This window comes from Selaginella moellendorffii, unplaced genomic scaffold (assembly GCF_000143415.4).
Source record: "Selaginella moellendorffii unplaced genomic scaffold, v1.0 SELMOscaffold_158, whole genome shotgun sequence".
NCBI lineage: Eukaryota > Viridiplantae > Streptophyta > Lycopodiopsida > Selaginellales > Selaginellaceae > Selaginella > Selaginella moellendorffii.
The window spans coordinates 131,979-204,067 of NW_003314419.1; the positions used below are offsets into that span (position 1 = coordinate 131,979).

The following is a 72,089-nucleotide window of genomic DNA, read 5'->3' on the forward strand; positions in this document are numbered from 1 at the left end:
ATTTTTTTAATCATGAGGTCCATCTGCACCATATCTAACTCCAAACCTGCTTGCAGGTTAATTGCCTCTTCCATGAGTTGTAAGTTTTGATTTTTAACAAACTCCAGGCACCTGTTAGTGATTTTTTTCTCAACCTAGTCCAGCATTTAAAAAAAAAAAATTAAAAAATCATAGAAGTTGTGATCGGCAGACCTCAATTTTGCTTTTAAGCCTATCAGAGTGGTCCCGCAAAGATCTTAAAGCTATGTCACGGTCTCTTCGATTGCAGTCAGCTGTGGCAGAAAGTACATCTGCCCTGTAGTATTCTGCTCTTTAGAATATAAACATTTACAGAAGCATCGCTACCTGAATTTTGCTTGAATTTTATTCTCTTTCTTCAAATCTTTTATTGCCTGAAGTGGGGAGTTAGCCATTTCATTTCAAAGTTAAATTACCTGTTTCAGGGATAATAGCGTTTTATTCCACTCTCTCTCCATAACTTTATGGGTTGCTGCTTCTGACTGCAGGCTCTGCCGAAGCTCATGCATCTCGTGAGTGAGCTGCCTTATCTTTTCCAGCGCTTTAGGTAAATGACGCTCTCTGCGTTCACCTTCTTCGACAGTTGCGTCCAGGTTTGAGAAACCAAGGTGTTCTTCGACCTACATTGTAAAAGAAAAAGTCGAATATAGACTAAATCGAGTATTACTTCCTGCAATGTCTTCGAGAAAACACCTCTGAGCCATTTTGCTTCTATACCAAATTTTGATGGTTTGGCTCCCCGATGGAATGGCCGCAACACAAGTGATGCATTGTCAAGCATCATGGCCTTTAGAATTTCGTACCCGTCATTTATTGTACTCATTGAAATGCTAGAGTCTCCAGCCTGAACACAAAGGAAACTAAGAGCAAGTAAAAACAAGAGAGATCTTACTGTATCAGCACCAGGAAGAAGAGAGACCAGCTTGAATCGTTCAATAAATCCAGCCAGAAATCCCATCAGCATCGCTCTTTCAGAACGCCTCACTGACATATCTGGGCTGCCATCTGGAGTATGCCCAAACTCTTGTAGTGATTGGGAAACAGGAGAGAACTGGTTAGTTGCAGGCGCCATCATTTTCTCATCATCATTCTCGTACTCATCGTCCTCCTCATCCATTTCAACTCAAAGAGATCTGAACTATAAATGTAAAAAGCCCTAATATAATATTCTATAATTATTCATCTGGGAACGGAAGAGGCAATCATTCAATCGGCAATGAATACGCAATCGTCATGTGATTCATCTCCGTATGCATCCAGCCGCCAATCTCTTCCGCCGATGAGAGGAGCAGCTGCAGAAGCACTTTTGTCCAGGTTTGAGCCCTTTACAGACACCACATGGGCGCTGGAATTTTCAGATGTGGTGGGAGTTGGAGGTGGTGCTTGGATTCCTCATGCTGCAGCTGCTCCTGATACCTTCCGTCTGCCTACTTGTGCGGAGGCTCGTGATTTTCAGATTCCTAGAAGGTTCTTCTTAGCTGCTTCACGAGACAAGGAAGCATTGCTGGAAGAAAAAGTCAACTTGAAGACCGTACTCAATGCCAAGACCTTCCAGCTGTTTAGCCAAAAGTTGCAAGCCTCGACAACTAGAACGGCAAATAGGTTTTATTTATCCATTAGACAAATAGTACGACGTTTTTCTTTGTTCATCTTTAGAAAGTTGGGAAAGGCGTTAGAGAAGCTGGAATTAGCAAGAGCCAATGCTCCAAGAACTGGTGGCTCGGAGAGGATACAAACTAGACTCAAAGGTAATAATAGTGTGTGAGATAGTTTCAATTTCAGCTCTTCTTCTTTAGGATTAAGAAACAAAGCAGAGGATCTTCGTAAGCTCTGTGAAGAACAACGTGCTGAAATATGTCTGCTGCGCAAGGATTTTCAATTGACACACAACAGAGTAGGAATATCTGCTAGCTATAATGAATTTCTTTCGTTGTTTATGAAGTCTGAAATGACAGGAGACTGAGGTTGAAAGAGATGTTTTTGCTGAAGAAGTCATCAGGCTGCTAATGTACATGAAACGATTGAAGTCCTGGCAGCACAGACTAAGCTGCGAGAACCGGGACCTTCTTGTTTTAAAGGATAAAACAACACTCCTGGATATAGCAAACAAAAGACTTGAAAGCTGCCTAGCCGTAAGAAGTTTCCATTTCAAACTGGAACCTTACGCGAAGCTTTACAGGCCATGGAAAGAAGCACCGAAAAGGCTAAAAGGGAATCTGCATTTTATAGAAAGAAGGTTGAAGCGAGCAAGTTGGCAGCTCCTGACGAGAAAAACTGTCAAGATTTGGAAGCTCAAACCTCCGAACTGGCAGCTAAGCTCGAAGTTGTAACTGCTGAAAAAGAAAAATGGGTACGGAAAGCTAGCAAACTAGAAGCTGAGATAAGGAAAGTTTTGAGAGAGTTAAGAAAAATTGAAGCAGAAAATTTTAAAAATGCTCCTCCATTGCCCATCCCAGTAACGCTGCCACTGTCACCACCTCCACCTCTGCCTCCAAAGAAAGTTGCTTCTGTTCCTTGTGAGTCCAAATTTCGAATTCTAAGCCAAGTTATAAACTTTATGTTTTTTCTTTATACCGGTAGCTACTCCAAAGCCTAAATCTGAGACCCATGTTAAAGTGGACTCCTCATTTAGAGGTATGCCTGATCATAATTTTTATGTTATGATAAACTACATCTATTTTAATATATAGAGGAAGCCATCAGAAAGGCCAAAGAAGAGAAGGAGAAAAAACGGGAAGAAGCTGAAGCATTGAAGAAAAAACAACAAGAAAATTTAATTAAGGAAGAAAAGATGAAAAAGGAGGAGGAACGTCGTAAGAAGGCCAATGAACGGGAAAAGGAAGAAGAATTACGAAGGAAAGAAGAAGAAGAAGAAGAAGAAGAATTACTAAGGAAAAAGGAAGAAGAACGCCAAAGAAGTGAAGAGGAGGACAGGAGGAGAAGAGAAAAAGAAGTAAAGAGAAAGATTGCTGAAGACGAGGAAAACAGAAGGTTGGTTGAGTTAGAAGCAAAGGAAGAACAAAGGAGGAGGGTTGCTGAGGAAGAAAAAAGACGTAAAGAAGCCGAAATAACTGCACGCAAGAAAGAAGAGGAATCTAGAAGGAAAATGGCTGATGATGAAGCTAGAAAACTTGCTGCAGAACACCTGGAAAGAAAAATAGCTGAGGAAGAAGCAAGCCACAATCCAATTGGAATGGTGGCAAGCCAAGAGGTTCTTGAAGGTAAAGCAAGAAGAATAGTTCATAGAAGGAAAGCTGTAGAGGAAGAGGCAAGAAGAAAGGTACTGGAGGAAGAAGCAGAAAGGAAAGTAGCGCAAGAGGAATCAAGGACAGCAGCTAATGAAGAAGAAAAAAGGAATGCAGCTGAAAAAGAAGCACGTACAGGAGCAGAAGAAGAAAAAGAAAGAAGAAATGCTCAAGATGATTCCAGGAGGATAGGTGAAGAAAAAATAACAAAGTCCGAGATAATTGCATTAGCAGTAGACAAGAACACACACAACGTGGATGAACTCGATGGAGCAGCAGAGAATCGAAAAAAGAGACGAACATCTGATGAAAGAGCAGAACAGGCAAGAGGGCAAGCAGAAAGAAAAGCCAAGCAAAAGGAACGACAGGGAGTACTCAAAGACGACGAAGCAGCAAGGAAAGCTGAATCTGATAAATATGCGACAAGAAAGATCTTGGAAGAGGCAAAAAAAAAGTGGGATGAAGAAGACACTGAAAGGCATAAAAAGGGAGCGGAAAATGACCAGAAAAAAATGGAGGAAATAGTTTTTACTAAGGTGGAGAAAGAACAACAACACTTAGGGGCATTAAAACGTACAGAAGAAGAGAACAAGAGAGAGGAAGAAAACATAAAGTATGAACTACAGAAGCAGCAATTACTAGAACTCCAACAAAAACAAAAGAATGAAAATGAATTAAGTAACCAACCAGTGGAAGAAGGGGGGCTGAAACTTGAGGAAAGAAAAAGAAAAGACCAGGAGACGTCTAAAGAAGAGAAAGTGAATGAAAAGTGGCATAATGTAGAAATATTGGGCAAAACATTAGAGCCTCTAGAGCATCCTGAAATGGAAAAGATACAGGAGGAGCAAGCAAAGAGGCTGAAAAAGGAGAAGGAGAAAGGAACCCAACAAGAAACACACCTGAGGTTTCAAGACCAGAGATCAGCGTCAGTGCCAACTCCAAAAGTGTCCACGCCTGTAACCCCAAAAGCTATTCCGGGACCTGTTCGTAGTGCTTCGTTCGCTGCTAGACGAGCAGCCAAAGCCAAAGGACGAGAATATGCTGAGGACACTAAACAAGTAGTGGAGAAAGAGATGTCCGCATTTGCTAAGATGGAAGCACAGCGAGCAAGCATTGGATTTTTGGATCCTTCTATCATTGACATTGTGGAGCTCCATGGAACGCCCAGGCGTAGAATTTATGATGGTCTCGGGGATTTTATGTAACCTGTGATTATTAGATTTGTTACTACTTCATTAGCCTAATTTTAATGCCTAGATAGGAAATTTAGGGCAGAACGTGAAGGATGTTAGTTTCCAAGGCCAGACGTTCAGTTTCTGCTTACGGAGACCGAGCTACTTCTGCACATGGCAGCAACAAGGACGTTTCTGCCGTTCCAGATTTGCTGGAAATGGTGGAATCGAGAAATTATAGCGGTGCTCTAGCACTTCTGCAATTCAAACACCAGGTATGGTAATTCATTCTCTGTTCTGTTATTTTTAGCTTTCTAGGAAAAATCCAGGCAGATATGTCAGACGTCAAGACTCTAGAGTGGTTAGGATTTTGCTACTTTCACAATGGCGATTACAACAGGGCATTAGAAACTTATAAGAAGCTTGAGCCGCTGGATGAAATATACTACATATATCAGGCTGCTTGTTTATATTATTTGGACTCTTACAGGGAGGCTGAGGAGTCAGCTCTGAAAGGTTTTACTAGTTCCTTCTATAGCATGCTAACTTAATGAGTGATTCCTATCTTTCCGGGTACAGCCCTCTTACTCCATCGATGATCAATGTTAGGTGCTACTTGTGGAATTCGAAATCGATTACTTTTCCACGTTGCATATCGTTTAGACAACGACATGAAACTTGTAGAGCATCACAGCAATATAGGCAACAGTGATGAAGACCAACTAAGCTTAGCTTCAATGCATTTTGCTCAGATCCACTACGAAGAGGCAACAGAAATCTACAAACAACTTTTGCTAGAAAATAAGTAAGAAAAATGGTTCAGTTGGTAGGTCTTACTAAGCAAAGTATTTTGCAGGGATTGGATGGCCTTAAACGTGTATTTGGCTCTTTGTTATTATAATTTGGATCAGTACGATGTAAGCCTTGATGTCTTGAGTGGATACTTACAGGTGCGGGTTTCTGACTTAGTTTTATTATAACACTTAATAAACTCGATTACAGTATTACCCAGAAAGTGCCATTGCAACCAATCTGAAAGTAAGAATACACCTGCATATGGCTTCTTCTCATTGTTGCTGACCAGGCTTGCAACACATTTCAACTTTTTAATGGAAAAGCAGCTGAGTTGGTCCTAACTACACCAGAGGAAACTGCCAAAAACTCCCTTGAGCAAGGACTTTTCAAACACAACCTTGTAGTTTTTCGAAACGGTGAAGGAGCCTTGCAGGTTAGCAATGTGTCACATAAATATATGATTTTATATCATTGTGAAGTTCAGGTGCTTCCATCATTGCTCGATGTTCTTCATGAAGCTCGTTTGAACCTTGTGATTTACTATATAAAAATTGGTGGTGAGGCTTTCTCATTTAACTCGTGAACATCTGTATTTGTTTACTACAGACACGGAATTAGCCTATCAGACAGTGAAGATGCACGAGCCGCATATGCCTCAAGAATACGTTGTCAAAGCTGTCACATGTGCTAGTCTTGGGCAAGATACAGATCATGTAGAGCTTCTAAGCATGGCACGACAGTATTTTCATCTTATTGGCACGTCACCAACAGAATGTGATACTATACTTGGAAGGCAGTGCATGGCCTCTTATTATATTTTGCAAAAGCAGTTTAAAGATGCTCTAATATATTTGCAGGTAACTGGAAATTATTTTCAGGACTCGGCTTAGTTTTTTCTTGCATTTGCAGTCAATAAAATCCTTCTGCGAAAACCAAGACGAATTTAATTGGAATTCTGGCATTGTAAAAGCTAGCATAGGTGATTTTAGAGAGGCAGAAGAAAATCTCCTCTTCATTCAGAACACTAAATACCTAGAAAACTATTACTATGTGGCATGGTTGCTTTACTGTTTGATTATGAACGGAAAAGCTAATATAGCCTGGGAACACTTTTTGCGTCTAGAAGCATCAGATGAAACTTTCAGGTGTGCTGTCTATTCATGTCTTTTACTGATATATACTTTTTGTCCATATAGTTTTCTGCAACTGATTGCAAATGAATGTTATAAAACATGCCAATATCTTTATGCTGCTAAAGCATTTGATGCAATTGAGGAAATGGATGAATCAATGGATTGCTGGGAAGGAAAGCGAGGTGCATGCCTTGGTGTTTTACAAAAGGTAATATCTGGAGAGGAACCTTGTGAGAGTATAAAACAAGTCTTTGCTCTCCTGGAAAACACAAATAACCCTGAGGTAATATTTCCATATGAATATCTTTTAATTTTTTCTCTAGGTGGAGTTTTTGTTGAAGGTCATGCAAGATTATTTGAAAGAAATATCATTACAATCCACAACCTTTGCATTTTTATCTACTTCATCAAGCAAACCCATGTCAGATGAATTTTAAAATACCATTAGTCTTTTTGGAGGGTCTTAAGTCCTTTACTGTTAGGCACCACGTCAAAATAATAGGATAAGAAAGGGCTTACAAGCAAGTGATCAGGAATAGAATCAAGTGTAAGGGATAGGATCCTGACATTGGTGTGAGAGGCCACTTTGATTCTCATAGTTGACAAGTAGGAATATTCTGGAGGAATACTTAATATGGTAAGGCTTGGTGGACCCTAAGAAAAGGACCATGGCATGGTGGATCTAGAGAACCATGTTTAGTAGACTTATGAGAAGGATCATGATGACCAAAGGGTGGGCTAAATATAATCGTGGATGATCATTCCCTAGAAATGGAAGGATTGTGAAGCCCTACTGTTAGGATCCTATCCATTACACCCTAAGTCAACTGGCTAAAGGGGTGATCCTTTGATTGCAGGGCCCTTTCTTTATCCTATTATCTTGATCTGGTGCCTAACAATCCTCCCCTCGTCAGGGAATGATCATCCATAATCATACTTAGGCCACCCTCTAGTCACCATGGTCCTTCTCTTAGGGTCTACCAAACCTTGGTTCTCCCTCTAGATCCACCATGTTGAATATTCCTTTAGAATATTCCTGCCCCACTTGTTAGCCACAAGAATCGAACTGGGCTCCGATACCAATGTTAGGATCCTATCCCTTACACCCTAAGCTAACTAGCTAACGGGGTGATCACTTGATTGCAGGGCCCTTTCTTTATCCTATTATCTTGATCTAGTGCCTAACACTTACAATCAAGTGATCACCCCTTTAGTCAATTGGTTTAAGGTGTAAGGGACTATGCTCTACCTCCTCTTGAGGTTCCTCACCACCCAACCACCCCAAACTACCTCAAAAGATCCACTACACTACTGCTCCACTATGAGCTTTTAGGGTAGGTTAAATTCTTTAATGTACCATGCCTTAATACCCTTGATCTTACCTTTGACCCACATTGACCACATCTCAAGCTCAAACTCTTGGTCCATCCTTCATAGCTGTATACATTAAGAAGGTATTGAGCCCATCACTATGAGATAGTATATCTTTCAATTGGTTAACATAAAATACTGAATGAATTTCCACCTTAGTTGGTAGCCACACTCAATAAGTGACTTTACCAATGCACTCCAACACTTCATAAGGATTAGCATGTCTATGAGAAAGTTTGCCACTCTTCCCATTACTCAAAAGCACTAATATGTATTGCCATTCATTTGACGGAAAGATCACTTGTATAAAGATGAGTTCTTCCATCTTGTATTCCTAGAATTGGTGATGCTCATTGGCAAACTTTTTCACACTATTTTATTTTATTCTATTTGCACATTAGCAAAATTTTATCAAGTTCTTGTAAGCAACCAAAGAGAACGACTTGAGAAATGATCCATGGGGTTCAAATATAAAGGGAAAAGGCCCATGAATAAAAGTGCACCCCTTTTCTAATCAGTTAAGGGTCTTGGGATATTTAGGGTTAAGCATCCTTGGGTTTGAATAGTATTGGGCTGGGTGACCTCCCAAGAAGTCCAAATTTAGGAACTTACATTTGGTATCAGAGGGGTCTTAGATCCAACTTTGTTGGTTAGCTAGGGGAATCACACCACATGTTGATTGACATCTGGCTGGTCTAGTTTGCTCCAGCTAGGCTCGACCCGAGGGGTAGAGTGTCAAGAGAGCGGGGCTCTTGAGAGAGCTGTGGCTCTTAGATTCCGTTCACGAGGGCGTGAACTTGCAGGAAAGCGTGGTGGATTGTAAGAAACCAAAGAGAACGACTTGAGAGACAATCTATAGGGTTCAAATATAGAGGGAAAGGGCCCATGAATAAAAGTGCACCCCTTTTTCCAATCGGTTAAAGGTCTTGGGATATTTGGGGTTAAGCATCCTTGGGTTTGAATAGTACTGGGCTGGGTGACCTCCCAAGAAGTCCAAATATAAGAGTTTACAATTCTATGGCACCTCCATGTCTAGCTTGTGTTGAACATCCTTACTAAAATGTTATCCCAACTCTAATTTGTTCAAGGATGCCTTGTAAATATGGCAAAGTAAACATTTAATTTGATTCCACTATATTGGTTATTATTGTAGGTAATTGCACTAATGGAAGATATAGATCTTGTTATCCTTGCCGTTGGCCAATACTATAGCATATCATATCCTCTTCAACCTAATTCACATACTTAGTCTACCCATTCATTTGAAGATGATCTCCATTCGAGAGCTTTAAAGTCACTTATATAGCCTTCATAAAGCTTTTCCAAAATGCATTATTGACTTTGAATCTTGATCACTCTTAATTAGGATAGATCTTTGAACTACTGTGAACTTTTTCTGGAGTTGTTTCCTTGGCGGTATTCTAGACTCGAGTATGCATCGACGAGGACGTCAATCTTCCCAAGGGGGGGAGAGTGTCGCGAATGTGACTTCAGGTATCGAAAGTTACCTGTCGGCTAGTCCTTACGGACACTCTTACCTTACTGCCACAATGGCAGGAGGTCGGTATTGCTGGACCCGTTATCAGTTTCCCACTTGAGCTAGTTGAGAAACTGGTCAATGACCATGAACTTAGATTGGATAAACATAAGGTAGGAACCCTATGTGTTTCTTGCTGAGCATACTCGGCCTGGTTTGAGAAACTTGAGTCATTGGCTTGCACTTGCTAGTATCAAGAACCCCCGCGATATTGAGATTGGTCCCTCAATATCGCTAGATGATAGTTTACCGTGTCTGCCAAACACCCTCGCTATCATGCCCTTTGTGTTAGTCTCATTTTGGTCCCAAATGCTATTTATGGAAAGTGTCCAGATTTGCTCATTTGGCATATCTGCGGAATGTAGAGATTGTCTTGAACACAATGGTGTTCGTCCCGTGCCCAAATTCACAATCTAGGGACATTCCATATTTGGTAAGTTTCGAGCTTGTCCCAGAGACTAACTCCTGATACTAAGGGAGGCTTGGGGTGAAAGCCCAAAGCGTGTGTTCCTCAAGGGCGGGGGGGCTGTGGGGGGTTCCAAATGTATAGTAGGGATAGTGGGTAGGTCAGGCATGGCTGACCAACCTGAGGCATAGTCTAGCTCCCGCTTGCGTGCCTGTCCTTGTTCTGCGTCCGGCTTGGGTCTAAGCCCAAGTTCCATTCCATGCTAGCTGGTGGAGTACCCATATCCTCGCGTTAGGCCACCGGTATGCCGAAATAGTGCCAGACTCCATTTGGCTACATTTTGCATGCTGGTCCTGGCATTGGGATGCTGGTTGCTCCAGGACTGTCCCAAGTCGCTCCGGGCTCTTGTCCCTTCACTCCTTGGGCTTCATGCTCGGGAGTTGCTCCGTGGTTTGGTTCTGTCACTCCTCGGCTCCATGCTTGGGAGTTTGGCACCGTTCCTTCGTTCAGTGGCCCAAGGCCTTGAACCTCAGGTTCCTATGGATAGGTGGCATGGACACGTGGCATGTGACATGTGGCATCTGTCACGTGGCACAAAGAGGGTTTAGGTTCCGCTTTGTGGTGTTATCCTATGGTAAATCACCATAGGATAAAGGGTAAAAACCACGTGCGCTACAATCTTCTCCAAGTAGACCATAGACATGTCTAAAGCAATAATAATCTTTAAAAGAGCTAACAATTGCATATACTTTATCAATTAGTCCACTATGACCACATTTGCTCCTTTTCCCTCTATGTTTAGGGCAAACAAGTCTATGGAGACCATGGAGATATTATACCAAGGTTGCAAAAGTCACCCTAGCTTCTTTTATGGCATTTTTACCCATTGACAATGCTTTCATAATTTGCAATACTTGAGGATATTAACTTTCATATTCCTCTAATAAAAATTGTGCTTAATCACATATATCTTCTTCCTGTAAGCTCTTGAATTTAAACTTCCCCAAATGTCATCCAACCCAATATTATTTAAATCCAAAGATGGTTAACCCCAAGTATCCTAAGACCTTTAACTAATTGAAAAAAGGAATGCATTTTTGTTCATTAGTTTTTTCCTTCTATATTTGAACCTTTACAGATTGTCTCTTGAGTTGTTATTTATAATTTTTTTCTAAGCCACCATACTTCTTTACAAATTTACACCCTTGTGCACAAAAGTTAAGAGCTATAACTCTCCTAAGAGCCTTGCTCTTTTAACACCTTACCCCTTTGGTTGAGCCCAGCCAAAGCAAACTAGACCACCAAATGTCAATCTCAACATATGGTGTGATTCTTTTATCCAATCAATAGAGTTGGATTTGAAACCTTTTTAATACTAAATGTAAACTTCTAAATTTAAGAGAGGTTACTGAGCCCAATACTATTCAAACCCAAGGATGCTTAACTTAAAATATTTTAAAACCTTTAACTAATTAGAAAAGGTGGCACACTCTTGTTCATAAGCCCTTTCCCTCTATACTTAAACTTCTATAGATCGTCTTTATTGTAAATATGGTTTTGGGTATTGAAAATTACTTGTCAACTAGTCCTTTTAAATATTCTTCTCTTATTGCTATGATGGTAAGAGATTAGTTTGTTAGTTCTTTTTAAAATCCCTTTTTTTCAAGTGTTAGTAAACTGGGTTTAGCATATATTTAGATGAATATAAAGTAGGAACTCTTATGTGTTTCTTGTTGAGTATCCTCAATTTGGTTTTTAGTTATTTTTTATTTTGTCTTGCATTTACTTGACAAGAACCTTTACAATTTTGAGTTTGGTCCCTCAATATCACTAGATAGTAGTTTACTGTGTCTACTAAGACACCCTCACTATCATGCCTTATGTGTTGGTTTCATCTAGTCCCATTGACTATTATGAAAAGTGTCTAGATCTACTAGTGAGGCATATCTATCGCAAATGTGACTACAGGTATTTTTGGTTAGTCCTTTCGTATATTTTTCTTTACTGCCACGATGGTAGGAGGTCAGTATTGCTATGCGCTACATCAATCCCTCTTGTTCAAGTGATAGTAAATTAGGCTTAGCATTTATACTTAGCTAGATGAACATAAGGTAAGAACTCCTATGTGTTTCTTGCTGAGCATACTTGGCTTGGCTTTTAGTTTTCTTTTGCTCTGTCTTGCACTACCTTAACAAGTCATATAAAATATGTGATATTTTCAACATGAGAAATTAAAATTAGAAAAATAACTAACAAGAGATACCTTGATACAGTCTCTAAGAACCCTTATTTATTAAGACTAGTCCCTCAATATCACCAGATGATAGCTTACTATGTCTGCCAAACACCCTCAGTATCATGCCTTATATATTGGTTCTATAGTTATTTATAGAAATGTTTAAATTTGCTAATTTGGCATATTTATGGAATGTAGGGATTATCCTAAACACAATGGTGTTTGTCCCATGTCTAAATTTGCAATCTAACACTATTCTATTTTAGTAAGTTTCATGCTTATCCTAGAAAAAGGGGGGGGGGGGTGGTATGGTTCCAAATGTATAGTAAGGAGGGATAGTAGGCATGGTTGACCAACCTCCAACCTGAGGCATAGTCTAGCTCCCGCTTGCGTGCCTGTCCTTGTTCTATATCTAGCTTGGGTTTAAGCACAAGTTCCATTCTATGTTAGCTGGTGGAGTACCCATATCCTTGCGTTTGGCCAACGGTATATAGAAATAGTTCTAGACTCAGTTTGGCTATATTTTACGTGCTAGTCTTGGCATTGGGATGTTGGATGCTCTAGGATTGTTCTAAGTTGCTTCATGCTCCTATTTATTTCTTCCTTGGTTATATATTTGGGAGTTTCTCCGTGCTATGGTCCTTTTGCTCCTTGGCTCCATTTTTAAGAGTTTAGCTTCATTCTTTCATTCAATGGCTCAAGGCCCTAAAACTTGGGTTCTACTCCACTATCCTTGGACACGTGGAATGTGGCATATGGAGGGTTTAGGTTCTACTTCATGTTATCCTATAGTAAATCACCATAGGATAAAGGGTGAAAATCATGTGTGTTACATTTTTATCAAAGGATGAGTCTTAGTGACTATTATCCAATGAGATTGGGCAATTAGTCTCATTGCATATGCAAAGATAAAAATGATGATCCAAGTGGGTACATGTTTGGGTGCTAAGACTTTGCATTCATTCCATAGGTATACATTTTGGGTACCTTTTTGTACCATATTATGTAAGCTTACTTTTGGGCTTATAAGATGGATTGAGATGTTACGTTTGTAAGAGTTTGCACTTGGGCTCGTGAGTGAAGCATATTAGCTATTCAAGGTTACACTTTGAGTTGGCAAGATTAATATTAGCCTATCAGGGGTTACCATGAGTTGAACCATATACCATAGGTAAAAATAAACCTCCTTTACATTTGTCATGAGTGGTAAATAGGTTGGTCCATAACTATTTAGCATGGCACTAATGAATCCTTCCTAGGTATAATTATAAGTGAATCAATCAAAATTGTAAAGATTAGTCTATTGGTTCAAGTAGTTATTGCTATGTTCTCTCATAAACTTTTCTTAGACTAGATTGAAGGTAGTGCAAATGCAAACTTGAGGTTTGGTCAAAGATGAGACCGAAAATAGTCCTTAAGAATGAAGGATCAAATACATAAATCATTTTCTTTTTTTGGAGAGATGATTTGCAATAAGGTGTTAACTCATTGCTTGTATTCACATTATGAAATCGAGAGTCCCTATCTTGATGCATATTGGTTATGATGGTCTTACAAGTGGTGAGTTGTAAGATGGATAGTGGTGAAGCACTAAACCATTTTGTTTAGGCTTGCAATGCTCAATTCCAATGCAATTCTAATGGGTTGCAATGCTCAATTCTTTTCTGAGGAACCTTGCTATTGCTCTTTAAGTAGCTTGGTGTTGGATTACTTTCGAGTTTGATTGGATAGAGAGTGGTATGAGTTTGTCTATATTGTGAACAAAAGTTAGTGTATTAAGTGCTATAAATCTCTATCGGTAAAGTGTGGTATCTATGTTGTATTTTGTCAAACTGAGTTTGCACTTCATACTCATATAAACCTTGAAGTAATGACATGAACATTGCTTATGATGTTGCTCAATTGATAATCAAATCATTATGATACTTATATACTTTTAGGGCCTTGGGCCACTGAATGAATGGATGGAGCTAAACCTCTAAGCATGGAGCCAAGGAGCAAAGGAAGCAAAGCACAGAATGACTCATAAGTGTACAACCCAAGGAGCGAAGGGATGAGAGCATGGAGCGATTTGGAATAATCCTAGAGCATCCAATATCCCAATGCCAAGACTAATATGCAAAACGGAGCTAAATAAAGTCTAGTGCAATTTCAATATACCAATGGTCTAACACAAGGATATGGGTACTCCACCAGCTAGCATGGTATGGAGTTTAAGCTTGGACTTAAGTCGGATGTAAAACAAGGACAGACATGCAAGTGGGAGCTAACTATGCCTCAAGTTGGTCAGCCATGCCCGACCTACCCACTATCCATTTGAAACCCTCTACAGCCTCCCTCCCTTCCCCCTCCCCTTTGAGGAAATGCATGCTTTGGCCTCCTTAGCACACTTGAATTTGGAGTTGAACTCCAAGACTGTTGCACAACAAAACGAGGGTCTAGTACAAGCCCATGAGCACCAGGTCCCCATATCTAACACCTACATGCAAAATGGTGTTAAATAGTGTTTGGCACAATTTTGGCATACTGCGTGGCATAACATAAGGAGGGTACCCCATTAACTAGAGCAGCATGGAGCTTAGGCTTAGACCCAAGCCAAATATAGAACAAGTGTTAGGATCCTATCCCTTACACCCTAAGCCAAATAACTAAAGGGGTGATCACTTGATTGCAGGGCCTTTTCTTTATCCTATTATCCTAACTTGGTGCCTAACAATAAGGAATGACATAGCCTAGTAGGAGCCAAACTAATGTCTTAAGTTTGGCCCCCCCTCCCCCTCCCCCCCATTCCCTTGAGGAACACATGCTTTGGGCTTTCACCCCAAGCCTCCCTTAGTACAAGGAGTTAGTCTCTGGGACTAACTTGAAACTTACTAAATATGGAATTGTGCTAGATTGTGAATTTGGACATGGGACAAACACCATTGTGTTCAGGCCAATCTCTACATTTCATAGATATGCCAAATTAGCAAATCCAGACACTTTTCATAATTAGCTAATAGAACAAAATGAGGCTAATACAAATAGCATGATAGCGAGGGTGTTTGACAAACACAGTGAGCTATCATCTAGCGAATATTAAGGGATGAATCTCAATATCGTGGGGGTTCTTGATACTAGTAAGTCAAGCTAATGACATGAGTTTCTCAAACCACGCCAAGTATGCTTAGCAAGAAACACATAAGGTTCATACCTTATGTTTATCTGATTTAAGTGTAAGATCATTGATCAGTTTCTCAACTATCTCAAGTGGGAATGATAAAGGGAACCAATTGTGTTGACCTCCTGCCGTCATGGCAGTAAGGAAAGAGTGTTCATAAGGATTGGATGACAAGTATCTTTCGATATCCGAAGTCACATTCACGACACCTCCCAACACTAGCAAGTGCAAGCCAACAACACAAGTTTTTCATCATCGTATAAGGTATGCTTAGGATTTGCTTAGTGCCCTTTCGGTCTAAGTGTATATATGGTGATCAGTTTCTCAACTAACTTAAGCTGAGACAAATAAAACTTCTAGCAATATTGACCTCCTACCATCATGGTAGTAAAGAAAGAATATCTGAAAGGACTCGCCAACAAGTAACTTTTAATACCCTGTATGTAAGCAACTAATTTTTCCATTCTACTTTAGTCACTTAACCATACCTCCGACCACATGGAGGAGTCTCACTCACAACCTCTATATGTCCTATTTTGGACTTGGGCTTGCTAGCCCCAAGAATGGCATCCCCGCCACTCAACCTTTGCACTTGGTCCAAATGCTCCACGTGTCCGATCCCATGACTGACACCCCAAGGCACCACCGATATATTGGTCCGTTACGCTAAGGCCATGCCCATTCACCTTGGTCATATCGGTGGTCTAACACCACCTACATCACAGACTTGTCTCTTAAAGACTAGGCCATCCGTCCATGAATGATCATCCCAGATCCACTCCTTAGCATCCTTAGGATGCCGATAAACATGGAGAATAGCCTTCCCCAATATCCCCTTTCCAGCCCCCACCAAATCCCTTTCTGCCCATGGCCATGTTCGCCAACACTACCACTGGACCATGCCCAACCACTAAGTCCCATGGTCCTCTAGGACTTCCTCCTCACATGACTGTATCCTTGGTCTCTACACTATAGGATGGCTCCTCTTCCTTTTCACAGTCTGGGACCTTGAGGCAACATTTCGGAACACCGTGGCCTTATGCGAGCCTCGTGGGTACTCTCCCCGCCTTCCACCTTTGGGTGCTCTAGCCGTGGGCTTAGAGCGAGGTTCTGTTGAGCCACACCAGGTATCCAAGTAGGTAGTGCCACCCACACTTGGACTGGGAGCATCGGCCAGTCGATCTCCCGGGGGAACTAGAGCCGGCTCTTGAACACTTCACCAAGCTACCCCGCTTGTCAGTTCGTATTCACTTTAGTCTTGGACTTCCTAGTGGTCAGCTCATCACCCAACACTTGGGTACAGCCTTCCTGGGCCAAACTGGCATTTCCTAGCCAAACTGGCTCCACTGCAGTCCTCCCCCTACTATACTTTTGGAGCTCACCAAACCCCCTAGGGTCTGGGAGACGAACGCTTTGGGCTTTCACCCTCTCAGACTCGAACTTGGACTCAGACTCGGACTCGGACTCGGACTCGGACTTGGCCTCGGTCTTGGCCTCGGTCTTGGTCTTGGTCCCAATCTCGGTCTCAGTCTCAGTCTCGGTCTCGGTCTCGGTCTCGGTCTCAACCTCGGACTCCATCTCGGGTCCTTCTCGGACTCCATCTCGGATTCCATCTTGGGTCCATCTCGGACTCCATCTCGGGTCCTTCTCAGACTCCATTTCGGATTCCATCTCAAGTCCATCTCAGACTCCATCTCGGATTCCATCTCAGTCCATCTCGAACTCCATCTCGGACTCCATCTTGGGTCCATCTCGGACTCCATCTCGTGTCATGTGTTTGTCCTTTTCGGTCCCTTTTTAGAGCCTCGCTTATTGCTCGCTTCGTGCTCATTCCTCAAGCACTTTGTTGGGAGTTCAACTCCCGCTCTCGACCTTTCAAGTTTGAGCTTTTAGTCCAAACGAGTTACACTTGTTTGGCTTTCGCTTCGGCCATTACCACTTGGCGCCCTTCCGGCTTCACTTTGGGGCCTAGGGATTTTGTGTCTCACAACTCCATCACCCATAGACAAAGTTCAATGTCCTCATCGAAAGGTAAACCCCTTTTATAAAGTAACACCCGCATATATTATCATTTCCATCCTTGGCACCAGCCAAAGTTTGTCTATGGTTTGACACCGAAGGCTCACCATGCCTTGTCCATCCTCTAAGGAGCATAGTCTCTCCAACTTAGAGACTTATTCGACCAGTTGTGGTGGTTTTCTCCGTTTATTGGTTTAGTCATCGCTAAATCTGTTAGAGGCACCTCCTCTATTTCAATCCCACTACTCCTTCTCAAGTAGTCTCAGTTTCCATTGATTGAACGTTTGCACTTTGGAACTTTTACTTTTTGACCTCTTGAAGTCAATTTCTTAAGTGTCTCCAACACCTTGCATTGCACATATTGTGCAACTCCACTTCCCCATCATAGGAAGTTCTTTACTTGAGGGCACTATCATCCTCTCTTCTATTTTATGCCACCTTGGGCACTAAGTTCCAGTTATCATACTTTGTGCTAGGGCTATCCATGGCCCTATCATTTGGCTACCTTACCGCTCCCTCCCTTGGAGCTTCCACTTTCACCAAATCGGAGCAATTGAGAATCCATCCTTGGAAACACATTGTCTTTCCTACAATTCATCAACACTCAACACATTAGTGGTCCTGGCCTAAGTTTGCCTTTTGGATTCTTTCCCATGATTCCCATGGCTCTTTCTTTAGCCACTAATCTTTTGTTCCTATCATTTATTGCTGCACCCAACAACATTGGATCACTACCTCCATTCTCGAGGTATTCATTCGGTTCCATAACAAAGACTTTGCCTTGCCAAGTCCAGAGGGTGTTCACCCTTAGTACGTCTCTTTAGGATTTTCTACTATGGGCTCTATCCCTGGCCCAACTTTGTGACCCTCCCATGGGTCTCTTATAGAAACTACTTTATTCAGACTCACTATGCCATCGTATAGTCACAAATCATTTCCCTTAGGTGTTCTTCCCACTTGGTCACCTTGACCAGGCCACACCATCCTCAATAGTTCAAACTTACACTTTGAACTAGGGACTTTATCCCTTAACTTCACAAGGACTTTGTCCTTGTTTTTAATCATAAGATCATCTAATGATCACACCTTGGCACCTTAACAAGTTTGCCACTAAGTATTAGGTCTTCCAAACCTTTAAATTGTTCACCATGACCCCGGGGGTATCCCCCACACTTGGCAGTGTACCCAAGCGAACCCTTCCGGCTAAGGGTCTATAGCAACTGAGACTGGGTGTCCCCATCTCATTCACCACGTCCTTGGTGCCACTTGCACTAAAGTTTTCAAGTTAGATATGCCAAGTTACACTAAACAATCTAACCGTGCATCATGACTCTGAGGCATCCCTCGCTTGGCGGTATGCCCAAACCAGTCTCCTCATTGAGAGTCCATGACCACTGAAAAATGAGTGTCCTCATATTCCAAACCATCACCACGCCCTAGTGATTTAGGACTCGAACCCAAGCACTAGGGGTCGGGACTCGAACCCAACCTCCGTATATGCATCTACGGATGGCATCGCACAGGATGCCTGGCATGACTCCCCACGCCGGTGCACCAACATGTACTTAAAGCGTGCTATAGATCACAGTTTAGGAACCTAGTTCCTCCGCACTGCCAGTCCTCTCGCTTGACAAGTCTGTGATCATGCATGGACTCCTCCATACTCGGCCCCATAGGCCACCCTTTTTTAAGTTAGCACCTTCAACTAGGGGATTTTCTCTCCTGACTCGCCAATCTCACTTAGCAAGTCATCCGGCCACCATAACATGGTTCATGCATAAGCGCAAAAGTCTTTAACCATCGACTTTTGTTCAAAGCCCTCTCTTTGAACACTCGGGAACTACTTCTCTAACCTTGATAGCCTCGCCTCATGGCCAGCTTCAAGACCACGCTTCTGCTGTGCCACTTTGATTTCGCGCGCTCTAGGAACCATTTACATTTGGCTTTCTAGATACTTATCTACCTAGAATTGTCTTCGGGAACCTTCAAGGAACTTTGTTCTTTAGCTTGCTAAAGCTTCTCCTTTGTCCAACATAGATAATTCCACATTTTAGACTCCCTATAACACTGCAGTTGCTAGTAATAACATCCTCGAGCACCCTCTTGATTTTCCTCTCCCAACTTGCATAACCACCGTTGGTTATGCCCTTCGATTTCTATGGTTCAGTTCCATCCCAATACTACTTGCCTTTTGGCCCCATATATTTCCTTTGGTTATTCTCCTCCAAATTAGGAGGATAGCTTTCCACATTTTACCATGCTTTACCAAGTATTTATAGGGATGAACTTACCTGATAGTTTAGGGAGGGTTCCTCAATTTGGGCATGCTCACTTTATAATCCCACTCACTGGGATTATTGTTGCTACTTATGGGCCTTGATATGCCCATCACTAGCCTTGCCAAAATCCCATTTTTGGCTTTGTCTAAATCGGGTAAACGGATTCCTCCTGTCTCTACAACCTTGGATGTTTGGATGGCATCTCCTATCCATCATTCGCTAGGGACTTAGTCCCTTGGGCCTTATCTATTGCCCTCGTGACATTAAACACCACCTCCTGGTGTTCTAGAGTGTTTGGGTGTCCCAATGATGGTCTCCTTGACAATGAGCATTTCCTTTTTCGACATTGACTCCTTATATTGCAACATAAACAATTTATCCCTTGTAAGGGTATATCTAACTTCCTTATGCCATTAAGAAATCTTGGGTAGCTACCGTCTACCCGTTTAACCAATTATCTTGCACCTTTTGCTTAGTTGCCCTATAATTGTCAAGTCCTACAACTCATTGTTTGGTGCTTCCACACCTCTATCATTATCTAGGTCACCACACTCCAACCACATGCCTTCCAGCTTAGGCTATGCCATTCCCTTGAACCCATGAACCCATCAACATAACCTCAAGGTATCTCACTTTAGCACATTTGGTGTCTCCACACCAACGGCTCCACGAGCTTACCTCTATGACACTTTTTACTTGTGTCTAGGTCTTTGCCAAGACTAAAGCAGTCATTTTTCATGCCAACTATTAGTTAGCACTACACCTTAGTATTCACACACAACTCTATGCCAAAGTTATTTTCTTTTTGGGGAACACCTTTCCCACGACTTTAGCATGGCACATTCGGCCATCGATGAAATACCCTCTGTTCTCATCCTTGGATCCTATGATCCCCCCCCCATCCTTCGTGGGGTACAACACACCTCAGTCCAAATGCATCGATCAATACTTTAGGATTATTCCTTGACTCTATTTGAGTTATCCAGCTTTTTGGACTTTGTCATCCGACGACCCATGAGGTCTTACCTTTGAGGTGCCAGCTCACTGTAATACAACTTTTTGTATTCAAGTCCTACTCACAAGGACCATCTTTGCAAGTGTTACTCTGACACTTGATTTGTTCTCTTGGGGTCCTTAGGACTACTTGTCCATGTGATAAAAATACCAACTCATCCTCTGAGTACACCCCCAACTCCTTGGGTTGTTCCAGCATTTATTAGAGGTAGCTCTAGCTACCATTTCAAAGACTTATATCCTTTTCCGTATTTGACCTCTCGTGGTCATTACTTCTGGTTTTACATTCATGAACACTAGCCTCAACTATATGAGAGTAATCTTGTGACTCCTTTAGAGCTTTGGAGTCTCTATCTTTCCTGTGATCCCAACTGTAGTTGTTTACCACAACTACATTAGCCAGTTGACTACGTCAAACACTCATCTGAATCACATTCTCAACTCTTTGAGTAAACCCTTATACTGTTCCCAAGATCCCAAAGTCATTCCCTTACTGGCCCCTTTTCTATCCACCACATCGTGCCCAAGTTCAGGCATGAACTTGAGTGGAGAGCCATGTCCACTCGACATGCTATTCCTTACGGATAGGCCCACTTTTAGGACCTTCTAATGCCAATATCAATGGTGATATACTTGAGCACCAATAAAAGTCGGACTAAGGAATGGCTCCAATACCAAGTTGTAAGCAATTAATTTTTCCATTCTACTTTAGTCACTTAACCATACCTCCGACCACATGGAGGAGTCTCACTCACAACCTCCATATGTCCTATTTTGGACTTGGGCTTGCTAGCCCCAAGAATGGCATCCCCGCCACTCAACCTTTGCACTTGGTCCAAATGCTCCATGTGTCTGATCCCATGACTGACACCCCAAGGCACCACCGACATATTGGCCCGTTACACTAAAGCCATGCCCATTCACCTTGGTCATATCGGTGGTCTGACACTACTTACATCACAGACTTGTCTTTCAAAGACTAGGCCATCCGTCTATGAGTGATCATCCCAGATCCACTCCTTAGCATCCTTAGGATGCCCATAAACATGGGGAATAGCCTTCCCCAATATCCCCTTTTCAGTCCCAAGCTCTATTTCGTTAAAGTGGGAATTGTCATTATCCCACTTGTAAAATAAGGTTTCCAAACCTTTATATAGTATATAAATATAACAAAATTCAACTGCATTGAGGCACATGCCATTTTATTTTAAATAAGGAAATGTCTACTCAATCACTTCTCCCCCCCCTGCCACTGCTTCACCTCTCTCTTCTCCTTGTCATTGTCGTCCAATTTCTTTCCATCCTTTTAATATTGGCTCAGTTGCTCCGAGTCTAGGTGGAGCCTAAGTCCCCATTCAATCTTTACTTTCCCCTTATTAATAAAACAACTTCGCAGACTTGCAATAACATGCTGTAACACTTCTAGTATAATGCAAATCCTCTCAAAGAATTGTCTTTTAATATTAATACAATGGCATGGAACCCCATACCATAATAAGTTACATTTTTAAATAAATACATGCCATCTCAGACTGTTATTTTTTGCCTCCAACACCTATACAATAATCTTGGAATTTCATCACTCTCCACACTATCAAGATTTAAACCCAATAGTAATGCCATCTCTTCTCTAATACGTCCACGCTCATGTTCAGTGGTCAAAGAACCCATCCGGTTGAGCAGATTATAGAGATGCGGATAGTGCTTGGCTAGACAATATACATGCCATAAATGATGACTGGTGTCTGTCCGATCAAATGGCTTTTGATATACCGTTCTATCTGCCATTTGGTCGATCTCTGCAATGAATGGCATGAGCACACACGCCATAACCGCGAGGCATTACCTATCATCTTTTCGTTGCCCTTCTTCCTTTTCGAATCAAACGCCTCTAATCCCGACGACTGTCCAACGTGCTTTCGCTTTTTATGACCACTGTCAGTTTGAGCTTGGCTGGTGCTTGCCTGTTTTGCCTTTGAAGAAGTGTCTCCTGCAAGGAATGGCATGAGACCACACGCCATTGCAAATATAATTTGTACCTCCTTTTTTCCTATTGCTTGTCTGTTTGTCCTTCTTCGACGCGCCACCAGTGCGCTTTTTAGTCCTCGTGTCTGAATATTCATAACGATCTATAATCAAAATGGCGTGAGGCCTCACGTGACCTTACCTTGTGCAGGTTGTGAGCTCGGCCCAACAGTAGTTGTTAACGCCGTTTCAACATCTAGGGGTGGCCACGCTCCTGCATACAGAGCTTGTGAGATAACATTTAAACTTAAAGTGCGTACTCACCAGGTTCGCAGAGAAGATACTGTTTTTCTTTGGCAACTGTAATTATATGCTTCATTGAAGTCACCTCTTCAATGGAGTTTGTCACCGCAACACACGGGACACCCTTGAGTAGTGCGGCTCGAAAGAATAGTCCGCCGCAGTTGTACTCGACAACGCATTTGCCCTTGGAGTCGGAAGCAGGTGCTATTGCGTTGAAGACCCAGCTGAGCATTTCCCATGCTGCACCTGGAGCTTTCTCTGGATTCGAAAGCTCCATAGCCGTCTTCAGTTCCTCAGGCACGGGTAAATTGACCTCCCTCAGATCAATTCGATCGGCCTTTTCGAACGAAGCTGGGAAATCACTCCAGTCCCACTCTGCTGCAGGACCAATAACAAGGGCGAGTGTGAAGATGCGGACATTCGTCAGTATCTTCTTCTTAGCCATTATCCCATGGATCTCCTGCATCTCCTTGCCTTTCAACCGAGCCTTCACCTCGTTCAAGGCCTTCCAGAACTTGTGATAGGATTCAGAGTCGTAGATCATATAGTGGACTGAAGATTCCACCTCCGCAAGTCCCACCATTAAGTCAATGACGGAGCTGATTTCGTCTGCATGAGTGATCTCTTCGTTTGTGAAGTCCATCACACAAAAGATGTTCTTGACCTACTCATCTCCGCGGGAAACGATGCTCCTCCACCTTTGATCCTCATCCGAATTCACGTATACCCGGTAAGGTTCTCGATAGGCCTCTGCTGCGGGGTCGAGCTGTTTCTGAAGCCGGCGGTCGACATCCCTCTTAATGAAATTTGGATACTAATCCAACTTCTCAGCTTTACTTTTCGTGGCATCCTGCAGCAGATCGATGAACTTGGGGGTCCCCTTCACGTAGTCGTCGATGTCTTCATTTGACAACTCCAGCTCTTCCATCATCTCTTGCGTGGTGTCGATGCTCACCCTCTCCACGGCCACTTGCTCGAAGATCCAATCCTTCAATAGCGCACAAGCTCTCAGAGTCGTGCACAAGTCCTCGTATGTCACAATATGGCCGGGAGTCATTTTGGTCTTGTTGAAGACTACCTCACCACGTAGAAGAGCATTAGCCACTGTCAGAAGGTCGTCGTCGTCTAGAGACCGTGAGAAACACAAGGCGTTGAGCTTCAAATCATTGGGCTTCCGGCCGTCCTCCACACCCATTGAGTTTAGCAACTCCCCGTCATGGTACCTCCTCAGCACATCTACCCATTTGTCGAAAACAACTTTTGTCGCGAGTAGAATGTTATGGATGCTAAGTGTGTCATTGACCCCTAGTGTTTTCGAGAGAAGACTCGAGAATTCCTGCAATGGAAATGGCGTGAGGCCACATGCTATGCCACATGCAACAAGGCTTACCTGCCAGGCGCTAGTTGCTAGTGCACGTCCTTGTCCTGGTTTTTGTGGCTTCTTCAGTTGAACCCAGAGCTTCCGTGTTCGTGCCAATGTCTCGTGCAGACCCGATTTGTAGCACGTTTCTTGCTTGACATTCTGCGCGTGGGAGATGGATATGATAGATCGGAGGGGCGAGTTGCCTTTTATCAGGCGGACAACTCTTGTCTTGAAGACTTTCTTCACCTCCTCGCCCACCATAATATCCAATACTATCTCTTGCATCGCCAAGCTAGAATGCTGCCCGGAGACGGCATAGAACCGGATGTTCTGATCGTTCAACACCTTCCTATTGATCAAGTCTGGAAACCTCGTCTCGCCCTTCATTGTTCGGTAGTAGGGGATCACGTCTGCGATGTCGGGTGTTACTGGACTTGCCAGCATCTTCTGCTTCAGTTTCTCCACCCACTCATCAGATACTAGCCTGTGGTTGTATTTGCTTTGGATGTCGATACAGCTCACGTCGATTGTATATACTTTGTTGGAATAGTAACAAGTACTATTATCTGCAATGATTTTTGCTGCCTCTTATTGCTCTTTCTTCTCTTTGCGGCTCTTCTTTTTGGTGGGTGTAGTGTTCGAACCCGAGGCAATGGCATCACCGAGTAGCTTCTTTTTTGGAGCAAGAGAGTCGGACGTCGACTTGAGCTTGACCACCCTTTTCTGCTTCGGGGTAGTTTCCAGATCGACCCCCTTCCCCTTCGCTTCGCGAACTGGAGGCACTCTCAACGGCTCAATGTTGGAATATAGTTTTTGAACATTGCCGTAGGTGAGGTCCGTGGATTCCATGTGATCTTCATAGACCCGTAGCGTCTTTGAAATTGTGGGCCTCCTGGACAACCTCTCCCTAGCTCCCTCTAGGAATTCCTCATAGCCGCTACCCCCCTCTAGGAAGCCGCTAGGATGTGCAAGGTGGATCTTGAAGGCGGACGCTGTCTCTACCACAAGTGCCAGTCCATATTCTTGCATGGAACTGCATGGAGTGTCTGTCACTTGGATGAGGATCCCCATGCATTCTTTTCTCCCACCATCTGTGTTGTACAGCCTCAGATCCTCGCCTTCCATCCCGAAAGTCCAACTGGTGAGCTCCTCCCCCTTCTCTGCATCCACATTGACAGTGGCTGGAAGAAGAATGCAATTCCTTGCCTGTTCAGAAATGCACAACAATTAGAGCTGACAGATGAAAAGCTAGCAGTTGGAAATAACGTGAGGCCACACGCCATTCACGACTTCATCAGATGTCTTGAGGCTGCATCCTAAGATGGCGTGAGGCTACACGCCATCTGTAACCAGACTGCACTCGAGAGCCCAATCGGTGCATGCCAATGTTGCTACTGAATGGCATGTGGCCTCATGCCATTTTCTACTTGGCCTAAAAGACTTACCATTTGAAGCTGAATGGAGGCTGTGACAATCGAGGCCGGACTCGCTGGCGAATGTGCACTGTGTGTGCAGCGGATCGTAACAGCAAGGCTACTCTGCCACTTACAGTTGGAGAGTGGCGCTGAAATCTCCCGGGACGCCAAGTGGGCTGCGTGTGGGTGGCGGAGTGGGCGGCGGAGTTGGCGGCGAAGTTACAAACTGGGTGTGTCTTGAAGTGGACGCCGATGCACACGAGCGCGATGCGAGCGCGAGTGTGATGCAAGCGCGAGTGGACGCTGATGCACACAAGAAACTTGTAGAGAAGGTAGATGAGCGCGAATGTGAGCGTGATCGCGAGTGGGAGCGCAATGCGAGCGCGAGCGCGAGTGTGCGAGCGCGAGTACGAAGCAAAATGCAAAACCTAACCTCACACGCGCGAAATGTCACAATGGTTGGTAATCCCGCCACGTCATCATTCCTCGGACTTGGGCGCCACCATTAATTTCTGGATTGCCACGCGCATGCAAGCACGCAAAATCCAAAAGAAATCCGCAACGTCATCATTCCTCGGACTGCATGCACGCAAAATCCAAAAGAAAGATCATGATTGGGATATCATTTAATACCCTCGCTATATTTATACCATGCATGATTGGATATTCCAAAGCATCTTGTATTTCCAAAAATGGCAAATGTTCAGCTAAATAAAGAAATTCTATCTGTTTCTATTTTTCTCTCAAATCAATATTATAGCGTGTGGGCTCATGCAATTTTGAACCAAAGAAATCCAAAAAACGTTGGACCCAAAATATTTTGAAAAAACCCAAAAAAACCTAAACATTTTAAACCAAAAAATCCAGGCGTCCTGTGGCGTTATTCCTTGAATGGCGTGTGGGCGCATGCCATTTTCAGGGCCAAATGCTGAATGGAGAAAAATTCCCTTTCAGTGCAAATGCTGCAAGAGGCAGATGCCGAGCACAAAGGACTGTAACTACCTCACATGACACAGATAAACTTTTCTCTATTTGGCAAAGATAAACTTTATAGCGTGTGGGCTCATGCAATTTTGAACCCAAAAAATGCACCAAAAAATTCTCGGCGTCATGTAGCGTTATCTCTTGAATGGCGTGGGGCCGCATGCCATTTTCAGGGGCACATAGGAGTATATTCCTAGGATATTCTGACACGCGCGAGATTTTTTTGAGTTTTCTGGAGATCCAACCGTTAGATCGCAACTAGATTTTACAGAATGGTATACAATGTCTTTCTTGATGACCCTGCAAAGAAGCATCTCGATTGGACACCACATGAGACCACACGAGCCTTACAATGTTTCAGGGGCATTTGCCATAGATCCGACCGTTATTTTGCTCCAAGATTTTACAGTTTGGTGTGCATTGACCTTTCCATCGACACTGAAAAGGGATATCACAATCAGATGTGGGATCACAAGAAACTAACTTCACTAACTCTGGTTTCACCAAGATCTACGTAAGGAGTTATGAAATGAAAGGACCCTCTTTATTGAAATGTGTTTATGGTCCTAGGGGCATTGTGACATATCAAAGGATTTTGCATCAAGTTCTGTATTTGTATGTTTATCAAGCTACTGAATTGCTAAACCCTAAACCCTAAACCCTAAACATGTGGCAAATGCTGCGTGAAGAAAGATGCCCTTTCTGGGCAAATGCTGTAAGAGGCAGATGCCGAGCAGATGTATCTCAGGCTAGCGAAGGGGACAAACGAAAGCTAGCTATAAACATGACGGGATGCAAATAGATTACTAGGCTGGTCCTGCGAAAATCAAAAACCATAATTGAAAACATTGAAAATGCAAAAAGAAAGGTTTATAATATTTTTGAATTTTAAGCAACCAAAGGAATGTAAGTAGGGCATGTGTTTGTAAGTTTAAAAATGCCTCAACCACTTAAATTCCCAAGTAAATAAAGCTGTTTTTATTTTTGGTACAGGTAAACTTTATAGCGTGTGGGCTCATGCAATTTTGAACCCAAAAGTGCACCAAAAAATGCTCGACTAGCATTATTCTTTGAATGGCGTGTGGCCTTATATTGCCATAAATGGACGTACACACATAGCATAATTATTCCTTTACACGGCGAATAATCTTGGCGCGGATCGCTGACATGGCATGGCAAAGTTCGAATCACTGACATGGCACAGCTGGATCGAGGCAAGGACATGATGTGACAAAGTTCAACCTCCGACAGCAAAGTCTAGAAGCTACTCAGTTTGAAATTTGTCAGAGGAGTCATAAGATCTGGTTTGTCAGAGGATTTGATGTGACATTCAAGCGTGTGTTATTTTTGAATTCTCGAACTCATTCCTAGGTCTATCATTTTTGTGCGCCGTGTTCTTGGTTCCGCTGAGCACAGTGAGCGCTGCTTGTGTAAGCGGCGTTGTGAGCTGTGGTTTATGCGTCTACGAGCGGTTGCGACATTGCGAGCGCCATTGCGAGTGGCAGTTTGTGCGAGCGGCGCTACGAGCAGTTGCGGTGTTGCGAGCGGCGCTACGAGCAGTTGCGGTGTTGCGAGCGGCACTGTCTTTGGTGTGGCTACCGCTTCCTCTTGATATTCGGCACTTGTGCTTCCTGGTATGTTCACCATGGAATGGCTTAGGACCACATTTAGAAATGGCATGAGGCCACATGCCATCTTGGGCCCTTGCAATTTCATGGCTAGCGTATTGTCATGTATGTTTTTACTTGCCTGCAGTTGTGTGTATATCAAGATGGCATGAGGGCTCATGCCAATTTTGTGAATGCGAAATTTCACGTGGGTGTCAATAGCATGTTTGAATAATGGCATGTGGCCTCATGCTATTGAGGTTGTTTGGTATGTTATGATTTAGGCCATTCTCCAATCATTTTTTGTATGGTCTTAACTTCTTTTCTGCACTTTCAGAATGGCCTTCAGGGTTGGGGAAAAGGTTTACATTTTGAATGGTGGGAAAAGAGTTGCAAAAGGGACCCTTGTGTCTATGGATCGGAACTTTGTTATACACTGTCAAAGGCTTGGGGAAGGCAATGCTGCTGTATCAGTAGAGACTGTCTTCGATGGGAATGTGGTCGCTATTGAACGAGGAGAGATGGTCGTCGGGGTAAATGTTGTTGTTGCCTTGAAAAATCTTCAGAAGAAAGCAGATGTTGGGGACAGTGCAAGTGCGACGCATGTTCCCTCCGTGGATCTTAAGAACCGTGCTACATGGATTCAGGCAAAGGTGTTTCTAAACAACCCCGAGGGGGAGGTGGTAGCTGAGGGCTTAGCCACAGTTGTCGATCCAAGAGATGCGGTTGCTAATCAAGAATTGGGCTGGGATGATATTGGAGTTGCGATTTTAGAGGTTGTTGACACAGAAGAAAATAGTCTGACTATTGGAAGCATTGTGCGGTGGAAATTGAGGCACTTAGTGTTTGAGAATGTGAAGGATTCACAATCAAACACCACTACAACTGATGACAGAACATCTCTTCATGGGAAAAGAAAGTACACCTTCCTAAAGCGCAGCCAAAGGGATCTGAGCAACGAACCGAAAAGGCAGAAAATGGCGATGGAGGTTCGAATGGTCTCGACAGTTGCTTGTTGCAAGAGGAGGTGCTGTCAACATGCTGATTGGGATGCTATTGAAGAGGAGAGAGCAAGATACAAGACATTGTCCTGGAAGGCAGCTCGCAATTTTGTGTATGAGGCATTACGGTCATCTGTTAATGCTTCAGAACATCAGGTGGGGGGCATGGTCTTCCAGAGGGGTTTGGTTTGCATGAAGGCATGGAGAATCATTTATGGAGTCCCTCGAACCACATTCTACAGAATCAAAACTGAGTTCGAGGAACAAAGGGTTCAACAGGCAGTCCATAGGAACGACGGTACGCACAAAACCAGGGGTCATGTTGTATATGGAGAGGCAATCTTCAAGAGGTTTGTCGAGACATGTAGCGAGCAGCAACCACATAAAACCCGCCTCTTGGAAGATGGAACACGAGACACCCAACGAGTTCTCCCTTCCATGTATACCAAGGGGGCCATATTGGAAGATGTGAATCGAGAACTCTAGAGTAATGGCTACAGGAAGCTGAGCCAATCTAGATTTAGTAGATTGTGGAGCAACAGGTTCAGGGATGTGAGTATAGGAAAGTACTCCAGCTTTTCAAAGTGTGATGAGTGCACTGCTATCAAAATGGCTTTGTCGAAGAATTCTTGCAGCGCTCAAGAGCGAGAGACGTTGGTTAGAAGGCGGCTCGACCACAACATCGAGCAGAGAAGCTGCAGGACTGCATATTATCATAACAGGATTCTCTCCATGGAGAGACCTGACTCTTACCTCTGCATCATCCATGACAAAATGGACCAGAAAAAGACGTGCTTACCTCGACTCAATCCTGCCCCCAAGGCAATCTCTTCATCCATGCAGCTGCCTGTGTCCCTGTTTGGCATAATCGCTCATGGGCATGGTGCCCAGAACTATGGGAACTTCTTTGTACCTCTATGGGGTGGCGGGGGTGCAAACATGATGATTGCGTCCCTAGCAAAACACTTAAGGTCTCTGCAAAGTGCGCAGACTAAGCTGAACGGCCAACCCTTGCATAAGGCCTTTGTCGATCGAACCCCATACAGGGTTCAGCTGGAGGAGGAGCAAAGGCTTGCAGTATCGCGTGGGGCCCCATGCCATCCCAGTGAATATGTTGGCCGTTAGATTGTAGGGTTATCACGTGAGGCCTCATGCCATTCCGACGAGGCTGGTCGCCCGATGAATGCACAGCCTCATCCAAACGAAGCAGAATCTCAAGGAAGTTCTTGCGGCCGATGTGGCCTTCCACCCCATCTTCTGCTCCAAACAGACAATGCTGGCAGTGAGAACAAAAACATGTACATCTTCGCGTACTTGGCGATGCTTGTTGCCAAAGGCATATTTGAAACGGTTACACTTGGCTTTCTCATGGTTGGGCACACTCATGAAGACGTCGATGCCATGTTCAGTCACCTGGCAGAGTCCCTCCGGCAATCCAATGTCCTCACCCTCCCACAACTCTACGATGAATTCCAAAATTGCATCAAAGGCACTGTTGAAGCTGCACTTCTGACAGAGGTTCCAGACTTTAAGGGGTTTGTAAGAGGCTACATCAGGGACGGATCCGAAACGCTGATTGGCCACTCCAAGCCTCTTCAGTTTCATTTCAACATGTGTGACGGTGCTCCAGTGATGAGGTACAAGATGAGAGAATGGGACACAGTGTGGCTGCCAGTGGACGGCATTGAACTCTTCAAGAGAGATCCCATAACTGGGGAACCTATGATTCCTCAAGGTTCCCCACGGCCGATGCACCTGGATGGACTCAAAGACCAGGAAAGTATAGTGGCCGGGATTAGACAGCATATTGCCTTCTGGAAGAGGGGGTTGGTGTTTGGTGGAGAATCCTATTTTCAGAGGTGCAAGCCTTTGCTCGAATACTGGGAGAAAATTATATCTGCTATCCAAAATGGGCCGGTTGTATATGAAGAATTGGAAGAGTCCTTTTGGCCAGAACCCAGAGCACCAGATAGTAGCGGAACAATGTCCTCTGGAAATACAGTGACAGATAACGATGTTGAGGATCACTATTGTGGGCTGAGGAACAAGAAGCCGGATTCAGCATTCAATCCAGTACAGGTCTGCAAAGGAATGGTCGTGCTTGTCAGACCCAATAATAAAAAACAAATGATATGGGTGGGGCGCTACATCACTGATGCAGAGGAGGACGCAGAAACTAACTCCTTCAATGTAGCTGTGGAGTGGTTCAAGCCAAGTTCCGGATATACGAAGGATTGCCTAGAAAAGAGATGGGTGCTGAATCCAAGGGATCCCAGCATGAGCATATCGGTGGATAATGTTGTGCATGGTTGGATGTGGAAGCAGAGTGCCACCATCACCTTGCCAGACCATGCAAGAGATGCAGCAAGAGCATTCATAACCCGGGTTCAAGGTGAGATTCATTAATATTCCTTTACTAAGTTTCTAATGTATTTTATTTCAAGGTGAACAATCCGAATCTGAATCAGAGGAGGCGTGATGGCATGTGGCCTTACGCCATTCCTAGGTGAGATGATACAAATAACAAGTATAAATTCTTAGTTGTTCTAGCAAATCTTACTTAAAGTTCAAGGTGAACAAGCCGAATATGAATTCATCGGATTGTTATAACAAATTGCGAGGTGATGGCATGAGGCGATACGCCATTTGAGAGTGGTAGCCATTCCTATATGAGGTGAGTGAAATATTTATTAGAAATACCTCATTCAATTGTGCACTTCTAAGTCTTGGTCCACTCAGTACTGTTTGCATGTTTTTATTTTAATTCTTTCTCTAAAATGTTATTTAGCATGTGGCTTCATGCCATTGCTCTCCACAATCATGCATTGAATTTTTCTATCCTTGCATAATACTTCTCCATATATATAGCATGTGCGCACATGTGATATGGTTCATTAGGCCTGATATAGTGTGTGAGGTAAAACAAAGATGATGTGACATATGCATTTACCAATCATACGTGCATAAATCTAATAATATGGCATGTGGCCCATATTAATGGCATATAAACCCATATTGTGGGCTTACGTGCTTTATGTACCATCATTCCCTTGCAGCGTGTGTGTTGGTTTCCTTTTATAACACAACGAACTCCATATTTTAGGGTGAAGAGCGTTCTCATGGCAAGCACAAAATCTGTAAGTGAGGCAGAAAAGGAGATGGAGAAGGAGATAGGTGAAGATGTAGAATATATAAGTCTTCCAAACTCCCCGTACTATACTCTAGGTGATCATTTTTCTGAACAAACGACAACATTAACAACTATCGAGAACACCCCAGTAACGTCAGAGACAACAATCCAAAGCAAAACAACTGACCCGGAGAAGGATGATAGTACCACTGAGAGTACCAAAAAGGAGGTGTCCACTAGCGCTTAGGCTTATAATGGCGTGTGCCCTCATGCCATTTACTTGATCACCAAATACCTTTTTCCCTTTGCACTAGTATATCTTAATACCGGTCTGAGAAATAGAATGGCATGTGCCCTCAGGCCTTTTACTAAATCACCTTTGAAAGAAATGCAAGCCTCTATGTCGTAAAAAAAAGGTACTAGAGAAATTCCTTAATAATATGAATGTTATTTAGTTTCATAAAAATACACTAAGGGTCAAATGAGTTAAATGACTTCTCCAGACTAGCAATGCCTCTTGCTACACCTTCACAATTAGATTCGTTAGAAAAAGATAACATTGAATAATATCTAAATGTTCTCACCATTAAGTTATATGTCTGGCTAATAGGAATGACGTTCATCTTGGAAAGCTCACCACACGCTCAATGAACAAACAAATAGTGTGTGCGCGCATGCCATCGCTCTTCTTTAGCTTCAGATTCGGCTTGTTCACCTTGACAATGAGATTTATTATACAACCAAATGGACTCAGTCTGGACATAAAGTCACCGCGCTAGTCACCATGCCCCAGATATGTCTAGCCCCTGGACAAAAAACATATAATTTCACGTCATTTTCAAATACTTGAAAATTTGTACCTAGTCCCATTTTACTGAATAAATCCCACTTTAACGAAATAGAGCATTCCCCACCAAATCCCTTTCTGCCCATGGCCGTGTTTGCCAACACTGCCACTGAACCAAGGCCCACAGGCCCGACCACTAAGTCCCACGGTCCTCTGGGACTTCCTCCTCACATGACTGTATCCTTGGTCTCTACACTATAGGACGGCTCCTCTTCCTTTTCACAGTCTGGGACCTTGAGGCAACATTTCGGAACACCGTGGCCTTACGCGAGCCTCGTGGGTACTTTCCCTGCCTTTCGCCTTTGGGTGCTCTAGCCGTGGGCTTAGAGCGAGGTTCCGTTGAGCCACACCAGGTATCCAAGTAGGTAGTGCCACCCACACTTGGACTGGGAGCATTGGCTAGTCAATCTCCCGGGGGAACTAAAGCCGGCTCTTGAATACTTCACCAAGCTACCCTACTTGTCGGTCCTTATTCACTCTAGTCTTGGATTTCCCAGTGGTCAGCTCATCACCCAACACTTGGGTACAGCCTTCCTGGGCCAAACTAGCCTTTCCTGGCCAAACTGGCTCCACTATAGTCCTCCCCCTATTATACTTTTGGAGCCCACCAAACCCCCTAGGGTCTGGGAGACGAATGCTTTAGGCTTTCACCCTCTTAGACTCGAACTCAGACTCAGACTCGGACTTGAACTCGGACTCAGACTTGGACTTGAACTCGGACTCGGACTCGAACTCGAACTCGGACTCGGACTCGGGCTCAGTCTCGGTCTCGGCCTCGGTCTCGGTCTTGGTCCCAATCTCGATCTCGATCTCGGTCTCGATCTCGGTCTCGGTCTCGGTCCCGGTCTCGGTCTCGACCTCGGACTCCATCTCGGATTCCATCTCGGGTCCATCTCGGACTCCATCTCGGTCCATCTCGGACTCCATCTTGGGTCCATCTCGGACTCCATCTTGGGACCATCTCGAACTCCATCTTGGAATCCATCTCGGACTCCGTCTCGGTCCATCTCGGACTCCATCTTGGGTCCATCTCGGACTCCATCTTGGGACCATCTCAAAATCCATCTTGGAATCCATCTCGGACTCCGTCTCGGTCCATCTCGGACTCCATCTCGAACTCCATCTCAGTCCATCTCGGACTCCATCTCGGTCCATCTCGAACTCCATCTTGGGTCCATCTCGGACTCCATTTCGGACTCCGTCTTGGACTCCATTTTGGACTCCGTCTTGGACTCCATCTCGGACTCCATCTCAGACTCTGTCTCGGACTCCATCTTGGACTCCGTCTCGGACTCCATCTCGGGTCCATCTCGGACTCCATCTCGTGTCATGTGTTGGTCCTTTTGGGTCCCTTTTTAGAGCCTTGCTTATTGCTTGCTTCGTGCTCATTCCTCGAGCACTTTGTTGGGAGTTCCACTCCCGCTCTCGACCTTTCAAGTCGGAGCTTTTAGTCCAAATGCGTTACACTTGTTTGGCTTTCGCTTTGGCCACTACCATGTGGCGCCCTTCCGGCTTCACTTTGGGGCCTAGGGATTTTGTGTCTCATACTGTAGTCATAATTGTGATACTGTCCTTTCTAGGAGTAGATAGTTGTAAGCCACAAATTTTTCCTTCCCAATTTGCCACTTTACCTCGTCTATCCGACCAACACTGCCTTGGCTTTTAGCTAAGTTCCCTCGCCAAGGTTCTCACCTATTGTACCAGCTCCTAGTTGGTTCTACTTGGTTTCAGCTACTCACTGCACGAGCAACAGAGTGTTAGCCATTCATCCATGGATTCCCAAATCTCTCCCAATCCCCCTCCCCAGGTTAGACTGGACTTAAGGTTCGGTTACACTCCCCACAGGCACAAGCAGCCAAACACACTAAGCCTCCTGGTTCCTAACACCCCTTGGTATAACAAGACTTGATCATGGGACCCTCTAAATCCCAATCTGAAACACTTGCTTTGGGACGTTGGGGCGCAACACCGTGGCCTAATGGCCTGGTATGGGTACCTATACCCCCCCCCCCCCACCTCCATCTCGAAGGGAAAGCCCAAGCCCCTAGGAAGGGCAAGGACCAATGAGCCACAAGGTACTCAAGTGGGGCACCACTCCACATGAGCCGGGAGCACCATAGTCAGTTTCCATTCCGGGAGTGGGAGTTGCTCTTGAGCACTTCCTTGGGTGGCCCTTCCGGCACCACTTGAGTCCTAACGCAAGGAGGAGGGTACTCCACCAACTAGAGCAGCATGGAGCTTGGGCTTAGACCCAAGCCAGACGCAGAACAAGAAGCGACACAGCCCAGCGGGAGCCAAATTAATGTCTCAGGTGGTCAAACATGCATTCCAACCACTATCTCTACTATACATTTGGAACCCCCCATAGCCCCCCGCCCCCCCCCTTGAGGAACACACGCTTTGGGCTTTCACCCCAAGCCTCCCTTGATATCAGGAGTTAGTCTCTGGGACAAGCTCAAAACTTACTAAATATGGAATGGTGCTAGATTGCGAATTTGGATACGGGACGAACACCATTGTGTTCAGGCCAATCTCTACATTCCGTAGATGTGCCAAATGAGCAAATCTAGACTCTTTCCATAAATAGCATTTGGGACCGAAATGAGACTAACACAAAGGGCATGATAGTGAGGGTGTTTAGCAAACACGTTAAGCCATCATGTAGCAAATATTAAGGGACCAATCTCAATATTGCAGGGGTTCTTGATACTAACAAGTGCAAGCCAATGATAGGTGTTTTTCAAACCAGGCCGAGTATGCTCAACAAGAAACACATAGGGTTCCTACCTTATGTTTATCCAATCTAAGTACACGATCATTGACCAGTTTCTCAACTAGCTCAAGTGGGAAACTGATAACAGGTCTAGCAATACCAACCTCCTGCCATCGTGGCAGTAAGGTAAGAGTGTCTGTAAGGACTAGCCGACAAGTAACTTTCGATACCCAAAGTCACATTCGCGACACTCTCCCCCGCTAGGGAAGATCGACGTCCTCGTCGATACATACTCGAGTCTAGAATACTGCCAAGGAAACAACTCCAAAAAAAGTTCACGGTACTCACACTATGTGAGAAATGTACCAACTTAAATGAGTTAGGAGGCAACCTCTTTGTCTAACGCGGATGCACTACCAGCTTAGACACCTTCCAGCCGTCGCCGACAAGGAAATGACCAATGGAGTCAGCCACCCTTGCTACTTTGGGAGTCACCTGTAAGCAACCAAAGAGAACGACTCGAAAGATGGTCCATGGGGTTCAAATATAGAGGGAAAAAGGCCCATGAATAAGAGTGCACCCCCTTTTCCAATCAGTTAAGGGTCTTAGGATATTTGGGGTTAAGCGTCCTTAGGTTTGAATAGTACTGAGCTGGGTGACCTCTTGGGAAGTCCAAACTCAGGAGCTTACATCACCCAACTTACAAAAGTGTGATATGCCCCTGCCCGCACGAACATAGAGAGAGAAGCCAAAGGCCCCAACCCTCATGAGTAAAGAAACCAAACCCGTTGGTAAGGTTTAAATAGACTACTGTAAACAGGCAGTTAGAGTTGTTTCCACAGTCACGCCCTTTTAACAGAATAAAGAACATCGATATAGAGGCGAGTGATGTGACCAGCCGACAGTAGCTACCCCATGACTAGAGATTTCACCATGCACACGAAGTGCCGAAGCCAATCTGCTTATGCTGGCAGAAACTCAAAGATCAATAAATGGACAATATCAAAGTCATAGACAAGGATATCTTAGAGACTTAATTACTAATGATTAAATCTTAGATTAGAACACAAAAGTATTCCAAGTAAGTTATCATCTAATAAACCAGTAGTATAGTACAGGAACCAGATCACAAGAGTTGGAAAACATAGGATGCACTATCCAACAAAATTCAATAGCAAACATATCATCAAGGAAACTCAATGATGAAATTTAACTATCAAAAATGGTAGACAGTATGCCAAACAACCCACTAAAGATAACTCAAAGAACATAAAATATCATTGACTAGCAAGCAAAATGCTCGCGAATGTATCACCCAAAGAAAATAACATTCCAACCTATCAGAACTAACTCAAGCAATAATCAACAGAACAAAATGAATGCGGAAAGACCAACAAACATTTCTAAGCTAATGAAGAGTATATTTACATCAATGCAAAAGCTAAGCATAACGAAGTTATGCTTAACAAGTGATCATCTAATCAATCCTCCATAAATCCATCTATAGCAAGACGTAACTCACATCATAACAAGCACAAAAATAATCATCAATGATCAATATATTCCAACTCAAATCCAACAAAAGGACTCAAACATTCCAATATTGATCACTAACTCTTCCACTTGTAGAGTTAGCATAGTCCATGATTAAATCACTTTTCAAGGAAAAGCCAAAGCTCAACCTCTACTAAACAATCTCGTCTAGAACACAACTAACTCAAACTTGCCACTCAGTTCATTTGAACGTGAACATAGTTGCTAACTAGCAAATGCACGAATGCTAATAACACAAAGCTACAACCAAATCATCAACACTATCTCTATCGAGACTAATGAAACTCAATATCAATCCTAAGGATAAACATCTCATCTCACTTGAATCTCAACATCAATAATATCAATGACAAGGCATCACTTCAATGCCATTAACACCATAACAAAGCTAAAAGAAAGCAAGAGTGAATCACCACCCAAAACTTCCTAGCAACCAAGCTAACCAAAGTCGGAGATACTTACTCAGTATTTGAGATTAGTTCTTCAGCAAAACTCAGTTACAGATAACACATCATCAAGGAGTGATTCACCACATCCAAAACTCAATGAAATTCAACACCACGCACTAAACGTAACCAAATGATATCGACAGAGATAGAGTTGACATGCCAACATAGAAAACCTATGTAAGTCTAATGACACGATCCTCCGCAACACCATTCAGTAAAGCAAACCTATCACTGCTAAATCATTACCGAGTGAAGCAAGTGTCAAAAGTCCTTGGCAAAGTCTACAAGTAATCACCAGTCGCAAAGCAACTAACAATCACCCTTCAACTTGCCTTCACAAGACTTAAACACTAAACTCGCGCCATCGAGTTATATACTTGTCCAACATGAACGTAATACCCCAGATACGAGATAAAGGTTCATTAACAAACACAAACTAAATGACCACTCAAATCCAACTCAACCGCAATAAGCTCACTAACACATCTAGTCAATAGCTTTAAGCATGCTTTGAAGAGGCTAGCTATACATGACCAACACTTACTCGAAACTAAAGTGAAGACCACGAGATGGACTCATATCAGTACACAACCTCCACTTAAACAAAGCTATAGTATGGGTACCAACATCTCAACTACAAACAACTAAGTTGGACATCACCATCCTCAGCCAAGGTGCAGGGCCACCAAAACCAAGTCAAGATCAGTGAGAGCTCACTACTCTCATAGAGTCTAATGAAATGCAAGGTGCAACCTGCCACCAAGAAAAACGCTACATAAGAAAGGCACAAGGGTCACCCTTCTTAAAAAACTGCAACAGCCACTTTTCTACACCAACTCTAGACTCTATTCAACTCAATTGCCTTAGCCCCAAAAGTTAGCATCCCTTTCGGGTCGCATCATACAAACTACCTACCAAGGTCTAATCTAACCAAAGTCAACTCCAACCCTTTCATTAGTTTGTATTGGCTTAAAAAAACGGAAAGGTTTTTGGACAAAGTGATCAATAGATCAGCCATTGGAAAAACTTAAGAAAATTTGTGGAAAATTTTCCATCCTAGACAAAGAATGACTCTCAATCCAGGAATGCAAACTCTCAAGACTCAACCAACTTCCTTCTACCAACAACTTCACATAGGTTCACTTCAACACTAATTCTCATGACCCATGCTTAAGCATCGAACATCTTTGCCTATACTTCCGACATCCAACACTGATTTTCGCAAAAATGCAAAATGAACATCCAAGGCTTGATCCCGAAGACCTGAATATCCACATTGTACTAACACTCTTCTTTAATCAACTTCAAGATACAATGTAAAGCTAAAACACTAACAAGAAAAATGACATGGAAAATCAAGTTTTAAGGAAAATTCCTCATCACTCAAATCACAATGCTACTTCCACTAACACAAGTGCTAGCAATGTTAATGCTTTAACTACACACCTTCTCCATCCAACAATCTACTTCAAGTGCTTAATGGATCAATCGATAAGCTATAGCAAATGAATGCTACAACCTTTTTCAACACTTTAATGGGCAAACTCAAGAAACTAAGGAACCAACTTAAGCTTAGCATAATGGACCACCATTGAGAATCCAGTCAAAGCTACTACAATGTTACTACGTGCAAGTAGACTAGCTTCACCATCTACCACTTTGGGGTTGATCGTCGTTTAACCAAGCAACTTTGTAACCATATTGCTCATTATCACATGGATATGACATAAAAATCACAATGACTTGATCATCAATTAAGCAACACTATGAGCAATGCCAATATCATTACTTTAAATATTTATGTGAGTATCAAGTGTCAACTCGATTCGACAAAATGCAACATAAATGCCACACTCCACCGATAGAGACTTACAACACTGAACACCACTAACTTTTGTTCACAACACGGACAAGCTCATGCCACTCTCTTTCCAACCAAACTCAATACTAATCCAACACCAAACTACTTAAGGAGCAATATCAAGGTTCCCCGGAAAAGAATTGAGCATTGCAACCCAAGTCTTCCAATAGCAAGTTTAGACAAGATGGTTTAGCGCTTCACCGCTATTCATCCCACAACTCACCATTTGTAAGACCATCATCTCCAAGATGCATCAAGGTAGGGTCTCTTGATTGCATAATATGAACACGAGCAATGAGTCACACATCGTTGCAAATCATCTCTCTAAGAAGAGAAGATGATTTACGTATTTGATCCTTCATCCCTGATGACTCTCTTTTCGGTCTCATCTCATTCCGTAGATATGCCAAATGAGCAAATCTAGACACTTTTTATAAATAGCATTTGGGACCGAAATGAGACTAACACAAAGGGCATGATAATGAGGGTGTTTGGCAGACACGGTAAGCCATTATGTAGCAAATATTGAGGGACTAATCTCAATATCGCGGGGGTTCTTGATACTAACAAGTGCAAGCCAATGACAGGAGTTTCTCAAATCAGGCCGAGTATGCTCAACAAGAAACACATAGGGTTCCTACCTTATGTTTGTCCGATCTAAGTACATAGTTATTAACCAGTTTCTCAACTAGCTCAAGTGGGAAACTGATAACGGGTCTAGCAATACCGACCTCCTGCCATCGTGGCAGTAAGGTAAGAGTGTCCGTAAGGACTAGCCGACAGATAATTTTTGATACTCGAAGTCACATTCACGACAGCATGGTATCATTAAATACCATGAATCTAAGCAGTAAGAAAGCTAAGAATGCAGCTAGGAGCATGAAAGTTGGGGTAAAGAACTTGTTTCAAATGGCAAGAGCATGAATGGATATTCAAGATTTGTGCTTGAGATTGAGCACTTGCCATGTAGTCATGTCCTCCATGGGGAAGGACATGGCTACACTCTAACTGTTAAAACTATTTTCTACACTAAGAAGCCTTTATGATACTTTTGGCGGTATGGCATAGACCAATTGTGCTCCATAGAAGGTGCAAGTCCTCCATCAGCTCTAGGCAAAACTTCCTTAAGGATCTAGGGCTATTGGAATTATGGACTAGGTTTCTTTCTTTCTTTGCCAAAGCTTTAAAGTTATTTTTAATGTGGAGAAGCCCAGCAAATCTTCAGATAAGGAAAGAGAGGTGATATAAGCATAAGCTAAACTACTTCATTAAGGTGGTATACTCAAGACAGTATCTAACACTGCTTCCTTTGAAGCTTTTGAGTCCAGTCAACATCTTGTACAGCCCTTGAGGCCACCTTCTTTAACTTCGCAGTGGAAGTGTATTTGAGCCATTGCTGTGCTAGAGTTTATTCCTCCAATCTGGGTGTTCTTCTATCAACTTTCTCAAAAGTATCCACTTTTGTTTCAGAATTAGAGGTAAATTCACTAAAGGCTTGAAGTGTCCACTATTTACTGTTGAGAGTAGAGGCAAATTCACCTAGGGCCTCAAGGCTGCAATGCTTGCTTGGCTTCAATCAAAACTTGTCTGGGTAAGCTATGATAATTTAAATATGTTAAATCTATTAACCACTGAAGTAATACAAGTTCAGGAAATATTATTAGAACCTAAAAAATGAATAAATATTAATTCACTGAATCATTAAAGTATATTCTTACTTCAGAAAACTAATTTACATTTACAGAATACTATATCTACCTCCCATCAGGTCTTGGATCCCTGATTTGTTTTTCTGCTGGGATTCCTGCTAATATTTATTTAATATTTTCATTTATTTTTAAATAATTACAAATTAAAAGCACATTAATTATTTTTAAACTTGATTTCTCTTATAAAAGGCTTTGTGGTTATTATTACTCTTATAGATTTTATAGATGCTCATGATAAATCTTAGTAGCATATAATATACACTAATTTATTCTATGTTGCACTATTAGATATAGCTTTTCTATCCCAATAAAGTGTTTTCAAAGACTTATTTTGGTCTAGGCCAGTGGAGCTGGATTCCTTGCTTGTATACCTTAAATCATTTTCCTTTGTTACATTGTGCAACAAGATTCAGCAAGCTGGGTTGTGCTGCAGCATGAAGTGCATGTGTTCTTTAGTCATCATGTACCTGTAAAGCTCAGGAGCTCACATATTATCAAAAAGTTATAGGGTCATGCTCTGTCCAAGTTTTCTCACCTTTAAATAATGGTTGAGCAGCGTTGTGGTCCATGATTAAATCCTTCTATAGGCTTTCTTTTGTTAGTGAAGCATTCATCTGTGTGCAAAGTTGGGATGCAAGCACCTAAAATGAAAAGGTTGGGTTTTTAATTGGTTTCAGATGATGGAAGGCCAAGTTTACCTTGCCAAGTTCCACACTCCATTGATCAAAGGAGTTGATTCCCCAGATACCATGACCTAGTGCTCATACAATGCTAGAAGCTGGCCAACTATGTATGGCTTTAGAGTTGGTAGCAGTATGCTCAAGGCTGGACGGTTGTCGATGAATTTTTGCAAGCTTTCACCTAGCATGCTAGGTAACTATAGAGCAGCAAGGAAAGAACTTTGAGGAACTTACTTTGTGAGGAATCAAATAATCTGGGACACCTTCCGCTTGAAGTTCCTTGAGGATCTGAAGAAAGAAACATTTAGACAGTGAAAGAATACGAGAGATTCCTTACTGACCCTACCATAAGCCAACATGTCTGCTTGGGGTAAAAAAGTACACAAGTTTGTGCCAAACCAGATGCCAAATTCTGAATTATAGTCTTGTGTGAGAGGAAAAACAAGGAGAGAACTAACAGCTCTAACCATTCATCTGCTCAATTCTCACAACCTGGCGGGATGCTAGCATCAACACCCATTGCTTCGCACCGCTTGTAATACCTATTTATTTATAAATAGCCATACATTCTTTGAAAGATATTTGCTTTAATTAGTGAAATAGCAAATGAAATCTATTTAGCCAATGTCAATCTTGGTAAATAGCAAATAAAAACTACACAAACCTCTTAACTTATTTTGAAGAAGTACATCTTTGAGTACCAAACCATAGTTTACTTTCTTGGCCAAGCAAATTCACTACTGAGACAATAAAAAAAACTACTGTACTCTCCAACAAGCCTAGGATTTCTATATAGCTCTTCCAATGATAACCCAACTGTTAGGCACTAGCTTTAACCATATGGTCAACATCAGTCAAAGGGAAGCTCAAGGGTACATTAAAGCATGTTAGGTTAAAGAACTCAACCTACCCTAGGGCTCACGGTGGAGTGGTAGCATAATGGAACTTTTGAGGTAGCTCGGGGGTGGTTGGGTGGTGAGGAACCTCAAGAGGAGGCATAGCATAGTCTAGAGAGACTAGATCTTTACCTTTTTGCACTAGATCATAATATTGGTATTAGAGAAGATGGTTGTGATGGCCCACCAAGTTGAATGCTAGAATCCTATTGTTGATGGTGGTGCTAATGATAGTGTTGATGAAGCTATGGAGGTTTGGACTATTCAAGATATTATTCTTGTGAGCTTTAAATCAAAATTAGCAAGAGATGCAAGACAAGATGTTTGGCATGATGGACACCATGCATGAGTGTGTTGAGGCACTCAAAACTAAATATAGTGGCACTCCAAGTAAGCATTCCTTGGTAGATCAACTCAAAATTCCAACCTTTTCTAGTGATGGTGGTGTGAACGAATGTTTAGCTTGGCTAACCAATGTGAAGAAGTTCTTGGCTATTAAGGGAACTTCAAATGTAAAGGCTTTAATAGCTATTCCAATGATTTTGTGTGATACTAGTCTTCAATGGTGGAATTGGCTTGAGGAGTTTCGTGTTGTGGATAAGAAACCACCAGTGTTTACCATAGATGAGTTTGAGGCTGCTTTTCATTTACATTTTTCCCCTCACTATAACATAAATGCTCGCATAGAACTTTAACATTTTCAACAAGGGAAAATAACTCTTGGGGACTATATTGAGAAGTTTATTAGCTTGATTAGCTGTGTTCCCACAAGGGATCCAGATCAAAACAAGTCTTACTTCATTGATGGTCTTCATAGTGAGAGCATGCAATAACACTTGTGTCATTCTCAGCCTACAAAGAGTTTGGAGGAGCTCTTTGATGTGGCTTGTCGACTTGATAATGACAAGCACAAGTCTCACAAGCATTCCAGGAGTCCTTCTATCGAGAATCATCGTGATGATCACTATGGACACAAGGATGGGAACAAGCATCACAAGCTAAAGTATGTGGTAACTACTTTGGATGTAAAGGGGTCAAAGAAGCAAAAGTTCTTTATGAAGAATTATAGACAAGGTTATTATCATTGTGGCAGACTTGGACACTACAAGATTGATTATTCACAGTTGAAGAACAAGTAGCAGGGTGTAAGCGACTAATTTTTCCATTATACTTTAGTCACTTAACTGCACCTCCGACCACTTGGAGGAGTCTCATTCAAAACCTCCATAAGTCCCATTCAGAACTTGGGGCTTGCTAGCCCCGCGAATGGCATCCACGCCACTCAACTTTTGCACTTGGTCCAAGTGCTCCACGTGTCCGATCCCATGACCGACACCCCAAGGTACCACTGACATACCAGCCTGTTACGCTAGGCCATGCCCATTCACCTTGGTCACATCAGTGGTCTAACACCACCTGCGTTACAATTCCATCTCTCAAAAACTAGGCCATCCATCCATGAGTGGCTATCCTAGATCCACTCCATAACATCCTCAAGATGCCTGCAGACATGGGGAATAACCTTCCCCAATGTCTCCTTTCCGGTCCCCACCAAGTCCCTTCCTGTCCATGGCCGTGTTCACCAACACTGCCACTGGATCAAAGCCCATAGGCCCGACTACTAAGTCCAACTGTCCTCTAGGACTTCCTCACTATGTGACTGTGTCCCTTGTCACCACACTAGAAGGCTACTCCTCTTCCTTTCCACAGTCTGGGACTTTGGGGCAACATTTCGGAACACCGTGGCCCTACACGGGCCTCGTAGGTACTCTCCTCGCCTTCTGCCTTTGGGTGCTGTAGCCATGGGCTTAAAGCAAGGTTCTGTTGAGCCATACCAGGTATCCAAGTAGGTAGTGCCACCCACACTTGGATTGGGAGCATCGGCCAGTCGATCTCCCGGGGAAACTAGAGCCGGCTCTTGAACACTTCACCAAGCTACCCCGCTTGTTGGTCCGTATTCACTCTAGTCTTGGACTTCTCAGTGGTCAGTTCATCACCCAACACTGGGTCTGGCCTTCCTGGGCCAAACTGGCCTTTTTTAGCCAAATTGGCTCCACTGCAATCCTCCCCCTTACTATACTTTTGGAGCTCACCAAAACCCTAGGGTCTAGGAGACAAACACTTTGGGCTTTCACCCTCTCAGACTCAAACTCGGAGTCGGAGTCGGACTCGGACTCAGCCTCGGCCTCGGTCTCGGTCCCGATCTCGGTCTCGGTCTCGGTCTCGGTCTCGGTCTCGACCTCGGACTCCATCTCGGGTCCTTCTCAAACTCCATCTCGGATTCCATCTTGGGTCCATCTCGGACTCCGTCTCAGTCCATCTCAGACTCCATCTCGGACTCCATCTCGGGTCCATCTTGGACTCCATCTCAGACTCCATCTCGGTCCATCTTGGACACCACCTCGGACTCCACCTCGAACTCCAACTCGGGTCCATCTCGGACTCCAACTTGGGTTCATCTCGAACTCCATCTCAGACTCCACCTCGGACTCCAACTCGGGTCTATCTCGGACTCCATCTCGGAGTCCACCTCATGTCATGTGTTGGTCCTTTTGGGTCCCTTTTTGGAGCCTCGCTTATTGCTCGCTTCATGCTCGTTCCTTGAGCACTCTGTTGGGAGTTCCACTCCCGCTCTCAACCTTTCAAGTCAGAGCCTTTTAGTCCAAACGTGTTACGCTCGTTTGGCTTTTGCTTCGCCACTACCACGTGGCACCCTTTTGGCTCCACTTTGTGGCTTAGGGATTTGTGTCTCACAACTCCACCACCCATAGACGAAGTTCAATGTCCTCATTGAACAGTAAACCCTTTTATAAAGTAACACCCGCAGGTATTATCATTTCCATCCTTGGCACCCAGCTAATATTTGTCTATTGTTTGACCCTGAAGGCTCACCATACCTTGTCCGTCCTCTAAGGGGTATAGTCTCTCCAACATAAAGACTTATTTGGCCACCTGGGGTGGTTTGCTTTCTTTTATTGGTTCAGTTCTCGCTAAATCCGTTAGAAACACCTTCTCTAACTCAATTCCACTACTCATTCTCGAGTAGCCCCAACTTCTATTGACATAACCAATTCACCTTGGAACTTTTAATTTTGACTTCTCGAAGTCAATTTTTTTGGTGTCTTTGACACCTTTCACTACACATATTGTGCAACTTCACTTCCCATCTTAGGAAGCTCCCCACTTGAGGGTGCCATTGTCCTCTTTTCTATTTTATGCCACTTTTGGCACTAAGTTCCAGCCATCATAAGTTGTGCTAGAGCTATCCACGGCCCTATCCTTTGGCTACTTCGCCGCTCCCTCCCTTGGAGCTTTCACCTTTGCCAAATTAGAGCATTTGGGAATCCATCCTTGGAAGCACACTTCCTTTCTCATAATCCGTTAGCATCCAACACATTAGTGTTCCATGCCTAACTTTGCCATTTGGATTCCTTCCAATGAACTCCATGGCCCACACTTGGCCACTAGTCTTTTGCTTTTATCCATTAATTGTTGCACTAAGCAACATAGGATCACTACCTCCATTCTCGAAGTATCCTTTTAGTTCCATGGCAAAGGCTCTACTTTGCTAAGTCCAGCAGGTGCTCACCCTTAGTAGGTCTCTTTAGCAATTTTTGTTATGGGCTTCGTCCACAGCCCAACTTTGCAACCCTTCCATGGATCAACACTCGGGAACCACTTCCCCAACCTTGATAGCGTCGCCTCATGGGCAGCTTCAAGACCACGCTTCTGTTGCGCTACTCTGATTTCGCGCATTCTAGGAACCATTTATAGAGAGTCTAAAATATGGAATCGTCCATGTTAGACTATATGGCAACTAGAAAGCTTGCGAAAAGGGAGGCCTTAGCAAGCTAAGGGACAGAGTTCGTTCAAAGTTCCCAAAGACGATTCTAGGTAGCTAAGTACCTAGAAAGCCAAGCGTAACATCACGGTTGCTAGCAACAACACCCTTGAGCCCCCACTTAATTCTCCACTCCCAACTGACATAACCACCCTTGGTTATGCCTTTCGATTCCTATAGTTTAGTTCTATCCCCTTACTACTTGCTTTTGGCTTCACACCTTTCCTTCGGTCATTCTCCTCCAGACTAGGAAGATAGCTTTGCACTTTCTATCATGCCTTCGCAAATATTCTTAAGGATGAACTGACCCGATAGCCTAGGGAGTGGTTCCTCAATCCAGGTATGCTCACCTTATAATCCCACACACTGGGATTAATGTTGTTTCTTATAGGCCCTTACATGCCCATCACTAGCCTTGCCAAAATTCCATTTTTGGCTTTGTCCAATTTGGGTAGATAGTCTTCTCCTGTCTCCGCAACCTTGGACATTTGGATAGCACCTTCTATCCATCATTCGCTAGGAACTTAGTCCCTTGGGCTTTATCTATTGCACTCGCGACATCAAACACCACCTCCTAGTGTTCTAGAGTGTTTGGATGTCCCAAATGATGGCTTCTTTGACAATGAGCATTCCCTTTTACGACATTGACTTACTATATTGCAACATAAGCAATTTATCCCCCATAAGGGTATATCTAATTTCCTTATGCCATTAAGAAGTCTCAGGTAGCTACCTTCTACCAGTTAAACCTATTATTTTGCACCTTTTGCTTAATTGCCTCATAGTTGTTAAGTCTTACAACTCATTGCTGGTGCTTTCACACCTCCATCATTGTTTTGGTCACCACACTCTACCACATGCCTTCCAGCTTAAGCTATGCCATTCCCATTTCCATTAGGATTCCCTTGGCAAGGGGTTCTTATGAACCCACCAACATAACCTCAAGGTATTACACCTTGGCACATTTGGTGTCGTCTCCACACCATTGGCCCTGCGAACCTATCCTTATGACATTACTTATTAGTGTCTAGGTCTTTGCCAAGACCAATATAGTTATTCCTCATGCTAACTATCCATTAGCACAGCACCATAGTGTTTGCACCCAACTCTGTGCCAAAGTTGTTTTCTTCTGGGAACATCTTTCCCACAACTTTAGTATGGCACATTCTACCATCAATGAGATACCTACTGTTCTCATACTTAGATCTTATGATCCTCCCCATACTTCATGGGGCACCATACACCTGAGTCCAAATGCTTCAACCAATTCCTTAGGACCATTCCCTGACTCCACTTAAGTTATCCAGCATTTTAGACTTTGCTAATCCAACAACCTGCAAGGTCTTAGTCTTCGAGGTGCCAACTCGCTGGAATACAACTTCTTGTATTCATGTCCTACCCACAAGGACAATCTTTGCAAGTGTTACTCCAACACTTGATGATTTTCTTGGGGTTAACCTTTGCCCCTTATGACCACTTGTCCATGTGATGAGAATAGCAACTCATCTTTAAATACACCCCCAACTCCTTGGGTTGTTCCAGCATTTATTAGAGGTAGGCCCGACTACCATTTCAAGGACCAGTGTCCTCTTTTGTGTTTGACCTCCCACAGTCACCAATTCCGGTCTCAAATTTATGAGTACCAGCCTCAATTATATAAGGGTAATCTTGTGACTCCTTTATTGTTTTGGAGTCCACATCTCTCCCGTGATCCCAACTGTAGTTGTTTACCACAACTACATCAGCCAGTTTGCTAAGTCAAACGCTCATTTGGATCACATCCTCAACTCTCTAAGGAAACCCTTATACTGTTCCCAAGATCCCAAAGTCGTTCCCTTACTGGCCATTTTCTATCCACCACATCGCGCCCAAGTTCACCCATGAACTTGAGTGTAGAGCCATGTCCTCTCGACATGCTACTCCTCGAAGATAGGTCCATATCTAGGACCTTCCAACTCCAATACAAGTGGTGATATGCTTGGCCACCAATAAGAGTCAGACTAAGGAACAGCTCCAATACCAAGTTGTAAGTGACTAATTTTTCCATTATACTTTAGTCACTTAACCGCACCTCCGACCACTTGGAGGAGTCTCATTCACAACCTCCATAAGTCTCATTCAGAACTTGGGGCTTGCTAGCCCCGTGAATGGCATCCACGCCACTCAACTTTTGCACTTGGTCCAAGTGCTCCACTGACATACCAACCCATTACGCAAGGCCATGCCCATTCACCTTGGTCACATCGGTGGTCCAACACCACCTGTGTTACAATTCCGTCTCTTAAAGACTAGGCCATCCATCCATGAGTGGCTATCCCAAATCCACTCCATAATATCCTCAAGATGCCTGCAGACATGGGGAATAACTTTCCCCAATGTCTCCTTTCCGGTCCCCATCAAGTCCCTTCCTATCTATGGCCGTGTTCACCAACATTGCCACTGGATCAAGGCCAATAGGCCCAACCACTAAGTCCAACTGTCCTCTAGGACTTCCTCACTATGTGACTATGTCCCTTGTCACCACACTAGAGGGCTACTCCTCTTCCTTTCCACAGTCTGGGACTTTGGGGCAACATTTTGGAACACCGTGGCCCTACGCGGGCCTCGTGGGTACTCTCCTCGCCTTCTGCCTTTGGGTGTTGTAGCCATGGGCTTAGAGCGAGGTTCCGTTGAGCCATACCAGGTATCCAAGTAGGTAGTGCCACCCACACTTAGAAAGGGAGCATCGGCCAGTCGATCTCCTGGGGGAACTAGAGCCGGCTCTTGAACACTTCACCAAGCTACCCCTCTTGTTGGTCCATATTCACTTTAGTCTTGGACTTCCCAGTGGTCAGTTCATCACCCAACACTGGGTCTGGCCTTCCTGGGCCAAACTGGCCTTTCCTGGCCAAACTGGCTCCACTGCAATCCTCCCCCTTACTATACTTTTGGAGTTCACCAAACCCCCCAGGGTCTGGGAGATGAACGTTTTGGGCTTTCACCCTCTCAGACTCGAACTCGGACTCGGACTCGGACTCGGACTCGGACTCGGCCTCGGCCTCGGTCTCGGCCTCGGTCTCGGTCCCGATCTCGGTCTTAGTCTCAGTCTTGGTCTCAGTCTCGGTCCTGGTCTCGGTCTCGACCTCGAACTCCATCTCGGGTCCTTCTCGGACTCCATCTCGGACTCCATCTCGGTCCATCTCGGACTCCACCTCAGACTCGAACTCGGGTCCATCTCGGACTCCAACTCAGGTTCATCTCGGACTCCATCTCGGACTCCACCTCGGACTCCAACTCGGGTCCATCTTGGACTCCATCTCAGAGTCCACCTCGTATCACGTGTTGGTCCTTTTGGGTCTCTTTTTGGAGCCTCACTTATTGCTCGCTTCATGCTCATTCTTTGAGCACTCTGTTGGGAGTTCCACTCCCGCTCTCAACCTTTCAAGTCGGAGCCTTTTAATCCAAACGTGTTACGCTCGTTTGGCTTTTGCTTTGGCCACTACTACGTGGCACCCTTTCAGCTCCACTTTGGGGCTTAGGGATTTGTGTCTCATACAGGGCAAAAAGAATGGCCAATCTTCTACTAATGGTAAGTCAGATACTAAGAACTTGCAGACTTTGCAATGTGAAGATGACGAGGATGACCATTCCAGTCAGAGGAAGAGGCTTTCGATCATTGCTCGTCAACTCAATTGTATGTGAAACAAGATGGATCTCAAGGACACTTGTGAATCAGCTTTAATATTGGAGGGCGTGTTCTATGGCAGTCTAGTGCAAATTTTACTGGATAGTGGGAGCAATGACAACTTTGTTACTACAATGTTCTTTTGTTACTATATGATAGCAAATTTTATGTGAAGAAGAGCAAATGTGAGTTTGCAAAGTCAGAGGTGGAATATCTAGGTTATATTATGACATCTAAACGTGTCAAGACGGATCCAAGGAAAGTGGTTGTGGTGGAAAACTAGCCTACACCAACTTCACTGGTTAAGTTACTCACCTTCCTTGGTATGGTTAGTTACTACCGATGTTTCCAACATAAGTTTGCTATTCCTTTGACACAGTTGTTGCAGAAGAATGTGCCATTTGAGTGGAAAAAGCCACATGAAGAGAGTTTTATGGCATTGAAATGGTTGTTGAGTGAGACTTCAGTGCTTCGCATTGTTAATCCCTCAAAATCATATGAGGTGACATGTGATACAATATAAACAACGAAAGGGACAACTTGAGAAATGATCTATAAGGGGAAAGGGCCCATAAACAAAAATGCACCCCTTTTTCCAATTGGTTAAGGGTCTTGGGATATTTAAAGTTAAGTGTCATTGGATTTAAATAGTACTAGGTTGGGTGACCTCCTGGGAAGTTTAAATTCAAGAGTTTATATTTGATATCAGAGAGGTCTCAAGTCTGACTCTATTAATTGGTTAAGGGAATCGCACCACATGTTGATTGACATCTGGCAAGTTTAATTTGCTCTAGCTGGTTTGACCCGAGGGGTAGGGTGTTAAGAGAGTGGGGCTCTCAAGAGAGCTATGGCTCTCAACTTCCATTTACGAGGGCGTGAACTTGCAGAAAAGCATGATGGATTGTAAGTAACTAAAGGGAACAACTTGAGAGATGATCCATAGAAGTTTAAATATAAAGGAGAAGGGCCCATGAATAAGAGTGCACCCCCTTTTCCAATTGATTAACGGTTTTGGGATATTTGGGGTTAAACGTTATTGGGTTTGAATAGTACTATGTTAGATGACATTTCGGAAAGTCCAAATTCAGGAGCTTACATGTGAGTGGTTATGCACTGGGAGGAGTTCTTATGCAAGAGGGACAGCCTATTGTATATGAGAGTCAAACTTTGAATCTTGTAAAGCAATGCTATTCCATATATAAGCAAGAGTTACTCTCTATTGTTCATGCTTTGTAGATGTGACGGCACTATCTTTATGGTGCAAAGTTCATAGTGCTGACAAATCACAAACCTCTTATGTATCTTTTCACACATAAGGAGTTGAATACTAGGCAAGCTCATTTGATGGTCAAACTCATGGAGTTTGGGGAGTTTCTTGTTAAGCATCGTTTAGGAAAATCAAATGTGGTGGCAGATGTTTTATCTCATGTTTGTTATATGACGACATTACAAACATAGTTTTGTCATCATTTGAGTAAGGTGGTCAATGAGTTTAGGTAATTGGTTGAGCATGCTCAGGCTTAGAATGTTAAGATGGTCTCTTTGTGAGCCTAGATGAAAGCACCTTTTTCATTGAAGGATAGGATTCTTTACTACAATGGTTGTGTATATTTGCCACAGGTGGATGCATAAATTACTCAAGTTTTATTTCACTATAATGATCATCCAAAGGCCAATCATTTTGGGGGGAAGAAGATGTATGAGTTAATTAAGCACAATTTTTATTAAAGGAATATGAAGGCTGATATCCTTGAGTATTGTAAATCATGCAAGCTCTGTCAGTGGGTTAAGGTGCCACGGGAGAAGTTAAGGGCACTTTTGCAACCTTTACCTATTCCTTAGAGTCATTGGTGTAATATTTCTATGGACTTCATCACTTGTTTGCCACACACACAGAGGCAAAAAGAGCAAGTATGTGTCATAGTGGATCAGTTGACAAAGTATGTGTGGTTGTTAGCTCTTTGGAAGACTATCATTGCCTCAGACTTAACTGCGATCTACTTGGAGAAAGTTTTTCCTTATTTTGGTTTGTCAGAAGACATCATTAGTGATTGAAATTTAAAATTCACAAGTGGATTTTAGAAGAGCTTTGCAAAGGCTATGCAAGTGACTTTGAAACTCTTGAGTGGAAATCATCCTTAGATGAATGGGCAAATTGAGCGTGTGAATCAGGTGGACTATGCTGTAGCATTGGTCAAAGGTAGGGATAGTGAGATTTATATTTTCTGTTGGTGCAATTTGCTTATAACAATAGCTAACACATTGGAACTAAGCTAAGTCCTTACTTTGCCATGTTTGGAAGGCATCCCCGAACAACAGTGGAATTGGGATTGCATTTGAGTAAGGATGTTCAAGACAAGCTTGATTTAGAGGCGATTGATCTAGCTACAGAACTTAATGAGATTCTAGTGGTGTGCAAATGGAATTTGTATGCAACTCAAGATAGAGCAGAGAAGTTTGTTAATGAGTATCACCGGGATTATAAAGTGGGTGATCTTGTCTTTGTACGAGTGATTTTTCTATCAAGTGAGCAGCAGAACACCTTGGTGCCTTTGTAGAGTGGGAAAAGTGATAAACTTTCTCATTGTTATGCTGGTTCATATAAAGTGCTGGAGCACATTGGTAAGGCAGCTTATCGAGTGTGGCTACTAGTTGGGGTGAAAATTCATTGAGTATTTTATATCAGCTAGTTGAAAGGTGTACTATCTCGAAGTGACAAGCCCAATGCCTCTTTGATGTATACAGCTGTGGGAGATGGATTAGGAGCTTGAGTAAAGTTCCCCAGAAAGGGTGATCACCAATACAACTTGTCCTTGGGACAAGGACTTTGTTGGGGGGAAGAATTGTTAAGCACCAGCTTTGACCACCTGGTCAACACTGGTTAAAGGGAAGCTCAAGGGTACATTAAGGCATGTTAGGGTAAGGAACTTAACCTACCCTAGGGCTCACAATGGAGCGGCAGTGTAGTGGAGCTTTTGAGGTAACTCAAGTGTTGAGGAATATCAAGAGGAGGAGTAGCATACTTTAGAAAGACTAAATCTTTGTCTTTTCATGCCAGATCATAACACTAACTCCAGGAGAATGACTACAAAGTCATCTAACTTGAGGATTTGTCCTAAATGTATTGGTATACTTAGGTACAATAGCCATAAGTTCCTAGGACATTGGTTTAGGGATCAACCAATGTCTCCACCATATATCTAAAACTTATCATACATAGAAAGATATATATACAGATATAGATATGAGTATACATGGTGCAATGCTCCTAGATGCCATGCAATCAAAGATGTGATGGTTGTGTTCTTCGCTCTCCACACATGGCTTGTACACTCTAGACATCGAGAGACTCAGTGCTAGTTTGGGCGAATCCCATTTCCAAAAGAATGGAACCAGCTCATTGCTGCTGACCCAAAACCAGTTTTTTCATGTTCAGCAGCATCACCACCATTACAAGGATCACTCTGCAAAGCCACCATCGCTAAAATCCCAGCACAGCAGGGCAAAAGTAGAATCTGGCATGCAAAGGATGAGGCTGGGAATCCCAAAATCCTGTGCTCTTGTTGTGGCAGGTTGAAGGTAGGGAACTTTGTTCTTTGTGTTGTCTGAGAGTTCTAAGCAAGTTTCTGGCTCTTCCTCTCTCTTTTTCTCTCTCTCTTTTGTGTTTGGCAGTATGCTCATCAAAGGTGTGTGCAGCACTGGTGCAACAAAAAAGAGGACACCATCTCCAAGATTTATCAATATGTAACATCATCTGCACTGAACTTACAATTTGCTTACCTTCCTTATGTATGCTGATTTCAATCATTCTTTATTTTTGAATGCAGCCGAGGTAGAGCTCCATTCCTGAGAGTTATGACACAACACTTAAGAACTTAGCTGCGAATGTGGATTTCTGCATAAGGGTCACTAACCTGTTGCTGTTTCCATCACTGCATAATGTTTGTGATTTTGTTGCTCAAGTTGGCTGTGAGGAAAAGAAGGCACAAATTAGAATCAAAGCTATAAGTCTCAGTAGCAACCGGTAGTAGTAACTAGGTAAGGAACTTTGTTGTTCATGCTGGATGAGAGTTCTAAGCAAGTTTCTAGCATACCTTGCTTGTATTTGATGATTCTTTTGTTTTGTTTCCTTTTTCTTGGTGTCTGGTGCCTCACTCTGTTTTGCAGCCTTTTAAATGCTACACAGCACCAGTCCAGTCTCCTACTGCTCTTATTGCTCTTTCCCTGATGACCACTTGAGGTATGTGTACTTTTCATTTCCTTGTCATGCTCGTTCGATTCCTTGTCATTTAGTTTATAAAGCTTTTTGGTAGTGCTGCTTTTTTCATTGAGCAATGTCTGTGAAGCCGAGGTAGCTCCATTCCTGAGAATTGTGCTTAAGAACTTAGTTGTGAACGTGGATTTCCATAGGAAGGTCACCAAACTGTCACAACTTCACAAACAGGCTTCTCTCCCTTGGCAGTAACCACCACAGCATGACTAACATCCAGGTACTGTGTTGATGAGTGATTTCCCCAGATAATCACGCTCTTCACGTCTAAGACCTGGAAACCAGTCCTTTCAGAGATCTGCCTCAGCACCCAGTTGTGGTCCAGCCTTGTCAAGCAAGTGATGTTCTTGTCAGGAATGGAAGGGGAAAAATCCTTGAGGATCAACACATTAGTATGGGCAGGGTTGGCAACCACCAGAACCTGTCATGCCACGAGCTTCCAATTCCAAATGCTGATACGTTTTGTATTTATATGTTAACTTCACATCCTTGGCAGCACACTTTTCAAGAGCAGAAGCTTGAGACTTGTAGATGGAGACGTTCTTGGACATGATATCCTTTCGCTCCATCCCCACCCAGGAAATCCTCCAACCAGCAGTGCAATGTTAACACCCTTGCAAGCTTCCTCCACATCCATGGTGGCGACCACTCCTGAAAAACAAAGATCGGTGGAGAGACCTAGCTAAAAGAAATAAAAATAGAATCGCATTGAAAAACTTACCTTTAAGCAAAGAAATTCCGAGTTGATGAGCTTAATCTTAACTCTAATACCATCAATGGAATAACAAAGCTTATACTATTGATATATCTGGAAAGCAGAGCCTTTTGAAGATCATTCAAAAGCTTATGCTCTGAGACACATAGATACACTGCAAAAAAAATCTGCCCATCTATGCTGAGAGGACGTTAGCAATTGTGAAACCTCTAGGCTTTCCCCATTTCAAGTTGCAGTGCGGATTCTCAACACCAAGTCCATGAATTCCACATGGGAGATGTGTGGGTGCAACTGAACATCAGCTCAGAATGCATTGAAGAGTCCCCAGTTGGGATTGTCGCTCCTGCTTGCAGCAAAGGTTTTGCAAGAGCATCACCATAAGAAAGGAATGGACACAGGAACACCTTAAAAGCCCAAATTAAGCTCTGGAAATTGTTTTCTGCCTTCTAACCCCTTCCCTCAATTGCCTGAATTAATTCTTTGAACCTGCTCTGGTTATTAAAATGTTGCCCTCATCTGTTTGCTGCACAAGAGCCAGTTCAAGCAACAACATAAAAACCTTAATCCATCCACACTGTCTCTGGATTCAGCTCAAATTTTTTTTTAAAGACCTACTCGGAGTATCTTGAATAGAGATACCAGGAGCAGCTTGGTTGAGATCTTCACCTCCGCCAGCTCTTCCATGAGGAGCTCCTGCTCTGAACGCTGAGCCAAGCTGATTCAACGGTGCCTTGAATTCCATTGCCACAACATTGTCAATTCTTGATTGCATCTTTTCAATGTTTTGCTGCACTTTGGCCATCCTTTGTTGAACTACCTCTTCTGCTTCAGTGCCAAACTGCATCAGAAGCTCCTTGGCAATATAGCCAAAAATTCCAATGACTGATCCTGAAAGCTCTTGGCATGTTAGATGCTGACCTGCTTTTGCATGTTCTTACCCAGAAGACCAATGACTTGAGCATGATCTGAAGCAAGGTAGATCATTGTGGTGCAAATAAAAATTGGGATTGCTGCAAAAGCTGAAAAATACCTGCAGTTAGTAGATAAATAAATATATATATTTCGTACCAAAAAGTGCTTGATCATCAAGCGGAATTCTAAAAGGGCGAAATGCATCTGGTTCAGTGTAACGCAATTGCACTAGCGAACAGAACTTAATTATTGTAGATAGTGCATAAAACAGCATATCAGCCTGCAAAAATAGGATGTATTTTTTGGAAAAAAAAAAATTGGGCATATGGACCTCTGCTAAAGAGATTGCGCTAAATCCAATCAGCAGTAGAGTACACCCAGAAGTGAGCAAAATGGCTTTATAGGGAGTACGATAGGTTGGATGTAGTTTTGAGAACATAGATGGCACCTACAAGGGTATCACTAGGTGCAAAAATATTTTAGGTAATTTCACCTGTTCCACTTGTGACATCCCATAAATGATACGTGAGTTTGTGCAAAGGCGCACGAGCAGGAGTCCCAGAGCACTAAACACCTCCGACAATCCCATCCACACCTGCAATTTCGTCATAATAAACGAAAAGAATTCTAGAGTAAACAACCTTGAGCCCTTTTCCACCGATAAACTTTGCAGCACGCATATATGTTCCATTCTTCCAGTCGGTAAAGTTTGGAATGACACTAACTCCAATTACTGTCGGCATAGAAAAAACTGCTGATATAAGCATTACAGACGCTGCCAAAGCACGGGGATAAGAATGTGAAGGGTTTTTTACTTCTGCTGCACACGTTCCTGCTGCATCAAAACTGCAACAAAGAGCCATTATCAGACAATGGCAACTCAAAAGCAGACATGCAGACCCTGAAGTATTCCACAGTAGCACAGTGAAAAATTTTCCCCAGTCTATTTTCTTCGGTAGAGGTCCCCTGGCCCAATCAAAATTTAAATATGGTAGACCAAGGATGATCATGGAAAAGAATGGTGCAAGAACTAGACATCCTAACACAATGGCGGCTTTGCCTGAACAATTGAAATATAAAATAAGAGAACAAGTTTAATTGTGTAACTTACCAACAAGACCAATACCAAGGATGTTAAGTGCAGATGCGAGCACAAGAACCATGACCTTGAGGAGTACACTCCACCCAAACGAAATGTGATGGGTATCTTCGTCGTAAAGCAATGCTGACAAGTATTCAACAAATAGAACTGGATAAAGCGCGTTATCAAGAACACTGCAAGCAAATGCAAAATAGCTATTGACAAAAGACCAGAAAGGTCCCAAAGCCCGATAGACCCACAAAACATGACCACCACTCTCTGGAATCATGCACGAGAGTTCCGCAGTCATTAACGCAAGAGGTGCCGACCATAGAAATGGGTATAGAAAAAGCCCGAGCAGCATCAATACCGCTCCACCGGTCTGAACGGTTTCCTCAAATCCAAAGGGTCCCTGCAAATGCAATGGAATGTATTCCTAGGAGAGAAGTAAGCAAAAGCATTATATTTACTGCTCGCGGTTGCTCTGTTTTAACCTTGAACTTACCCCTGTGACACAGAAAAATGTCAATCCGACAAGCTGCAGTGTGCTGAGAAGCTTGACCTGGCCCTGCGATTGGAATGCCGGCGGCAACTTTGGAGCTTTCACGGCCTTAAGGCGTTTGTCTGCCTCCGCTGACAAGTGCACTGGTGGTTTTTGCTTGGTGCGTACATCGAAATCCCAATCGTAATCAAACAAGTAGGAAGACTTTCGCGGCTCTATGGAAGAGGAGGAGGAGGCTTCACTGGGCACAAGAAGAAGGGCAGTATCAACTGCCTGGCTTCCCTCTGAAACCATCATTGCCCATTCAATTCAGCCGTTCACAATTTATTTGTCAAATAACTCAAAATCGATTTTCTGAAATTGCCTCTTGGTTTTTATGTTGTGAGAAATTCCTTGGAAGAATTTATTCTGTTCTAGATATCATCTCCTCGCAGAAGTAGCAGTCCCTTTTGATCGTAGACAAACCAAAGAACGCGAGGCTGTGGGAAATTCCCCAGAGACAAAGAATCAAAAAGGAGAGAAGACTACTACCATGAAAATCGCCAGGAGAAAGAAGTTGCTGGTTCGATAGTATCTTGAAGACTAGTAACCGGTTTTCCTCAAAGACCATCTCGCTGCCGCTCAAGCACAACACAACCGATTCTCAAGAAGGATTGTGGGTTGTGAGAGATTTTTCTCTTTCAGCGTCTCCAAGACATTGGCAGCACTTGGAGAGTCTTTCGCATAGACTTGGAAAAAGTTTTTGGTCACAATCTCACTCATTTTAGGGACATCCAGCTCAAAGCCCACAGAGCAGCAGATTTCTTCTTTACCTTCTCAATTCAAGCTGTAGCGACTGTATCTTGGTTGTACTGTCATCACTTTTGTATTTTGCTGTTTCGAGAGAGCTTGTTGATTAACACTAACTGCTGGCTTTCCATCTGCTCACGTAACTCATTTTGCTTCCTGCATTAAACAATATTAGCACCTCCATGTCCTGGCCAGCAATCTTCAGGTGGGTTGACATATTCTTGTCATCATAAACACAACCGATCTGCATTCTTGACTGCAGCTCTAAACATGCACTGGATTCTATACCACAAGCTTCTCTACTTATATTGCCAAAAGATTTCAATTGAAGATTATCAGGAGAGTTTGTTTTGACATTGCAGGCACAGGTAGTGGATGGTTTTTTTAAAACTCTTAGAAGCTACTTAGAATTGCTATATGCAGATGTACACACTCACACGATCATAAAAGTTCAATCTAAAAATGAGCACAAGAGTCACAATATTAAAAAAAAATATAAAAGCTCTTTATCCTGGTCAGTTGTTTGCTAATACTCAGCTCTTCTTGGTATATACTGAGGCTGTTCTACCGATCTTTTGATATGTGTACACTGGTAGCTGTGTAATTTTTTATTTCTTTCTTGATTCCATCACACTTTTATCCAGCTGAGGGAGTGTATCTTCATTTATAAGAGAAAAATTTGAAACAAGAAAAAAACCACTCATAGTAAGTTAATTGTTTTACAAAATGGAGAAAAAGAAGAAAAAATTCACCCAGATGGCAATGAACCGTTAATGGCAATGAGGTGAACATTAAAAGCTGCTAGAAGATGGTGGAGATCACTGGCCATATCTCTGCAGTAACGATTCTCACGTCAGCAAAGGAGGAGAAAAAAAGCAAGAAAACAAATAAAAAACGAGTGTAGACATTAAAATACTTTACTGTTTCAAAGAATCTCAAACTAATGGCAGTTCCATTGTTTGAGCTCTACGATAATGTAGGTAAGAGAAGAAACATGTCTTTCAGGGAGGAGAACCATGCAGAACTTCTTACACTCCTGACACAAGAAATAATAAAAGAAATGAGAAGATCATACAAAAGAGTTATGAGTAATGATACCTTTGGTTTGATGATGTGAGGAGGGCAGTAAGGATATGGCAGCGTCTCAAATTTTGGTTTCTACCAAATTGCCACAAACTCTTCAAACTGGAAGGAATGGAAACGAACAAAACCAAAGTTCTTTATGTCTTCGTGTATATCCATCATACCTGTTCAGGCTCGATTGAAGCTGCCATTGGAGCAACCTTTCTCATGAGCTTCCTCTTCAATCCTTCCACCTCTAGTCAGCAGAGTTATCAAGGTTAGCAGAGTGAGTGATGAAAGAAAGCTTCTTTACCGTTTTTCTCCAGACCTGAGTCTTCCTCCGGGAAGCTCGAAAACGTATTCTGCTGCTCGTGGGCGATGGCAGACCCTACAAGATCTTTTTCTCTGTCCCTCATGAAATCTTCGTCCCTGCACCAACCTGCTCACCGACACTGGCTTTGCCACTACATACAAGTGAGCGTTCCCAAACCTGATGGAGAATTCTCGTGTGACCTTGAGATCTTCTCACTACTGCTGCTGCGACTCCGACTTACCTGTAGCATGAAATCGGCTCTACCATTGGGACTTCTAGACAGCCTTTCTGTCACCATGCTACAGTTAAAAACTGTGACACAAAAACATACCCCAACCGAAGAACTTTCTTCACATGCTACAGAAATGCGAAACAACATGATGACTTCAGTTCCAACCCAGGCCCAGTGCATCTGGCATATCTCTTTTTATTGACCCACCACAATGATGAGCATCTCTTATGCTAAGAAGAAAATGTAAGATTTTAGGTAATAGCTTATAGTGCCACAACTTCGTCTGTTTGTACCAACTGTCAGCATTGCATACTTTGTGGAGTCATGTAGAGGCTGAGACTCTGTAGGTTCTGTTGAAGGTGTTGTAGTGAGCATCAATGATATAGGCTAAAACAGTGGTCAACTTACAATAGCAGATAACATCGACAAGTCTGATATGATAATAGAGCATGTGGATTCCAGACAATAATCTAATGACAGCTCAAATTCCATGGCAATATGATGGAATTATTCAAAGAGTTGATGAATGAATTTTTTTCTGGAACTCCACCAACAAGATGTTTCATTAATTTACAAGAAGACAGTTATTTCAAGAAAGCAAATGTCATAGGCATGAGCATTATTTCATGTATAATAGATGATGCCAGAATAATTCCTTGACACTGTTTTTCGGAATATTGCAAGGGAATACACAGGGGTAAGTGCAAAAGGAAATGAAACAAGCCCATATTAAATACATGTTGTTTTGCAGATACCTGGATACTTTGAAGTAGATAAGCTCCATTCAGTTTTTATACACACAGTTTGTTCATCATGCTGTGGATCAAGATTGCAACAAACTTCTAAAGGTGAAGCAATATGTAAAATATGTAAATATGCAGGACCTATAAAGGAACACACCACGCTAAAGGCCCAGCTTCACCTTGGACAAGACACGTTCCAAGTAACTATACCTCCGCATTTGGTTGATCAACTGTATGGAACAAAAGTGTCTTGGAATGAAGACCCTACAAAAGCCAAGCACTACATGTTTGGACATTCACCAGAGGGAAAATTCTTAATCAGTGAGTCCAAAGATGTGCTAGCATTTGCACCAGAAAGAGAAAAAGCTTACCTCACTTTCAAAGTGTAATCAACAAGTTCTTGCATTCTAGAAACTTTGACATTCCTTCAAAAAACTAAACCTTTGCCTTTACATCTGTGCCTTTACTCTTTGATTTCTGATGTTGAAGTATGTGAAGCTTTTATGCAGAATTGGTCAGATTCTAAAAACAATGCACTGGATCTTTGCACGGAAATATGGGGAACATTTGAAAGAACCCGGCACTTGAGGTGATATGCTCATTAAAGTTTGTGATTTGTTTATCTTGAGGCATCTTTTTTTTTAGGCACTTCAAGCATTGACTTACATGGGAACTTTCATTGATGGGGTCAACAATTCCATTGAATATATTCCCAACCTTTCAACATCAGAAGGTTTGTAAATTCAGCTGTTTACAAACCTTCCTAATTCTCCCACTAATGTATTACATACCTGGAAAGAGATGTATATAATGGCATTGCATGGATCACACTGCTTTGTACAGTCCAATCAAATATACAGGCCCACTGTGTGGGATTGTTTAGGCACGTTCATGACAAAAACTCATGGATTATGACGTACTCTACTCGCTCAGATAACTACAACTTAATGTTCTGCTCAGCAAGCAGCCAGAAGAATATCTGGTCTGTCTCTAGAGATTGCAAAGTTGTGTCAATGGTCCAAGACGATGGAACTGAAGCCAAAGTGATAGATGTTTACAATCTCAATGTGCCTTTCATTGGTGATCCAATGAACACCAAAATGCATATCCTTCAAGGTTAATGTAATTACAGAATATGTATTTAAAAATCATGATATAGAAAAGGCTGAACTTCTTACAATCGAGTAAGCTTTCCCATACTTTCACACAAAACTTTTAACATAACCACCTATGAAATCTCATGCTTGAATATTTCTTTGTTAATATAAAGAAACAATATAAACGAAAAGCCAACAACTGAAATATATATGACACTCCCAGATTTTTCTTCTGATATATCTTTTATAAAAAAATAAACAAAAAATGATTACATTTTTTTTGTCTGTTTCATATCAAGGGAGAGAGTTCTAAGAAGCTGAGATGCCAATTAAGGACAGCGGCCACTGCTACTGATGGTCTTTTCATGCCAAGGTGACACACAAAGGGAAACTTGTATTCTTTTAAACAGGCACAGATGGGTGTGTTATGTCAGTTGATGTTGCTGATGCATAAAGTTCCGAAATATATATTGCTGGGTTTGGCGAGAATGCAAAGCATCTTTCAAGCGAGATTGAGCAAGGCAGTGTGTATATATTTTCAGGGAACAGTGGTGTACAGCACTCTAAACCAGCATATACACCATATAAATCAAATTGGGAGATAAAAGCAAGCAAGACTATGGAGATCAAGTGTGCAGAGGATGATCTACGTATTCCAAATGTTGTTCTTAATAGAAGGAGTGTTTTAGATGCTTCTAAGCTCAGCCAAGAGACATTTGTAGATGTGATTGGCGGTGTAATGTGGATTGGACAAACATTTCTCCTAAGGATTCTGGAGCATTCATGAGAAGGAGGATGCTTTCTTTGAGTGATGAATCGGGCCACAGTATAGACATGTGTCTGTGGGATTCAGAGGCTGAAGATGAAGGTTCAGAAATCAAGGAGAAACCTGGACAAGGGGAGAGGCCTATTGTATGCGTGAAGGGCAGCCAGATTTCAGATTACAATGGCAAGTCCATTTCAATCACAGGTGGCTCTAACCTTTTAGTTGATCCTGAATTAGAAGATGTCTCATGGCTGTGTGAATGCTAGCTACAACACAACCATATTTGTCCATGTGACCAACTCTTCTTCTAAAGCAGTGATTTCTGGTACAATGAGATGTTGTCTATCAACCTGAAGGTTTCTGAGTTCTCTGCTATTTTTCATGTTATTGTGTCGGTGAAAGAATTCCAGACTGGTGACTTCTATTACCCAGCATGCATGAAGGTTGTCAATGGAAGGCAATGTGGCAAGAAGGTTACTCAGGTCTCAGAAAGTATGTGGCAATGCAACTCTTGTGACACTGATTTTGGAGATATTCACTTCAAATATGCACTACACTTATGTATTCTGGACAGCACTGGACATATATGGGCAGTTGCATTTGATGATGCTAATGAAATTGTAGAGATGCCTGCATGTAAGCTGGCTGCACTACAAGATGATGATTATACTGTTTTTTTTACCGTAATGGACTCTATTTGATCAAAGATGTACAATCTGAAGTTCGTTGCAAGCTTGAGAGCTACAGAGATACCAAAAAATTATAGTTGGACTTGACACTTAAAAGAAAAAATGTGCAAGAAAACAAAAAGTATGTTTTATTTCTTTCTACTATTGTTTTATAATTTGTTGTGTGTGGTATCAGGTTTCTAAGTATAAGCCAAGTTGGAGCTTTCAAACCTAATGTTGTGTAGAAGTTGATGAATGATTAAAACAATATGTAGTACTGTACTTAGTTACAAATTGTTTAAATTTACTAAGTAGTGGCAAACATTGCTACAGAATAGATTTAATAAATATAATTTTTGTTACATATAAAAATGTGAATTAATAAATCATTTTAAATAATAAAATGATAATATTATCACTAATGTATAATTTTAATACTGTAATAAAATATTATCACTAAATTATCAATATTGTAATAAAAATATTATAATATGCATATATCTTAATAATATAAATTAAATTTTAGTACATAGACTATTTTTTTTTCTAAAACTATGAGTCTATGATATAGATCATACCAAATATGGTAAGTCATATAGAGCAGAATACAAAATAATAATCACTGCTGCTGCCACCATGATCATCTATATACGTGTATGATCTTTTAAAGTTTTAGCTTCTTCCTCTCACAAAATATCAAGTTTCTAGATTTTCACTCGTGCAGCCATTCATATCGAACCTATTTAAGAGTGGAATTTCATAATGAGTAATTCCACTTATCAAAGATCAAAGATAAAATGTTATAAGTTTTATTTATTATGTTATGATGTGTGTTGGTGATCAAGTAAATTGTAGAAGGAAATTTTTAAAATAAATATTATATTATGTTTAACCATATATTTTATAATATTTATTATATTAAAAATTATAATTATGATTATAAATCTTGTGTAAAATACTTTTTTTATCAGTAATCTTATGGTACTTATTAATACGAGCATAAATAAAATTAAACCCATTGAGTTGTCAAATGGCTAAGATATAGTCTAAGGTTTATATATTATCATAAAATTTTCTAACACTTAATCCTACATTGCATTTATACATGAAAAAAACTGCGATTTAATTATATCAGATCTATCTATATAACATTCATGAATTTTCTAATAAATTATAATTCTAGCATAAAGAAAAGATTACATATCATGAAACCCTACTCTACCCCAGTATAGAGTAAAACATTACCATTCATTTATCATAATAAAATTTCAGCATTCATAACAGTTTTATAAAGCCTTAATTTTAAATATATTTACATGAATATAGAGAGATAATAATCTTATTTCAGATTAGAATTCTCTATATATAAAAATATAGAAAAAAGAATGTTTATGTTAAATAATAGAATACTTCTAATTTTAAATATTACTCTCAAAATGCATAAATATAAATATTAGGTAAAGAGGTAATATCAAAGATAAATATGTAAAATTTTAAAATTTTTTGAAAGAAAAAATAACACATTAACCTAACATCTTTGACTTAGTATCATGCAATTCCAAAACTTTCAGTCTGAAATGAGGAAAAGATAAACTCCATAATAATATTTATATTTTTATAAATTTAAAAGATGTTTTTAGTTTAGATGAGTTTATATATATCATCATTATATTTTAGTGTACTTAAGTAACACTTACTTTCTTAAGAGGAAAAATTGTAGAGTTGAATGAATCATCAAGTAATAATATTGTTTATCAATTGTATAGAGATTTCAAATAAAAGAAAACATTAGTTATTAAACCTCAATCTCTAAATGACTCATCTGGCCATGGGATCCCACAGTGAGCAATTCCATTTATAGAAGATCCAAAACTTCACTAAACAATCAGTTTTAAATATGATATAATGTAATGAGTTTTAATTATTATGTTATGATGTGTGTTGGTGATAGATTCAATTTTAGAAAGGATTTTTAATATAAATATTATGTTATGTTTAACTATATATCTTATAAATATGATTATGTTAAAAATTACAATTACACTTACAACTCTTTGAAATTAATAAAATATCAGAAATAAACACGATGCTCCCAGTGTAGCTGGGACTTTTGCTAGTAAACATTTTTATCTTGGTAGAAGATCTAAGACTTCGCTTGGCACTCTGATTATATTTGTTATGTTATGAGGTGTGTTATAATTATTGTCAATTGCAAATGAGATTTTTTTCTATAAAGATTAACTATATAAATTATAACTATGATTATGTTAGAAATTATGATTAAATTTACAAATTTTGAAATCACTAAAATATCAAAAATAAATACAGCAAGGTAATGGCTCAAATTGGCAAACCCTTCTCATGTGGATAACTACAATACTATTCCACTTAGCAAATTGTTAGAAGAACATTTGGGCAATCTCAAGGGACTACAAGTTTGTTTCAGTGATCCAGATTGATGGCATTGAAGCCAAAGTGATAGATGTTTACAATCTCAGCATGCCTTTTATTGATAATCCAAAAATAATCAATGTGCAAAAAGAAAACCAAGAAAGAGAGAGGATGATGTTTGAGTACCTGGTGGATGACAAATCTCTTCAGGAATCATGGCTGACGAGCACACGAGAAATCGAGTTGGCTGTAATTACAACAATTCCAAAAGGTCAAGAATGAAATTTAACTCAGAGAAAAATCAGCTTCTTTTTATAGACAAATTGAAAAGGCATTAAAAAAAAAGCCAGCATGCAGGCAAATGATGAACATATTTCACCCATATGATCCTGTTGCCTACAGATATCAATATACTTCTGTGTTAGCAGCGTTTACATTTATCATTTCGTCCTGATTACAATGATATCTTTTATTTTTGGAGAAAGTCAGTGAATATCTCGGGTCACAGTGCTTTGGAAGTTTTGCTATCAAAGCTAGAGGAAATTCTTCGGTTGGGGTATGGTTTTGTCACAGTAGTATGGTGACATAAAGGCTATCTAGAAGTCCCAATGGTACAGTCGACTTAATGCTACAGGTAAGTCTTGCTCTTTGCTATCGCGTCATTCTCATTTGGATCCAGGATACAAAATTTGAGCACCACTACATATCGCTATCTGATAAACAACAGCAGTGGCGAGAGAGAGAGAGAGAGAGAGAGAGAGAGAGAGATTTGGAGTTGGAATAACAGCAGCAGCAGCAGCATCATCACCAGCGAGAGGATCTCAAGGCCATGAGAATTCTCCACCAGGAGTTTGGGATCAGTCACATGTACCTAGCAGCCAGCTGAGAAGGGCAATGTGAGGGACAGGACGAAGATCTCACAAGAGACAGGGACGAAGATCTTGCAGGGTCGGCCATCACCCACGAGCAGCAGAGATTGATGAGGTCACTGATTTGCTCTCTCACTTTGGAGCCATTTCTGCTCAACCCAGTGGCAAGGTGAGCTTCAATGTGGTGGCAGTGATCCACCATGCATTTCTCTATAGGGGCACGGTGCTGTACAAATCCAATTAGTCTGGAGACGAGGAGCATCGTCACACCCATGGACGTGTATTGATTATTGTGACACACTAGGTAGGTTCCAATCCAACTTCACCAACTTGCAGAGAAAGAGAGAACTAAGAAAGACAAACAAAGAATAGTGACCATGGCCATGTCTACATGTTTGAGGACAAATTAAGTGAAGTGGTACCAGATTCAATTGTATTTGTGTTGTAATCTACATTATTTATAAGGTGTCTCCTGCCCTTGACTAAATAGCAACTGTCCTTCCCTCTTCACTCTAAGTGAGCACTCTGACCTACACACATAACAGTAACATATGTGTCGAGAAAGCCCACTGCTCAGTTCAAGCTCAAAGTCACTTTGCTTCTCTACATTTATATCAACAGCTACTCTACATAATCAGGCTGTGTACTCCACATGAACCATGGAGCCTATAGTTGGCCTGTCGCAAGACATCTCTTCTCCTCTGGTATTCCTGTTGAAGAACTAAGCAACAAGCAATACAAAGCTTACACCATATCACTCACGGTCACTTTTGCAAGGGCTTACTTAAATTCCAAGCTTGCACGGACTCAGAATCATGTAAATATGAGTGCACACTCGCAGTTATGCTTGCTGTCCCTCAGAATTTTTCTCCTCTTTAGTGCTACTGATATCAGAGCATTTATCAAACAATTGCTGTGCTATCTCCTCTGCATGTGAGTGAGCAAAGGGAATGAGTTTCACTCGAGCAGGGGTACCAATGGAACCGCACACTCACTAAAGAGAATCCATTCATTGCGAAGAGGAACCCACCAAAAAGAATCCCTCACGTGCTGTTTAGAACTGTCATAGCAGGCCGGAAGATAGGGTTTCACGCATTCTTCCAGGGCTTGAGTATGGAGTTGGGACGGTAGCATTCTCTGTGGTAGCACCATTGCTAGGGATCTCAGTATACATGTTCTTGGGGAGCTTTATGGAACCGCTCCACTGGAATCATCTCCACATGGTGGGGGTAGCCTGGAGCAGATTGTTACGATGATCCCTATTTGTCTCTGTCTTTCTGCACATGATGTGGTGGAGAACACAAGGACAACAAAAACATTGGCTTGGCGTAATGAGCCTCCGGGAAAGTCCTGCAAACAGTTCCATACGGTTTTAAAATATTTGCAGTGTATGGATCACAGATGTGACCCTTGTACTCAGTGTACTGCTTAACTCTTCACTTATTTCCTCTGGGGATGATCAGAAAGTAATAACTTGAAATAAGAAGACAATGTTTTCTCTGCTTCTAGATTTCCAGGCACTTCCACTCTTGCATGATCCTCCTGTGTGGCGTGAGATGATGATAATGAGAATGTGGATAATGTGGACTTATCACAAGAGCACTACTGTGGCAAACTTTCTCAAGAGAACTAAACTAATACAAGATGCAGATAGGTTCATCAAGAGAATGTCATTCACTTCTTTAGTGACTGCTTAGTGCCTGTAAATTCACAAGGACTTGGAGAGATGATCAAAAGGTGGCAATGGATATGCTTAAGTGTGTGAAGCGTGAGCATATGAGTTCCGTGCTTTGTAGGAGCTTCATTATTGCTGATACCAGCTAAATTAAGTTTGACTTGAATTCAAACTATCTCTTTATTTTCTATCTAAGTCACGTGTATATGCACTGTTAGCACAACTATTATATAGAAACTGAATAAGAGTTTTGATGGATGGCTCAAAAGAAGTTAGGTTGATTCAAAAAATACCTCTCCAAATTTTTGAAGAGATGGAGAATGATAACTCCACAATGGTGAGATGTGATGGTAAGAATTAAGGACTAATGCTTGACATAAACATGAAGTTTACCTATGTATGTATTAAGTTTCTAAGCATAAAAAGTGGCAAGAGGAAGATGGATAAAGACAATAAATTCTACACAACCATGCAAACAAACCGTCAAGTAGGCAAAAATCAAAAGTAAAAGCAATATAAGTGTTAGATAAAATGCAAAACATCATGGATGAGTCAACAAGAACCTGTCAAGTGAATTGCAATAAGTACAACTATCCTTTCTTTGTGATTACAGAGTGGAACCTCTGATATCTATTCTTTTCAGAGAAAGTCAGTGAATATTTTGGGATACAGGTAATCATTGTGCTTTGTATGTTTTGCTATCAGAGCACTCCACATTCAAATATATATAACCACAGATACCACCTACTCAAAAATAAACTGGATATAACCATAAAGGAAGTGCATAGAAAGAAAAATAGGCAGCTAGCCTCTTCCCACTCTTTCATGCACTGTGCTCCATGAACAATGTGCGAGTGGAATCCCGAATGGGACAGCCTTTCGCCTGAGGGCGTGAAATACATTTGCCTCGACAGCTTACAGGTGCTCAACTCCAAAACTCTGGAACCGGTTGCCAAGGACGGTGTCACCATTGGTGAAGTTTGCATGCGTGGGAACATGGTGTTCAAGGGGTACTTGAACAATCCAGAGGCAACGCTGGAGAGCTTTAGAGGAGGATGGTTCCACTCTGGGGACTTGGCAGTTTGGCATCCCGATGGATACATCAAGATCAAGGATCGAGCCAAGGATATTATCCTTTCTGGAGGGGAGAACATTAGCAGCCTGGAAGTGGAGAGCATCTTGTACAGGTAAAAGGAGAGTTTTTTCTTCTTTTTTTCTCGTCAAAGTTTGCTTCTTTTTCTTCCAGGCGTCCAGCAGTGTTGGAAGCTGCTGTGGTGGTGCAGCCAGATGAGCAGTGGGGCGAGTCTCCATTGTGCATTTGTGTCCCTCAAGCACGGCGTGAGAAGCAACAAGGAGGAGATACTCTCGTTCTGTCCACAGCATTTACCAAAGTTCATGGTGCCAAAGAGCGTCCGTCATTCTCATGGCCTTGGACAAAACTGTGACTGGCAAGATCCAAAAACACGTGCTGCGCAGCAAAGCAAGAGCTCTTGGCAGCGTCAAGCAAATCAGCAAGCTCTACAAGCCAACTATTGAACTTGTAAAGCTTGAAATCGTTCACAGCCCGGAAAATCCCAAGTCTAGCTTGGCAGTTTTAAACCGGTCAGCTACTGTTCCGTCTGTTGTAATGTACTGGAATGACAAATAAATAAATAACATGCATGAATCAAGAACGCAATTCATCTACCTCAAACAGTAGCTTTGTCTTATCAGCTGTAACTCTTGCATATCCAAATCCCAACCTTCAAATCAAGCTTCATGAACTAAACTGTCGACAAAAAAAATTTTAAAAAAAAGGTAGAATATCAATACCATATAAAGAGCTTGAATATAGGAAACAAAGCTGCAAGCTTACATTACGAGGGAAGTCATCCAGGCTGAATTCAGCCATGCCAACCACGGCGTGAACTGGAGCTGAGTAAATTCTAGTGTCAAAGAAATCAACGCCCACTAAATCCTTGATCGGGTGCTGCAGGCAGTGGCCCTGAAACACAGCACAAGTTCGCTCATAGTTGTGAACATGCCCCCACACTGCTAAATCAACCTGTGCAAAAAAAAAAAAAAAAAACAAAAACGACAGTTTCATTCTAGTTTTCCCTTTGAAGAGCTTGTGTTTTACCTTGTTTCTCAAGAGCAATGGTTCCACAGCTGCTACAAATTTTGGATCCACATTTGGTAAAGTTTACAGTTGAGTGGAGTACATAGGTCGATGACTGAAAGAAAAATAGCACACATGAGTTTACAGAATGAAAATGTGGATAAAAACAGTTACCTTGTGAAAACTATCCATGGTGTACTGAATCTGTCGACAGATTCAAGGTCGGATTTCATCCAAGCATACTGTAGAAGAAGGTTTCATTGAAGTAAAGATGAAAAGAATAAGAATGCATACTTGTTTGCTGGTCAAACTCCAGTCGTGTTCTGTAGAGATGACTGTGAAATGCACGGGGCTGATAGCCATCGAGTACCATATGTCTTGGACAAGCATCCGAAAATAAGTTCGATATGGGACTCCACACTTGCCACCTGAGTCTGGTGTGTTATACAAAGATCCTGAGCATGGATAATCTCTGAAAACCACACAGATCAATCTACAAGTTTTCATAAGACTTTGTGAGTACCTCATGCGGTTTTCAATGGCTGTCATGTACACAGTCTTGGATGCTACTGGAACAGTGACAGAGAAATGGAGGCAAGACCCAACAGCTACGTTGTGGATAGATTTGTAAAAGAGAAAGCAAGCCATACACTTTCAGCCAGCATAGCAGAACACGTAAACCAACCTTATCAAAGATGGGGCACCATGCATGCAGCACTGTACGCAGCACCATTTTCTTACCAGAAGAAAATATAATTTACATGTATATATTACTGAAAGAGAATTCTGCACATAATCCCACACACAGGGAAAGCAGGAGAGAGGGAGAACCTTGCAGTAACCCATAGATTTGCCTGCTCTTTACATAGCCTGTGGTTCTCCTTGCTCTCGTTCGCCCTAAAAGCCACAATTAAAAAATTTCTGATTTGAAAAGTTACAACCTTTTGTAATTATATCTCAGCCGTTAGATCTTGGCATATGCCCAGAATAAGCGTCCCCAGCATATGTTATTATTATACCAGCTTTTTCGTTTAAATAATGAGTACTAGTAGAGACCCCAGCTCTGCTGGGAGATATAGCATACCTAATATAATCATAATGATAACATGCATATTTAAACATCATATAATCTTTATATTAAAAATCCCATCTACAATTGACTCTATCACCAGCACACATCATAAGATAATAAGTATAACTCATAACATTATACCACATTTAAAACTCTGATTGTTGACTGAAGTCCTAGATCTTCTATAAATGGAATAATTCACTATGGAACCCCATGGCCAGATGAGTCATTTAGAGATTGAGGTTTGGTAACTGATTTTTACATTTATTTGAAATCTATATAATTGATAAACATATATTATTACTTGATTATTCATTCAACATTATAATTTTTCCACGTACTAAAGTAAGTGTTGATTTGCATAACTCTATGCAATCTTCACAACAAATGAGAACTTATAAAAATATAAATATTTCGATATATCCTCTATAATTTCTTCTTTCAGATGTATATAACACTAAATAAAT

At 42.1% G+C, this 72,089-nt stretch overlaps 2 protein-coding genes and 1 pseudogene across 2 annotated transcripts; all 3 read left to right on the top strand.

The window, feature by feature from the left end:
* Nucleotides 1–2,809: 2,809 nt before the first annotated feature.
* On the top strand, nt 2,810–4,468 carry LOC112343526 (trichohyalin-like). Its single transcript, XM_024667139.1, has one exon. The coding sequence runs from the start codon at nt 2,810–2,812 to the stop codon at nt 4,466–4,468; it is 1,659 nt and encodes a 552-aa protein (XP_024522907.1).
* Nucleotides 4,469–4,548: 80 nt separating this feature from the next.
* Nucleotides 4,549–52,925, top strand: LOC9663311 (intraflagellar transport protein 56). The gene is made up of 12 exons (XM_024667141.1): nt 4,549–4,710; nt 4,765–4,951; nt 5,045–5,240; nt 5,292–5,385; nt 5,438–5,473; nt 5,520–5,663; nt 5,715–5,787; nt 5,837–6,087; nt 6,140–6,375; nt 6,427–6,646; nt 52,510–52,567; nt 52,687–52,925. The coding sequence occupies exons 1-12, from the start codon at nt 4,549–4,551 to the stop codon at nt 52,923–52,925; spliced, it is 1,896 nt and encodes a 631-aa protein (XP_024522909.1).
* A 16,373-nt stretch (nt 52,926–69,298) lies between these two features.
* LOC9663320 lies at nt 69,299–70,100 on the top strand (annotated as a pseudogene).
* Nucleotides 70,101–72,089: the final 1,989 nt, after the last annotated feature.

Bases quoted from the DNA above. Each gene is read 5' to 3' on its own strand.
- LOC112343526 (XM_024667139.1), top strand. From the start codon at position 2,810: ATGAAAAAGGAGGAGGAACGTCGTAAGAAGGCCAATGAACGGGAAAAG.
- LOC9663311 (XM_024667141.1), top strand. From the start codon at position 4,549: ATGTTAGTTTCCAAGGCCAGACGTTCAGTTTCTGCTTACGGAGACCGA. The intron at 5,241-5,291 runs GTAAGAAAAATG...AGTATTTTGCAG, and splicing joins CAACTTTTGCTAGAAAATAA to GGATTGGATGGCCTTAAACG. The intron at 5,664-5,714 runs GTTAGCAATGTG...TGTGAAGTTCAG, and splicing joins ACGGTGAAGGAGCCTTGCAG to GTGCTTCCATCATTGCTCGA.